Here is a 72,089-nt window from a genome sequence, read left to right as displayed (position 1 = left end):
CTCCGGCGAGAGGACTCTCCAATGTGTGGTGCTTGCGGCGTCCAGGTCACTGTGCGCCACGTTTTATTGGATTGCGTTTTATTTTCTGACCAGCGGGTCGCGGCTGACTTGCCAGCGGACCTGCCATCTCTTTTAGGCAACACTCGGACGAATGTGGTTAAAGTTTTAAAGTTCTGTGCCCTGTCAAATGTTTTTACAAAGATTTTAGGGAGAGGATTTTAATTTGCTCACTGTGTGACAAGCTCGCCCATATTTTATGTAAGTGACCAGCCAATAACAATTTTCTGTGACATTTTTGTTGCTATGTTTCCCCTTTCCTTAGGTTTTACTTTCTTATGTAGCATTTTCCTTCTTTTCCTGCTTTCTTTGAGTGTGTGCTTTAGTTTTCTTAGGTCTGTCCACATTCGTTCCTTTTAATGTGTGTCAGGGCGCTGATGACCTCGATGTTGAGCGCCCATAAGCCCCAACACACACACACACACTTGAAGCGTCACCCATCTACCATTGTCAGCCCAGTTTGCAGGTGAATAGAAGTTTAATTTAGTGTTTTGTTTATGTATTTTGTAATATTTGAAATGTTTGTGAATTATCTAAAGTTTGGTATTTATTTTTATGTTTCATGTACGGAGAGCGCGACGCAACGAACGGAGACAGCATCTTCACTGCCGGGACCAGAGAGAAAATTGCTGGCCACTATACGTCGCGGGTCGACAGCCAAAGAGCAACAGAAGATCCTGAAACCGAGTTGTTGCGTCGTGCTTCTAAAAACTGAAAAAAATAAGAATTTGTAATGTTTCTACAACAATGACGTCAAAGAAGTTTAATCATGTTGTAAATGTTCAGTCCTATCTTGTCAAGGCTCATGTTCACGTCTATATGTAGTATATATGAAGATAATAAACTAGTGTATACTACAAAAGTTTAAATACGTGTTCCGAGAAATTTATTTATGAAGAATTATATTAAGGAAGATATATTACTGATTTATTTGACATGATTATTAGTTTTTGACAACGTTCATCGCGAGTTTGAGTCTTAAAAGTTTATTCAATGTGGTTTTAACATTTATTAAAGCTGATAACTTGCATTAATATAATTTCTGAGAAGAAACAAACAACATTTAAATTGAAAAAAAGTTTGCAAAAACCAATTGGACTGAGTGACGTAATTCTGCGCATACGACTCAAATGATGATGTTTAGTTACAGTTTCGTTCAAGAACCATTCTCAGACAACTTTAAAAAGAATTTAAATAATTTTGAAGTGTTTTGTAACTGACGTAGGTGACGAAGTCTGCACATGGTCATATGTCAAAAAGAAAATAATTTATACAAAACTTACGTCGTTACACTACAACATGTACAGATTGTATCTTTGGCACCACTGTTGCCTGAGTGGCAGAAACGATTGTTAGTAGAGTCGCGCAGAGCGCAGTAGAACTTGCCGTTGCACTCGGTTAAAGGTACAATGTAAGACTTAAAGCTAGTGTCTAGCTGTAAGAATTTCGCTGTTGGTCTATCGACGCAGCATAATACAGTTTTGGAAGGTAACGAAATTTTGTATATTTATTTTTAAGTATGCATCAACGCATTTTAATAATTCCAACAGTACTGTCGTTGAATGTAGGAACCAAGTACCTTCCATCAGATTTAATGGATAGGTTCATTAGGTATGCCCGATTTGTAATATTGTGTAATTTGTAAACCTAATACAAGGAAGTTAAATTTTGGAATCTATTTTGTCAAACGGTGTGAGACTTTTTGTCTTGTAACAATCCAAGTATTGTTAACTACGTCAGTAGGTGAGAATTGTAGAAAATTTGAGAAGTTCCCTGATATTGAAGTTAATATAAACTGTTTCATATCAACTATAGTGAAGGGGAAACTTCAGTTTGAATACAATTTTCGAACAGAAGAATTAGGTCTTAGCATATCCTGTCACCAGTATCATATTCTATCATGTTGTGTGACATTATTTGCATTAAGCTATTTTACGGTCGGCATTGCACTTCGCTAAGCCAAGATTGAATATTTTGTATTCCTATCGTGGAGCCAACAGAATACCAAGATTACTTCCATTGTGACTCAAAAGCTAAGAAAAATATATTTCATTGTTTATCTGCAGAGGGAATTTTATCAGTTTATTGCACAGGGCCATAGAACTCGGTGCTCACGAGACTGAGTAAATTTCAGAGGGATTGATTTCAGCACAGGCATTACATACTGGTTTTCCGGATTAAGTTCTTTAATCTTTCTTCGGATTACAACAAAACTGATTAAGCGCACCATTAGCTCAACAACACATCACAGAGAAAATTTGGATAACACAAAGTTACTATTAAAGAACATTACACTTGTAACAATCACAATTCTGTTTATAAAGAATTTTACAATCTATACTGTACACAAATTTGAGTTTCCTTCACCCAATACTGAGTGACTATTTTTGGTCCTTTCTCAGATGCTATCTCTGGTAGTATCATTAACCCACGAGAGTTCACTCTGTTTGACTAGTGTCATCTTTCATTAAGAACAGTCAACAGTGGGAATATCGATAGCGATATATCTGATTAACTCCTCTACTCCTTTGAGCGTCTGTATTCTGATCTGATGTGATCATCACGAGATGCGACGTCACGACTTCCGGTGAACAAAGAGCGATTCCATGTTTTACTGACAGCGGTTGGTTCCAGGATAGGCAGACAGACGTGTATTCAGATAGCAGTTTACTTGGGATGCATTGAGCTATGCATGCCCAGTTTCCCTTTACATCTGTGAAGTATTTCTTGCTGGCTGCTGTGTAGCTGGGTAATTTTAAAATATCTATTTTCTCATCCACACAATATTTCATGCGGTTTTCTTTTAGATTACTCTTGGTAAGCAAATATGTTGTAGATGCTTCGTTAGCCACGCGGTTTTAGAAGTTTTCTGTAGATTGTCTTTTCAGCACGTGCCGCTCGCAAATAGTGCCTAAGTCCCTCACGTGAAATGCCACTACACCCTTCTACATTTGGTTGATAGGGCGTGGCCCAACCTGTGTTGTATGTAAAGTATTGCATTTGCTTTTCAGTGTTTCGTAGCTTCAGTTCAGACAATACTGCGAGTTGTTGGAATTCAGATTAACTCAGATCTTTTGATGGTTACGCTATGTTCTTTGCTTTTCCAAATTTATCATGTGGGTCCCGTGACTATATGGTTAGTACAATTTATCACGCTACTGTCTTTCTTGAAGACTTTGGAGTTTCTTGTGAGAATCCTGGCATAATTATGGAGATCGGAAAAAATGTGACTGTGCGAACACGTCTTGCTCTATAAAACTAGCTGGAGGATTTACTTTCACGCGGCAGAGCAAATTCAAAGGAACCTGTTGTAGGTAATTTGTACATTTTATAAGTTAATGCCAGAATTCCGCTTCTAGTCGTGACAGTCTTGCATTTCCATGCCAGCCCGTGATTGTAAAATAAATCATGCACCTTGGTAGTTAGTCTGAGTTTTCAAAAATTGTCTTCTGGATCAGTGGTGGGAGGGGCTCTTGCAGGATAATAAAAGATACCTTAAATTTAAAGTACACATATTCTCCTCAAGAAAGCTATGACCTCTAGTAGCATCCTCTCAGGACATTCTATGGAAGTTTGAGCTTTATTATTTACCACGTGTCCCGCACATGGTTTCATCACCTTGCAACTCACTTCGAGGCGTAACGGCGCCCTTGTGGGCAGAGGAGCGGTTAAGCACTTACATTTCTAAGACGTTTTGTTTCTCGTTGCTCAGACAACGCTTAAAATCCCAAGAAAACTTACATTTGTGTAAAGCAGGAAGGCAATCAATCCTTTCATTGTTCTCTCTGCTTTCATGTTTGCTTGAAAACTATCAAGAATGGTAATTCAAGTCACTGTATTCTTTCGTTGCAAGTTAAGTCCATAATGTCTACATACAGATGTAACTAATCGTACATGACAAGTGTCAGCCTTCTTTTCAACTAGTCTCCTTATTTAGGATACTCTACGACTGTATCTATAGACATATTTAGAAGAGAACAGTAAAGTGCATAACAGAAGCTACTTAAAGAGGCACCACATGTTAGGTTTCATTGGGGTTTCAATAGGGTATTGATCACAGGACTGCTTTAGTGCCTTTATTCGTCTGTAATTAGTCTTACCATCACGATCCCTACGGGAAAAATATATACGGGTTGATAACATCCCGAGGTTCTTAATTTAATACTAGTTCCTGGAATATTGTAAGTAGGTTTTTCCTGTTTAATTTTCATCTATCTCCAAGCGTCTAGAGACTCAGAACTTCATGATTCCAGTGAACTGTTCCTGCGAGATAAACAAATCTGTGAACCTGCGTGCTACCCTTCACAGTAATCATTGAATATCACCTGTTTGTGTTACTTGTTACTGATCCCACACACTTGAGGAGTATTCTCGGATCTGAGGAGCAAGTAATACCTACTGTCTGTTACATCCTGGTATTCGCACAAGTCGACAGATTCCAATGGTGACACATTTATGTCGTTCAATTGTCCAAAGAATATTACCTTTATTTATTCTTTCAGCTGCTCATATTGTCCGCAGCGAATTTTTCTTTTCAATATAGAACAGGCAAATATTTTGCCTTAGCATGTCTACACAATCGTCTCCCAAAGCATCAAGCAGAGTGGCGGCCGTTATCCTACGTTGGAGAACTGCTGCCGTCATAATCACCGTGAAAGCAAGTAAAACACTGAAATGACCGTTACAGTACGCACTAATCTGGCCGCTAAAATTAACGGAAAATACAGTGCCGATCAATCCAGAATGTCGGATTAAAATACTAGCTCGAGGTGTAGAACGTTTTTACCCAAATTACGTGAATTCGGTGTCAGGTTTTTCCCGTTTCGTACTGATTCCAGAACGGTTCCATTTCACTGAGTGATTAGAAACATTGCACTGCTACAGCTTTTAACAGACCTTCGACACATGGCGGGTAAAAGCATGCAATTTAGGGCTTTAGTCTTTCTCGATCGCTATAGAAGTCCGTTTCTCTCTTGCTCACCATAGATCATATGGCTCACTGTAATGAGTATATTGTGGCTGCGATAGTGATGCATTACGGTACAGGCATCAGCTGATAAACAATCCACGGAGAAAAATATTTTTTTAATATTTTTCCCCTCTTTAGCCTTCAGTTTTGTTTCTGATCTGTACTTACTTACTTATGATTCAAAGTCTATTGATTTCTGAGTCAAATAGGTCTATAGTCAGGGACTTTACAACGGTGCAGAAATCAGTCGAAGTCCTTCATCAATGTAACGCACGTTTTTCCTCTGTGAACTGAAAAGTCGGAACACTTTCATCCTTCTCTCCAAGCTATAAGAAATTATAAAAGTATATCACTTTGGCTTCTTCACCTACGACTAAATGATTTCATCCGTCTAATATTCAGGTACCTTGCTAGATTATTTCATGATTCTATATATATATATATATATATATATATAAAACACCACCTGTTGATATGAAAGCCAGTATACGATATTCATTAATTTCTCTTGATTATCTGATTGGCACGTCGAAAATACTTTGATTATTTTCGAAAAATGATCAATGTGTTTGCTAATATATATATATATATATATATATATATATATATATATATATATAAATCAAACACTACCTGTTGATATAAAAGCCAGGATACGATATTCATTAATTTCTCATGATTATCTGATTGGCACGTCGAAAGTACTTTGATTATTTTCGAAAAATGATCAATGTGTTTGCTAAAATTAAGTTTTGTAATAAGCAGTAAAACAAAAAAAAAATATTTATTTTAGCAGCCTCTGTCCAACAAATATTGGATATCTTGTATGCTGCTCCAGGTCTGGTTCAGAGTTATTTTATACAATTTTTTTTTCTTTCCACCACTCATGGTTAATCAGATCCGAAGATGAACATCAGATGATGGAAACCAGTTTTAGTGTGTGACAAGCTGCAACACAAGCTGTTAAAAAATACTGTAAGTGGTATACAGTTGCAGTATCACTCACTGTAATGTCATCCGTTATCTCAATAAAGATTTCCTAGTCACGATCTTTCAGTCGCCATAAATGGCATAATTTCAAGCACAAAATGCTCACGTAAAGAGTTTTCCAGTGTTGCAAACCATTGGATACCATAAACTTTGTGTTATGAGTCAAAGTAAACGAAGGATTTTGTTGTTACGTAATTTTTTTTTATTTTTCAGGGGAAAGAATGAAAAAAAGTATCGAAAATTTAATCACAAGAAGGGCGAAGAGAAATTTTGAAGGTTGTGAAAGAATGAGCTGTTTGTATCGCAGCACAATGAAGCCGACGACGGGTAAGAGAGCAATCTGCTGACGAAAACAGGCAATACTCTGCCGGTCTCGAAAAAGCGCCGCCAGCGCGTGACGTTGTCACATCAAATACAAACACGCTGTAGAATCCCGCGGCACGCAACTATGAATGAACGGCCGTTATTTTGCAAAATTATTCACAATTTTCATCTGACAGCGGACATTATTTCTCGAATCTTGTCGCTTCTACCTGTCAGTGCAGGTGGTCTGCTTCGACCACGTTAACGGACGTTAGGACGGTATCAGAGCTCGGCACCAAAGTTCGCGACCAGGAACTTACTAATTAGTGGAACCAGTTTTCATTAGTCGTGGACCTAGAACTCATGGAATTATGGAAACAGCAGCTGAATTTGCTGCAACAGAAGAAGATGATCCAATTACCGGTGTTGCAAAGACAGACTTCGGCTGTCACAATGAGGCAGCCGCCCTCATTCCCTACCTCCAAAGAATATGAGGAATAATGGATAAATTTTCTTCTACACTGTAAGGGGAAACACGGATCCAAGCCCAAAAAGTACTCTCAAAGTAGCCTGCCATTATCTGGAATTCGTAATTAGCAGGCTAACCACTACGGAGAGCAAACTGTTGCAGTAACCTAAAGAATAAAATTTAACTAATTTATCAAGCTGTCTGCTCGTTTGAATGAAGCTTTGGCAGCAGGTTCACAAGGTTTATCTAGTTATTCGTGTTGATAATTTAAACAGCTGAACGAATCCTTTGCCGATGTGGTTATTCGCATTCAAGTTCGAGAAATATGATCAAAAGGAATTTCTACGTATGATGCTCCTCTCAGTGAAGTGTTGCAATTAGCTAAATCAGGTTAAAAGTCCTCCACTCGATAGCAGTACTGTGAGAAGAAGGGTGAGGTCACTACTATGTCCAGCGTTTGACTTCGTAATTGACAATCAACAGGCGAACGAACTATTTCTTCGCTCAGAGCCCATTCTAGCGACATCTGTAAGATTCAGACGCAGCTTACTTCCCACTGCTCCTTTCTTTTCGTTGTATAGTGTTACCAGACCTGATTTTGAAAGCCACTTTCGGCCTATAGCGCAAGCGGCAGCCTGTAAAAATCACACTTCCACCACAACATAGTCACTATAATTAACAAATTCCGTTAACGTATGTCTTATGCAAAGTGCAACAATAAAGACGTTTGAGATCACTGCTCGCTGTGTGGTGACAAGTATTTTTCCTGCAAGAAATAATGGTATCTGTCTTCTACGTGTCTTCACAAACAAGCGTCACGTTCGGTGTGCAACACCTCTGCACGCTATCACACCAGCTTCCAGCAGACGGAACTGCAAACGAGTTGATGATCGCATTACGCGTAAAGAACCAGCAGGTAAAGTTCCATGTTGATTCTACAGGCACTGTGTTCCTAGTAAATCTGGACACATTTCATATTATCGATATATGCCACAAAGTGTTTGTATGCAGGCAGACTTAGCCTCCCAGATTGCCTAATTAATCACCACTACAGGGTTTCATGAGTGACAATTCAGCGACAACTAAAGGAAGTGGGAGCTTACGGCGGCCGGAAAACTGCTATATGGGACGAACTCAGTCACGTAAATAACGTCCCTGACAGTTGAGTGTCGGCTGAAGTTTCTGGTTTTACACAACCTAGTAGCCATTAACGATTTGGTTTTGATGTCCAATAAATTAATTACTGTATAGCATCCTTTCGGAAGCTTGAATAAAATGTGTGAGCAAAATGAGTAATTAATTTAACTGTAACTCGTCTGACATTTAGGTCAAAGACATTTAGGTAAATATCGCGAGCCAGAAAGAACAGTGACGCAACTCAAAATGCAATACGTGAGAAATATCGAATTAAGGAAGTCTGTAAGACTTGTATTAAAATATTAGAAGCGTCCTTTGAATTTAAAGTAGTAATTTTTGGCAGTAATTCCATTACAACAGTAATATGGACATAACTACATACTCGTTGAACATGAGGATTTATCTGATAATTATTTATTAATTCTTTGTTTTGAATCACTTTTCTTGATTTTTAAAAAACATTTTTGTTTTCGTTATGGGCCCTCATGAAATAGTTTTGTCGCTTTCCACCCCAAATAATATGTACACTCCTGGAAATTGAAATAAGAACACCGTGAATTCATTGTCCCAGGAAGGGGAAACTTTATTGACACATTCCTGGGGTCAGATACATCACATGATCACACTGACAGAACCACAATCACATAGACACAGGCAACAGAGCATGCACAATGTCGGCACTAGTACAGTGTATATCCACCTTTCGCAGCAATGCAGGCTGCTATTCTCCCATGGAGACGATCGTAGAGATGCTGGATGTAGTCCTGTGGAACGGCTTGCCATGCCATTTCCACCTGGCGCCTCAGTTGGACCAGCGTTCGTGCTGGACGTGCAGACCGCGTGAGACGACGCTTCATCCAGTCCCAAACATGCTCAATGGGGGACATATCCGGAGATCTTGCTGGCCAGAGTAGTTGACTTACACCTTCTAGAGCACGTTGGGTGGCACGGGATACATGCGGACGTGCATTGTCCTGTTGGAACAGCAAGTTCCCTTGCCGGTCTAGGAATGGTAGAACGATGGGTTCGATGACGGTTTGGATGTACCGTGCACTATTCAGTGTCCCCTCGACGATCACCAGTGGTGTACGGCCAGTGTAGGAGATCGCTCCCCACACCATGATGCCGGGTGTTGGCCCTGTGTGCCTCGGTCGTATGCAGTCCTGATTGTGGCGCTCACCTGCACGGCGCCAAACACGCATACGACCATCATTGGCACCAAGGCAGAAGCGACTCTCATCGCTGAAGACGACACGTCTCCATTCGTCCCTCCATTCACGCCTGTCGCGACACCACTGGAGGCGGGCTGCACGATGTTGGGGCGTGAGCGGAAGACGGCCTAACGGTGTGCGGGTCCGTAGCCCAGCTTCATGGAGACGGTTGCGAATGGTCCTCGCCGATACCCCAGGAGCAACAGTGTCCCTAATTTGCTGGGAAGTGGCGGTGCGGTCCCCTACGGCACTGCGTAGGATCCTACGGTCTTGGCGTGCATCCGTGCGTCGCTGCGGTCCGGTCCCAGGTCGACGGGCACGTGCACCTTCCGCCGACCACTGGCGACAACATCGATGTACTGTGGAGACCTCACGCCCCACGTGTTGAGCAATTCGGTGGTACGTCCACCCGGCCTCCCGCATGCCCACTATACGCCCTCGCTCAAAGTCCGTCAACTGCACATACGGTTCACGTCCACGCTGTCGCGGCATGCTACCAGTGTTAAAGACTGCGATGGAGCTCCGTATGCCACGGCAAACTGGCTGACACTGACGGCGGCGGTGCACAAATGCTGCGCAGCTAGCGCCATTCGACGGCCAACACCGCGGTTCCTGGTGTGTCCGCTGTGCCGTGCGTGTGATCATTGCTTGTACAGCCCTCTCGCAGTGTCCGGATCAAGTATGGTGGGTCTGACACACCGGTGTCAATGTGTTCTTTTTTCCATCTCCAGGAGTGTATATTACTTACTGAAATGTAATACGACGTTTAAACCTCCATCAAGCGAAAATAAGTTAAAATAAAACAAAAAAAGCAAGCTGACATTGTCGTATTACAAAAACAGGAAATGAAAAATTATAATTAACGAAAATACGAAAACTAATAGAGTTTATTCAGGAACATCAGATGAGTACAACTTAAGGATAGCGATTTGCAACACCTATTTGACCTACTTTGGAAATTTGGAAATTTGTGGAAAGTTCCTGTGTGACCAAACTGCGAAGGTCATCGGTCCCTAGGCTTATGCACTACTTAATCTAATTTAAAGTAACCTACGCGAAGGACAACTCACACACCCATGCCCCACGGAGGACTGCAACCTCCGACGGGGGGAGCCGCGCGATAGGTGACAAAGCGCCTCAGACCGCACGGCTAACCTGCTCCTACCTATTTTGTATCTGTATCGATATTTCTGTGTCAGTTTGTAGTATTGCTTATGTATAATGTTGTATCTGTCATGGAAATATTTTGACTTTTGCGTACATATTTCAGTTATGTGAACTTTTGAACGATGTTGTTTAAATTATGTATGATTGCAGAGTCTCGCGGCGATAACATTGAATAAAATGTTCTCGGGTTTCCAACCACGTTAATTGGTTAAAACTACACGAGCTTTCGACCAAGCATTCCTTGGCCATTGTCAAGTGTTATGACTGCCAGTGGGCTGTTGGTGCATCCTTATACAGGGTGTTACAAAAAGGTACGGCCTAACTTTCAGGAAACATTCCTCAAACACAAATAAAGAAAAGATGTTATGTGGGCATGTGTCCGGAAACGCTTAATTTCCATGTTATAGCTCATTTTAGTTTCGCCAGTATGTACTGTACTTCCTCGATTCACCGCCAGTTGGCCCAATTGAAGGAAGGTAATGTTGACTTCGGTGCTTGTGTTGACATGCGACTCATTGCTCTACAGTACTAGCATCAAACACATCAGTACGTAGCATCAACAGGTTAGTGTTCATCACGAACGTGGTTTTGCAATCAGTGCAATGTTTACAAATGCGGAGTTGGCAGATGCCCATTTGATGTATGGGTTAGCACGGGGCAATAGCCGTGGCGCGGTACGTTTGTATCGAGACAGATTTCCAGAACGAAGGTGTCCCGACAGGAAGACGTTCGAAGCAATTGATCGGCGTCTTAGGGAGCACGGAACATTCCAGCCTATGACTCGCGACTGGGGAAGACCTATAACGACGACGACACCTGCAATGGACGAGGCAATTCTTCGTGCAGTTGACGATAACCCTAATGTCAGCGTCAGAGAAGTGGCTGCTGTACAAGGTAACGTTGACCACATCACTGTATGGAGAGTGCTACTGGAGAACCAGTTGTTTCCGTACCATCTACACCGTGTGCAGGCACTATCAGCAGCTGATTGGCCTCCACGGGTACACTTGTGCGAATGGTTCATCCAACAATGTGTCAATCCTCATTTCAGTGCAAATGTTCTCTTTATGGATGGGGCTTCATTCCAACGTGATTAAATTGTAAATTTTCACAATCAACATGTGTGAGCTGACGAGAATCCGCACGCAATTGTGCAATCTGTGAACGTTTGGGCAGGCATTGTTGGTGATGTCTTGATTGGGCCCCATGTTCTTCCACCTACGCTCAATGGAGCACGTTATCATGATTTCATACGGGATACTCTACCTGTGCTGCTAGAACATGTGCCTTTACAAGTACGACACAACATGTGGTTCATGCACGATGGAGCTCCTGCACATTTCAGTCGAAGTGTTCGTACGCTTCTCAACAACAGATTCGGTGACCGATGGATTGGTAGAGGCTGACCAATTCCAAGGCCTCCACGCTCTCCTGACCTCAACCCTCTTGACTTTCATTTATGGGGCATTTGAATGTTCTTGTCTACGCAACCCCGGTACCAAATGTAGAGCCTCTTCGTGCTCGTATTGTGGACGGCTGTGATAAAATACGCCTTCTCCAGGGCTGCATTAGCGCATCAGGGATTCCATGCGACGGAGGGTGGATGCATGTATCCTTGCTAACGGAGGACATTTTTAACATTTCCTGTAACAAAGTGTTTGAAGTCACGCTGGTACGTTCTGTTGCTGTGTGTTTCGATTACGTGATTAATGTGATTTGAAGAGAAGTAATAAAAAGTTTGGCCGTACATTTTTGTAACAGTCTGTATACGCTAGCTGCCGGCTGTGACGTCACTGGTGCCCGTGACATTGCCATACATGGGCATGTTTTGAGTCGGCATTCGATGTGCCCTCTTCAACCGCGCGATCGCTGGATCCCACGCAGCGCTGAGCTGTAAGCCACCGTCTCTATTCAGGGTGTTTGTGGTAATTTTTATTTCAATAGCTTCCTTTATTAAACTGTCCCAGAACCCGTTAGAGCAAGCCAGGACAGAGGTATCGCCAAATTTTATGTGATTACCGTTTTCTAACGCATGCTCAGCTAACGCAGATTTCTCTGGATAGCGTAGGTGATAATACCTGTCATATTCTTTCCTGCGTTGTTCCAAAGTGCGCACTGTTTGTCCAATGTAAAAATGGCTCTGAGCACTATGGGACTTAACATCTATGGTCATCAGTTCCCTAGAACTTAGAACTACTTAAACCTAACTAACCTAAGGACATCACACAACACCCAGTCATCACGAGGCAGAGAAAATCCCTGACCCCGAAGGGAATCGAACCCGGGTGTGGGAAGCGAGAACGCTACCGCAGTTTGTCCGATGCACTTTTGGCCACACTCACAAGGTATTTCGTGGACTCCAGGTGTTGTGAGACCTACAGCGTCTTTAACTGGTCTCAGTAATTGACGGATTTTCGTTGGAGGCCTGAAGATTGATTTGAAGTTGTTTCTTTTCAACAGGCGGCTTATCTTGTCCAACACAGAGCCACAGAGTGGCAGCAAAGCAAGTTTCTTTTCCTGATATTCGTCGGTGGTCTTATTCTGATATTTTCCAGAAATCACTTCTTTCACTTAATGGGTGCAGTAGCCGTTATCAGCCATTATCATCCAGCACAGAAGCGCACAGTATTGCAAACATTGGTGCATCGTGCAAGAATAATATCAGACGACGACAACCTGCCCCACGAGCTGAACCACCTACGCAAGGTTTTCAGGACATCGACATACATAGAACACATTCTTTGAATCTGGCTCTATGAAATGATCTGGCAGAAGCATGATCACATCTGATAGCTTCCTGAGACTTTCAGCCAATCGGCGCATTGGTTGTTACGAGTACATGCTTGCGGTTTGCTTTGATATTTTCGGTCTTGTTCGACTAGCGTGGTATGGCTGAAGTTTAGATGCTGCGCGGTGTGTTTGCATTAACTTGTAGGTATATTTCATTTGTTAGCGGTTACTCGAAGTGGCAGCTCGCAGGTGCGACCTAGGTAATAATTCATTCATGTGGCTTTCGTATCCCACGGCTTAATTGCTCTATTTTCGTGTGTTACTCTGGGGTGTGTGTGTGTGTATCTACTGCACACACTGTTACTATATTTCCGTGCCTTTAGGAGTTCGTTAAGATGAAAGCTGGTTAAACAATCACACACGCATCATCCAGTCCGAAATGTTATATAGTAAACTGAATTGTTCTCCCTATATGTTCAGCTAATTTTATATTTTTGTTCCAGTTGTGCATACATATTACAGTCTTTGCGATTTTTAGTACTTCCAGTTCATGTGCACGTGTTTTTAGCAAGCTAAATAGCTGGTGTACGATGATAAGTTGATTTAGGAAACAACTGTTTATTTACATACGGTGTTCCTCTTTTCCACTTCCCTTAGTCATTTACTAAATATTTACGTATGGTATTGAGGTGTGCTTTCTCTGCCGCCATATCGTATTCACCGGTGACAAGCTGCCACCTTCGCCTGTCTTACTGTTGCACTTGACAAAACTCGTCATGCATTTCCGTTTTCAAATGGTTTCGCTCAAGTCCTAGTGGTATACAACCCTTTCTTTGAACGTAATTCCAACTGTAACGATAGGTTTTAACGACGATCGCTGAAAGAAGAAAAGCTGTGGTTGATGCTATAAAGTATGTATGCTCATGTCCAACGAACGAAATTAAAGAAGGTGTTGCGTTGGTGTGGCCAGTATCATCACTTAATAGCTCATGCATTTTTTGTTCTTTCGAACTGTAAATTATTTAATTGATTTGGATACATATTGCCAGCAGTTGTTCACCTTTCATATTTGATTATTGTAATTACAGAGAGGGAACTCGACACCCACTGCACAGTGGTCCAACGTAATTAGGTCATAATTACATTTAGTAACTGTAGTAGGATTTTGTATTTAATTCATGTTCGTATATTCATCTCATGCCTGACATTTATTAATTTGCGCGATTTACTGAATTGTATGCTATTTATTTCTTTTCGATTTTCATTATTGCTTTCCTTTTTTTTTTTAATCATCAGTCTTCTGACTGGTTCGATGCTGCCCCCCCACGAACTCCTCTCCTGTAACAACTTCTTCATCACGGAGTACCATTTCCAACCTACGTCTTCAATTATTTGCTGTATGTATTCCAGGCTCTGTCTTCCTGTACAGTTATTGCACTCTATAGCGCCCTCTAGTACCATGGAAATAATCCAGGTGTCCTATCATTCCTTTCCTCCCGATTCTGCGCAGAACATCCCATTCCTTACCTTATCAGTCCACCTAATTTTCAGTACTGGTTTTCCCACAGTCCATCTTTCACTACCATATAATGCCGTGCTCAAAAAAGCATTACAAAATTAAATATGTGGATAATGAGGCTGAGGCAGTGCAGAGTTCCGCTGAATCGGGACTTAATAATTTTACTTCTATGAGTAGTTTAGTTGCTAGACAAAGTAACGAAACTCCGCACTGGTATATGTCATTTTTCAGTGTGTTTTGGGGTTTTCAGGGAGTCGCCATCTGAAATTCGAGAGGTGTTCATAAGTAAACTTGTAGTTAAAAGGCAAAAATATAGTTGAGTGTCATATAATACAGATAAATCGCAGATTCTAGATGTATTAAAGTTATACAACCGAATTTTTATGTTACGATAGTATGTGCTATTACAAATGCATAGATTTCCGCAGCCTGAGTCGGTTGACATAAAAGTTTTCTGGATAAGGCATCGCGTCATTGTGTAAAAAGCTATCAGTGACTAAACCAACGTTTCGGCCAAAGGTACACTGGGCTTCTTCTCGTTATGAAACTGTATTTTATTGTAGACCGGTGTCGCTTGCATTTTGTCATTGCTGCTCTGCTGAGCACAACATTACGCCATAACTTAAAAAAAATTGAATCAGTTGGTCTTTTACAGTGGAACGGATGGGCAACCTAACTGTTACAGGGTACTGTAGTGGATTAGCGATTTGCTGTTTTCTGTTGCTTCATACATTGTGTGCCTTGACTGGTAGTCATCGGCGAATGGAGTGTGGATTCTTGTTTCCGTCACGCTGGACATACTTCGCGCGACGGCAGTTACTCGCCGGTAAGGCTCGCTTTCGTGTTGTATTAATTCTAAAAAGCGCAAAGAGTTATTTACATAAGAAACTGTTTTACCCACTAGAAGTCTTCGTTTGCAGACTAAATTGATCCGATTCACAGTTGGCATAAAAAGATGGCTTTCTTCGTGTATTTTTGGCACTCCATAAATTCTGAGTGGAGCTGGTATTCTGGGAATGAGGCTCTTAAGTCCTTTATTAAGATTGCAATCAGTGTTTTCCTCTACAGTTTTTATACCTTCTACGGCTCCTATTATTTCGTGATGCCTTAAGGCTGTCCTAACATTCTGTCCATTCTTCTTGTCAGTCTTTTTCATACATTTCCTCGCCGATTCTCCGGAGAACCTCATCATTCTTTACCTTGCTGTCCACAAAGTTTTCAACATTCTTCTGTAATACCACATCACCAATAGATCGATTCTATTCTTTTCCTGACTGCCTACAGTACATGTTTCGCTACCATGCAATGCTGTGCCCCAAACTTACATTATCAGAAATTTATTCCTTACATTAAGGTCTATGTTTGATACCAGTAGCTTCTGTTGGGCAGGAATGCCCTTTCCGTCAATGGAAGTCTGCTTTCTATGTCGTCCTTGCTACATCTGTCGTGGTTCATTTTGCAGCTTACATAGCAGAATTCGTTAATAATGCTTACTTCGAGATCATGCTTCCTGCTGTTATGCTTCTCGCTGTTCTTGTTTCTGATACCCCTCATCACTTTCGTATTCGTTCGATTTACTCTCTGTACTCATTAGATTGTTCTTTCCATAGAGTAAAGACTTCAGTTTCAGTGAGGATAGTAATATCACCTACATATCTCATCATTGATATTGCGTTTATCTCCTTGTAATATCACAGTTCCGTTGTTCTGTTTTTAACTGTTGTAAGTGTCCTTTCCACATGACCAAGGTTATGCCTCTGTGGCTTGGCATTCAGTAGATTTTGAGTAGTTTTTGCATGACTTCCTCAACTTTTATCGGAGATTTGTGCCAGAATGTTGCTTTCACGAACTCGACGTTTACTTGTGTAAGGATCTGCTCTAGTGTGACACCACAGTTTTGTCCTATAGCTGGCGCTCCGCGGCCGTTGAGAGAACGAGATGATTTATCACAGTCCGATATGCGTCCAGTAGAGGCTTAGTGTTTCGTGTCATCTTTGGGAGCTGCTCATATTTCTTCTTCTGTCAACTGGTGACAGCTTCATTGGAAGTAAACGCTTCTGGTGAGCAACTCTGTCGACGTTGCCCCAATTGGTCGAAGATAACGTAGCCGATTGCAGAAGATTTACCTGCAAAAATCTCCGATTATGGAAGTCAAGTTCTCTTCTCGCCTCCTGAATGCACTTTTTTTATTGTATGACGCTGAACCGTAGCCACAATGTTTAATTTTTTTGTTTTATAGTCCTGTGCAACATTTGGTCTATTCTTAAATCTAGATAATGGACTAACGGAAAATAGCAAATAAACTGGATCATCCACCAAGAACGGAGATAGCACTGTTTCAGGTGATCCCATGGCACTGTTTCCTTAGTAACGGCATTAAGTCCCAGAGAATGGTGCCTTGACGGTCACTGTCCAGTACTATACGAAGCTAAGAGTCACTAGCTATCTTGAAACCGATCTGGCAACATCTCGGTGTCTTGTGTTGGGCTTGCCTCTCGGATATTGTACATGTGGCTGACGGCTCGTGCTTTGTACTGACTTTAGAATTCTGTGTTATTGTTTTTGACGAATCAGCACGCGGCTGGGTGTTGATGACTTCGTCATTTAGCGCCCTGAAACACTAAACAACAACTACAACCAACACAGCGATCTCGCAACTGCCTAGACCGTCAGCGAGCTTTCTGGTAGCCATCGTACTCTGCACTTTCCCGTTCACTGTTCCACCGCTACCTCCAGAAGCCCGCCTCCTCAAAGCCACGCTTCTGACATTATGATCGGGTTTTGCCACATACCGTAGATAGATTTAGAGAATTGGGTGTGTTATTTGCAGGAAAATAATGTGCACTGCCAGCTCAGTTATTGCAGTGTTTTTGAGCACAGCATTAGGTACGTAGATCATTCATGGAGGTATGTTCCGTCTATGCAACTAAATGAAGGGCAATTTGTTTTTGCGATACGCGATTCACTTTTTTAAATTCTGAACAGCACGTAGCTAGGCATCTATATGCTCAATAATGTCCATGTCTCAGGGGTGAATATGTGTCTGTGTGTGTGTATGTGTGTGTGTGTGAGTTTTAAGGAACCATTTGCACTCGAGCACAGACAATATTTAATTTAGTTAACTTAGATTATATGTATCGATTTTTTAAGACAAGAGAATGCAAAATAAAGCAATTAACACCGCTCTCTTGTCACAGCCAGTAGGCATCAACACTCTTATGTCATTCGTTGTCCTAGAAGGACGTAATATTTTGTGTGGCTCCACAGTTAGCCATTTCATACTTATTTGCAGAAAAGAGGCGCAGAATCAATAAGTCGCTCTCATTTGTAAATTATCTGCAATCATTTACCTATAATTTTACGTGTCATTCATATCGTAATGTATATGTTAAAATGAATATATGTTTTATTTAATCGTATGCTTTTCTTTGTTTTAGTAATTTTAGTCACTCCATTTTCATGATTGAAGCTCAGGTCAGATATTACTGTCTACAGAAAATATATAATGAGCCCTGGCTACGTTCCGTACATCTTCGGACGTGCGAAGTTCGATAAATTCACGGCGTAAATTTTAATCTCTCAATTACTTACTCAACCAAACTAAACAAACAACCAACAAGTATTATTATTATTATTATTATTATTATTATTATTACAAATTATTACTATTATTATTATTATTTTAATAAATTTTTTTATTTGCTAAACTGGCGACTATGTGCCAGGACTCATTATTGTATCTGTACTACAACTAATTGTTCTTTTTCATGTACATCCTGACCGGCAACAACCCATGTGACGAGAATATAGAAGAAAGCGAATAAAATCTGGAGACAATTTGGACTGGAAATGCAATCTTCGCATCAAGGCGACATGTACGGTAAGACGCAGCACTCGCGCATCCACAATTGATTCCAAGCACATTTTTCATTCAAAATTATTTTTTTTTATTTTGCTAAAGAGTGTGTATGTGTGTGTGTGTGTGTGTGTGTGTGTGTGTGTGTGAGAGAGAGAGAGAGAGAGAGAGAGAGAGAGAGAGAGAGAGAGGAGGGAGACAGAACGAGAGTGAGAGAGATACCTCCATGAATTTTGGAGCAACTGAGGAATGACGGAAACCGGGAAAAATGATGACGCAGATCATGCTTTGAGCCTATGTCGGATCACGGGGAAGCTGTACATAAATTATATGTGTCTGAAACTAATTAAAAGAATATTCAAGGTATTTGAAGAAAAAACATGAGTTTAACGTCCCACCGACAGCACGGTGATTTGAATCGGGGCATAAGGTCATTTTAAGAAAGATTGAAGAAGGAAATTGGCCGTGACCACTTCGAGGGGATAAAATTTAAGGAAGTTACAGGAAGCGTAAATCTGGATGGTCAGACGGTATTTTGTAATTTCGTTCACTGGAATGCAAGTCCAGGGTGCTAACTACTGGGCCAGCTAGCACGGGTTCAATGTTTTGGTGTAAATAAACTATTGTGGTTCTTAAATTTGGGGCTGCAGTCAGAACGCTTGGATCTAACTCTAGATACTGCTACCTGTCAATACGCAATTGGTACTATACTGTATAATGAGCTTTCCGGAACCCCTGTAACCTATGGTAGCACAACCTCAGTAACCATGCCTCCATTTTGAGACGTTTTGTAACAATACACTGTGTTGTTTCCAAATTTCTCCACATCCTGCTTCTGAATTAATTTTCTCTGTGAGTAGTATGTGGAAGTTATAAATCGATTGTTGTTTTTTCTTTAAATACCTGTTGTAAACGTATGATGATTTACACTGTGCTTGAACCCAATCTCTGACAATACACTGTAGCTTAATATTGGTGTACCAGAGTACATCATTTCGCTTTGGGGGTCATTTTGCAACAACTCCTGGGCACCAAGCCTAAACCATTATTCGTTAAAGCAGTTCTTCCGTATGCCATAACAATCAAACAACTGGCCCATTTTCCAACTTATCGGATCAGTTTCAACTCTCATCTAATAGACGTATCAGTATTTTGAAAGGATATAACAAATTTCTCTTGTTCAAGCTGAAACCTGATCAGACAAAATTTTAATTTTTTTTCCTTTTCTCCCAATTAAAAAAAAATTACTTCTTTATAATCCAATGGTTGAGTTTTATTTTTAGTCTTATGGTGGAATCGGCAGTCTCAGTGATACTTGTTACTACAGCCTTGAGTTGGGTTGATGCAAGTTCCCTACGCTAGACTGTCTTGTGAAGGCTTAATACCTGAATACTGCACCCTAGATGCCATGTCACGATCGCTCTCTATTGTTTCACCACTACTTCCCCCCCCCCTCTCCCCACCCCCCATACACACACAGACACACACTTCCTTCCGTTATTGACGTGTCAGGATGTCCCCTGTGAACCAATCCCTCGTTTTACTTAAGTTTTACCTTAAATTTCATTTTTTCGCAACCTGATTCAATATCTCCACAATTGATCCACTAATTTACAGCTTTCTTCTACATCACCACAAGTCAGAAGCTTCTGTTCTCTTCTTGCCTGATCTGCATATAATCTTATTCCAGTTCCCCATGAGGCTACACTCCAGGCAACACATACCAGTTTGTATTTGAAGTTAACAAGTTTCTGGGTTTTAAAAATGCATTCCTTGCCATTGATAATCTGCGTTTTATTTCTTCCCTGCTACGACCGTCATTTTTCTGCTCCAGTATGAAAACTCTTTCACAGTTTTTCGTGTCTCCTTTTTAACTCTGTTAAGCCAAAACGGTATTGCCACTGCCCACCGCCACATTTCATGCCGCCTGGGGGCTTTGAGGACACGTGACGCGGTAACAAAAGTATATAAACAAAGTAGACACATACGGCCATCACCTTAGTGAAAATATGGGCTGAAAATGGGGAAATCCAGTGAGATAAACCACTTTGACGAAGGGACTCCCATGGAACAGTATCTAGAAAATGGCGAAGCTGGTCAAATATTCACGTGCTACTGTCCTGAGCATCTGCGGAAAGAGGTAGGACAGTGAAACAACTATTAGGCTCTAAAAGGTTGGACGTCCACGATTCTTCACAAAATGTGGGGTTCGGAGGCTTGTCCGCTCGCTAAAGAATAGATGCTGGTATGTGGCATCTCTGCCGAAAGAGCACAATGCCGGTGGACACACAAGTGTTTCGGAACACGCTGTTCATCGTACGTTGTTGAAGATGCAGACTACCCCTAAGTGTTCACATGTTGACCCAACGACAGTTACATTTGCATTGGACACGGGACCACCGGGAGTCAACCGTCGATCATAGGGAACGCGTCGGCTCTTCGGGTGAATCACGTTTTTACTACACTAGGTCGACGTTCGTCTCCACAAAAGCTGTAATCGATGTGAACGGCGGCTGGGAACGTGCCGTGTGCCATGGCCCGGACGCAGCCTGGTGGGAGCTGTATTATACTATGGGCGATATTCTCTTGCGTTTGCATGGGACCTGCGCTAGTAATTGAAGACACGATGATAGCTGCGACCCACGTGCATCTCATTATGCTTGCTGTCATCCCCGACGGTGATGTCGTCTTTGAGCAGTATAACTGTCTTTGAGCCAGAACCGTGCGACAGTGCTTTAAGGAGCATTATACTGAACTCACGTTGATGTCTCGGTGATCAAATTCACGTGTTGTGAATGCTATGGAACCTCCAGAATGAGATTCTCACTCTGCAGCGGAGTGTGCGCTGATATGAAACTTCCTGGCAGGAGTAAAGCTGTGAGTACCGGACGTGAGTCGTGCTTCGGTAGCACTTGCCCGCGAAAGGCAAAGGTCCCGAGTTCGAGTCTCGGTCGGGCACACAGTTTTAATCTGCCAGGAAGTTTCATATCAGCGCACACTCCGCTGCAGAGTGAGAATCTCATTCTGGAAACATCCCCCAGGCTGTGGCTAAGCCATGTCTCCGCAGTATCCTTTCTTTCAGGAGTGCTAGTTCTGCAAGGTTCGCAGAAGAGCTTCTGTAAAGTTTGGAAGGTAGGAGACGAGATACTGGCAGAAGTAAAGCTGTGAGTACCGGACGTGAGTCGTGCTTCGGTAGCTCAGATGGTAGAGCACTTGCGCGCGAAAGGCAAAGGTCCCGAGTTCGAGTCTCGGTCGGGCACACAGCTATGGAACCTATTTAGGTCGACCTGGGGAGCCATCAATGCATAAATCAGCGACCCATTATTTACGCGAGTTACATGACCTATGCCAAGAAATCTAATGCCACATGCCTCAATAAACTTATCAACAAACTGTCGGATACCTACTACGCAGAATCTGTGATGTATTTCTTTCCAAAGACGAAAAAACAAGCAATTAAAAAGGTGATCATAATCTTTTGGCTTCTCAGTGTAATCTAATACCCGCAGCATGGCCTCATTTGACTGGACTACATTCCACTGCCTTCGTTTCAGTTTTGTTAAATCTCCTACTCAATTCGATTTTCAATATGCAGTATGTTACATTCAACTGCTATTCCTAATCCTTTGTTCTCTCTGATAGAAAATAACGTCATCGGCGAATCTCGAAGTCCAAATTACAATAACCAATACCTGTTGTCCAATCTGATTCATGGTGAGAGAAAATCATGTACGTGTCACGTACGGTAATCAACTATAATAAACTATGAACGGGTAGTGGCCTCTCGCTGAACAGGTTACGGCCACAGGTTCTCTTTATTTATGAACGAGTGTGCTTAGGTTTTATATCCTGAAGCGATTCTGCGATTCTCGTCTAAAGCTGACGAGACAGTACGTTTCTCTATCTGTGGGGCTGGATGGAGTATGGAGGGAGGAAGAGAGAGGGTGACCTCTTGAGACGCTGCTGGCGGAGGGTGAGAAATTGGCTGCATTCGGAGCAAACCCGCCTCGCTCGCTCCAGTGCTGCCTGCAGCTCGCTTCTGCTGCCAGTATGCAGAGAATCTACCATAACTGGAAATGTGGGCATCTGCCGATTCACGCTCTTGGCTAATAATTCTGGGTCTCGGAGCACAAGCTAGCCCAGAGCTCGTCAGCAAGCGTCTCAAACCTCGGTTCCAGTATGTGATTTGCCTTGTATCCCCAAACAGTGTATGTTGCCGTAAGACCATTCATATGAGCATGATAGTTCCTGGTCTGCTTTTGTAAGATACTCTGACAGACTTTATGATTAAGAAGTTGGATGTCTTACATGAAAAATGTACACAAATGTCGAGTATTTCCATTTATTTTTTTGCACAGCAATCATTTTTATGTGTTCGGCGTTATACGAAGGTAGAAGATACAATTCCAGTTCCTCATCAGCAAAAGATACTGATGTCAGTACGTCTCTATATGCAAAATGTTCGCAACTCGTGGGTCTAGTGGTTAGCGTTGCCGCCTTTATAACACGGGGTTCCTGTTTTGATTCCTCGTTGGACTTTCTTCGTTCAGGGAGTATTTGTTTGTGTTGTTCTAATCGATACATGTCGTCTTCATCGACGTGCAGGGGATCGAAGTAGCGTCCAATATACGCAAGGACACATAAAAAAAGACGCACCACGACGAATTCATCCAAGTGGGACAGAAATCGGTATATGTAATTAACATATATACACAAATAAATCATTAAAATTTCAGAAATGTTGCATGATTTTTACAAAGAGCTTCACAGATTAAACATGTCAATAACGTATTGGTCTAAATCTGGCCCTCATGCCCTTCGGTCTGGAATCTCAGTGACTGGGTAGGAATGTCTTCAGTGGTGTGGCCCGCTTCGAAATGAGCCCCGATGATAAGCTAAGACCTATCTAGAGACTATTAATTTTAATTTTAATAATTAATAGCCTCAGCTGCACCGTTTGCCTAGAATTTACCTACTTATCAGTCGGGATAACCCATCCTTCTTCAGATTAACAGTAACTAAAGTTTGTCCATAGTGTGGACATTGTCAAGCTTGCATCTGAGGCTGTTAATTATTAAAATTAAAATAAAAATATTTACACAGTTGCTGACAGGGCCTCTAAATGTTGAAGATATCTATCTAGAGACGGCCAAAACGTTGGTTGGGGTAGCACTCTGACTGACGCTCGCCATGTGGCCTGACGAACAGGAGTGAGTGATGGTCTCGGTTGTCACTTTTTTCAATAGCAGCACCTATCGGTTGTCACCCGCGGCACCCTTGCAGCATAGGGTAGATCCGACGGTATTCAACGCCCTGTTTTGTTGTCCTCCATGGCAAGGCAGCCAGGGCTTACATTTCAGCAAGGTAATACCAGCCCCGTGCACGGCGAGAGTTTCTACTGCTTGTGTTCGTGTTTACCAAACCCTACCTTGTCACCATCGCCACCGCATCTCACCCCAACTGAGAACGCTTGGAGCATTACGGACAGGGCGCTTCCATCATCTCGGAATTTTGGCGATATAAAGCACCAGTTGTCCTCAGACGGACTTCCAACAACTCTATCAATCAGTGGTAAGCAGAACAACTACTTGCATAAGGGCCAGACATGAATCAACGTCTTATTAACGTGCACAGTTTGTGAAGCTCTTTTTCCTGAATAAATCACCAGCTTTCCTGCAATTTTAATTATGTACTTGTCTGTACATCTACATCACGCCTTCAATGTCTGCCCCATTCAGACAATTTCTTCGTGATGCCCCAGATTTAGTTTTTCCTTAGAGTGTAGAATCAAATGCCCTACAAACAGATGAAACTGGTCCTCCAGTAGCACCGTTTGAGAACAAGGCAGGAAGAAAGTCAAGATCCCGTGCCAAGCCTTCCTCTATGTGCCACATTGTAATCTGTTACAGTTTTCATCCTCAGCGATTTAACGATGTAATATCATAATCATGTTACATACGTCTCTTTCAGCACAAAATTGTGTTCTCTCATCATGTATTCTCTCCAGGTCTGTCAGATGATGCCTTTCTGTTGAAACTAGACGCAGAGCAGTGGTGAATTATGGTAGCTGTACGTTGAAATCAGAATGAAATGTTCACTCTTCAGCGGAGTATGCGCTGATGTGAAACTACCTGGCAGATTAAACCTGTGTGGCGGAGCGAGACTCGAACTCAGGACCTTTGACTTTTCGCGGGCAAGTGCTCTACTATCTGAGCTCCCCAGGCACGACTTACGACCCGAAGAAAAGTAGCTCAGAAGGTACAGCACTTGCCCGGGAGGCAAAGGTCCCGAGTTCGAGTCTCAGTCCGGAACACAGTTTTAGTCTGCCAGGAAATTTCAAATATGCATAGAAATGATTGACAGCGAAAAAAAAAAAAAAACAGCAACCGTTTTCTGTGATGTCACCATGGCGTTGTATGTGGCTCTTTCGATAAGCAACAAAGAAGGTAACGAAATTAAGGCGCCACCAGCAACTCTTGAAGGAGACGGTGTGGAGGTTTCAGGGACTAAATCAAGAAGCACAAACGTCTTTCTGGTCGAAGTATTGTAGTCTAAACTTATTGTATGATGAAAATTCCTCCAGCACCAGGTCGCGGGGGTCAGCCGTAGCAACGGAAATGTGACCAAATTACGCTGGTCGACAACATGTTATGTAATGTTTATGTATTTAATTGTCATGTAATCCTGTTTCAGCGTGATTTCTTAATCCGAAAAGAAAGTGAATTTTCTCTATACAGCATTCGAATAAAGTAACACTTTTTTCCTTGTGTTTTATTTGGAGAGTTCGTAAATTCGATGTCTTTGAGTATTTTATAGTAATATACGCAGACAGCTTCTCAACACACGATGCACAATGACTCAGATTAAATATTTTATTCTTATGACTAAATAGAAATTAAGTTATCTCTAGTTAATCCTCACGATATTCTCTTAATAGAACTGCTAGCGCGAACTCCTGCGATGAACAACCCTAGTGTCGTCTAACTGTGGGCCCCAGAACAGTTAGGGAAGAGAGATATAAAGGCGAGATGTGATAAGAGGGAACAGCCGAGGTGGTCTGAGCTCATGTGTCCTCTGGACAGATGATTTGCCGCTTCTCTTTAATTCTGTGTGACCTGTGTGATCACTTTTTCCTGACTTGATTGTATCGTATATGGTATTCTGCGTGTGAAGAGAGATTATAAGGGCTCGAGAAAGCATAGTCGCTCCTATCTTTTGTCAAGCGTTACGAGTGTTTAGTCTGTACTAAGCTATTAGATTGATCTGAAAGAAGTAACTTGAATACTGTGGCTTATAACTAAATGCTAAGATCAGTTGCTGGAGAAATGTTATTTTATGACTGTAGAATGTAAAAAGCGATTAGCTTAATTGAAGAATTCTGTTTACATACGTAATGTGTGGACGTAACTGATTTCATGGAATGGATGCTCTCCCATTTGTGTACTTACAGTGTTGGGATGATTAGCTATTCTTCGGAAGTGTATTCAGTGGAAAACGTATGAGACATGAATACATTTTATTCTAAAAAACGTATGTTACTTTTTTCGATTTATCATTTTCCTATTCTCCCAGTTATCAACCGTTCCTATTGATATTTCATTAACAATGGTCAACGAGCTATTTTCTGTAGTTACGTATGGGATTTTCTCTGTTTTAAATGATGATGATTTATTTGAAAGTTAAACGTGTTTCCCTGTATTATAGATCGGAAACTGATGCTGTATGAAGAGACTATTATAGGTACAAGCACTTATGTTTCAGGACAGACTGCAAAGGCAGACATATTTTTACAATATGGGAATTGTTCCTAAATTTCAGCTCATTGAAATCTGATGATTATTGTCTCCACTTTATTCACAGCTAAAGAACGATTACAAAGCTATGCCGTACATTGAAAAGAGTAGTGTCGGAATCACGTAAGTACGATGTAGTTGTCCAATACACAGTGAAATAATGTATGGCTGTAACTTTGTCTTGGTAGTCTTCCATTTGGTCTCTGTTTGCATAAGAACAACAGTATAGGAATTGTGAGGGCTCCTTGATGTAAACACTTTTTGTTGATTATTTACTTATTTATTCCACAAACTCGTTTCAGCGAGAAATATCGCAATAGTTAGTGCGTTCTTCAAGTCTTATCTATTGTACGGTGCAGCATGTATTAAATAATTGTTGCCGCTGTTTGCGGTATATTTTCAGTGTTTTTTCTGTTGCCGTTTTTCTCTGCAGACATCGTGTGATATGTAAGTTCGGTGGACGGCTAGTAGCTAATTTTATGCTCAGAATTGTAGAACTTTCGCATTTCGTCTATGATCCAAAACATTAAATAAGTAAATAACTAACCAAAAGCGTTTTGCGTTAAGACGGACTCACAATTCCCATATTGTTGTTGTTCTAAGCAAACACTGTCCAAATGGAAGAGTTCCAAGATTCTAAGCAAACACTGTCCAAATGGAAGAGTTCCAAGATAAAGGCACATATATATTCCAATGTGTGTCGGACAACCACATTGTCAGCACGTGTTTCCGTCACGACTGTTTTCAAAGTACGGCATAGCTTTTTGATAGTCTTTTAGCTGTAAATAAAGTGGAGATAGTAATCATCAGATTTCTATGAGCTGCAATTTTTTTTGTATTGACAGTTGTGTTTTAACATTCTTTCACTGTAACGATACACTGTACAGTGGGCCCATTGTATGTTTCTTTTAGAAACAAAATCAGGAGTGTAACCGCTTACGTAAGTGGTTGTCTCATAGTGCGTGCAGGTAAAGGTGCTCCTATTTCAACATTAATGTGAATTGCAGACGTTGTGGACAGTAGATCAAGTTGATACCTTTCAAACTTTTCTCTCATAAAATATTTTGTTCCTCCTTTTTAATTTGCTTATTTACTTGTGTGTCCAATATACAGTTAACGGATTATATCCAGATCTGAGTGTCACTGTCACCAATGCTAATCCTGTTTTGGATACATGTCTAGCGGCGACTGGAATGGTGTCGACCCTACTGTTTACCTTCATTACTGTCGTTACGCAGAACGATTTTGGAAATTTGTGGTAAGTTGCTACGGGACCAAACTGCTGAGGTCATCGGCCCTAGGCTTACACAATACTTAATCTAACGTAAACCAACTTACACTAAGGACAACACACAAAGCCATGCCCAAGGGAGGACTCGAACTTAAGGCGGGGGGAGCCGCGTGGCCCCCTTCAGGGCGCCACAGACCGCGCGGCTACGCGGAACAGCACTTTCCTCTCTTCATGGACGAAGCATGACTGTACGCGGTTACCGCTTTGAGATTATAATTTACGAAACTTAACAGCTGCCTTTCGCGAGTTGATCGCTTTGCTAAACGGTTTCTTTTTGCTCCACGTCGCTTTTTGCCAGAGGTAGCTCAGATGTGCCAGGATAATGTAGCCACTACGTGGTATTTGACGAGAGCGAACAGCTTCCAGACATCGTTACGTTGTAACTGTACGAGTAGTTTGCGAATCCGTGAGGTGTGCAGGGAGAGGCTCCAGTAGGCGAGTCTCATTAAGGGGGGACGAAAGGGAGACCATCGAAAGAACTCGAAATCTTTTATTACGGATTCGAATGAATATACATTGTAGAATTATCCCCTAAAACATTATGCGAGAACTCCAAAAAGTAACCATTCTCTGAACGTTTGAAGCCGACCGTGCACGGCACGCCTCGGCTTTAGAGAAGCGGTTGCCACTAGTCGCTATCGATGCCATCACCCCTATTTATACCGACCAGAGAAAACCGGATTTGCTGGGGTGTTGCTTGGGCGGTTTTACTCAAAATTTGAATGAAAGTTTCCACAGTCATATTTGGAAATTTCAAAAATAACATTCAGCTGAAGTTGTAAACATTGCTTCGAATTTGACCGTATGTCTATTTAATGTAGACCATACTGCAATAATGCACGTAGCAAATAGCCTTGAAATCAAAATGGGTGATGAAATGCTCCGATTATGTGCAGATAGAGACTCGGCAACGAAAAGGGCTTGGAGGACGAGAATGAAGGCTTATCAAGTCGAAGTAGCAAAAAGCGGTCATCCACTAGTCGGATTGATGGTTGTAATGGAGCAGGAATCGATTATATCCTGTAAGTGTCAAGAGTCGTCTTTTTTTATATGAGAAGTACTCGTAAAATCTTAAACGCGTTTTTCTCAAAACCATGTTTTTCAGCATTTCTGTCGTCACTCATGGTACAATTTTTATCGGATTTTAATGATTTTTTTTTGTTTCCTTCACAAAAAATTCAATTGTCTTCAATTCATCGGGTCTTTATGTTGATACGTATTATTTTTTTCGGCCAAAAACGAGGGGTCAGAAAATGGCCAAATTTTTTAAATATTTAATTTCGCCATAAACCTTTTCTTCTTTTTGCACGATGAACTAAAATTACCTCCCTAAGGATCCCCGGAGTTACAGACATAACCGTCGATCTACCTCCTTTCAGAGCTGCCTCGGGACAATTAAAATTACACAATGAAAGTGTTAATATTTTTCAGTAAAAATACGAATAAAAACTTGAATGTACGCTTTATTCATTGCAGAAAGCCCCATTCGTCTACTACAGTCCTGAATTCTAGCAATGTTTTCGTCTGTCGCGCACCAGCTCGTCATCACAGACATCAAAAATTATGGTATACGCAGGGCTTGGCCAGAACTGAAAGCGCCGGAAATGGGGGTATCTGGTTTAGAAAAAGTAATATTTTTGTCGAGAGTCTGGAAACACATGAATGTTTTACATTAACACACCTTCTACACGATGGTTGGCACAACGGAAAAAGTACAGAACAGTAATCAGGGTTCGTGGATCGCATTCCTCTGCGGAAACGTTTTATTTTCAATTTTCGCGATACTTACAAATAAGATAAACGGAATACATTTCGTTTATTAATATTTTCATAAGACGAATGAAAAGCAAATGCAAAGGAAAATTTGGCGGAAGTGCCAAATTATAAGAGGAATGTCGTCGCTACTTCATCAAAATCTGAGAAATTTATAACAGTATTGTACAAAAAAATTTTGAGTGCTTTGATGTAGCATTGCTTGCAGGGTAACAAATTTCTTCCGTAATCTGGCTAGTGGGTAGAACAAAACTAAAAATCCACATTTACGGGATAAGATTTTACAAGATGAAGAAAGCTTACGTCATGTAGTGTCAAGGCGATTTCCACCACAAATGCACTTACTAGTGCAACCCTGGGATACCTATTTTCCCATCAAGTAAAGGATTTGATCAAAAAGCCACAAAACTGCTCTTACCTCACCGAGAGAGCAAACGAATAGTGCTGTACGTCTGTCTGGTACGTGAACTAAGCCAAACACACCACGATCCCTTGGGTGGCCAAGGATGGAGCATTGAAATTTAAATAACATCTCAGTACAGACAGAACAACCCATCGCCATCAACCTATGGTGGGTAAAGGTAATCGGGACCGGGAACACTTGTGCACATTCAAGTATTGTGCACGTTATACAATATCGAGGGAACTGAGACGGTGATCAACAACCTGATCGTTTGGAGGAGACGTCTGCTGTTTGTTGCAGCCGAAAGACTGAGATGATTTATAAAAACAATGCCAAAACAGGGAACGCTGGTGGCCCCACTCGGTGGTGTGACACATCTTCGAGGTAGGCTCTCACCAGTGAGCAGAACCTGCGATTTAGAAACATCAAGAGAACTGCCAGATGTCTCCCCATACATCGTCACCTATATAAAAGCGGTACGGACATTATCTTCATTGTATAGGTAGGGGATAAGATCGTCAGCATAGGCTGTGCAACAGAAGTGGCCCACCAGGCGTTGGTGAAGTCCACAGGGTAAAAATTCTAACGCCAAAGCACAAAATGTTGTGGAAATTCGGCAATGCTATGATATATAAGGCCTGATCGTTACAGGTGCGGTAAGGCGACGGAGGACTGTCTTGAAAAAGATGTGGTCGACACCGTCGAAAGTCTGACTGAAGTCAAGAGGCGCCAGTGCACCTTGTAGATGTTGTAGTCTGACGAGTGCGCAAATGGCTGTATGAAATGTTGTCACCACCCAGTGAAATTTGATCAAGGGACGTGACATATTTTGCTGATTTCTTGAGTCATGATGCCAACAAACAGATGACAATATTCATGTCGCTTTGAATTGGTTGGTAGGCCAGTAGCAACAGATCGGAGAATTGCCCATGTGGCTTAGGAAGCGGGATGGTGACCCCATCGCGGAGTGAGGCTGTGACTGCAGTTGTCGGAGACATCAGTTTGCGACGGATGGAAGTCCAAGTAGTTCTACAGATAGCTAAAACATATGGAAAATTCGAGTGGGAGGCCGTCATTTCCTAGAGACTTATTGGCGGCTCGCGGCAGTTACGTCTTCCTGAGGTTCTTAAGCCACGTCTTCTGCCACAGTGTTCACAGTGAGTGCCGCTACCTCCTCAGTTAAGGTCGGTGTAGCCGTCACTGATGACAGTTAGTTCCAACAACTGACACATCTTGCAGATGCAGTCCAAGAACAACGGCCTGGAAGGCTGGACGAAGTGATGTTCCTCCACGATAACGCTCGCCGGCATTCTGCTAGACTGCCAAAAAACACCATACAGGACTTGGACAGGGAAGTAACTTTGTACACACCGGATTATCATGACCTTGCTATAAGGTTTTCACATTTTCCGCTCTTCAAGGGAATTCCTTTTTGTATGAAAATGTGTTCTGAACAAGAGTCAACGTGTGCTTCACCTCAAAACTACTTGATTTCGTGGAATCGAAAGTTTCCCCAGCGTTGTCAGACTGTCGTAAATAGTGAAGGAGAATATATTATTTATGAATAAATTATCTGTTTTGAGTACCTGTTGTATTTATCAAACTTAGAGAAAATCACAACGAACTCATGCACAAACCCAATAATATGCAGTGATTTAATTTTGTCTATTGGATGCGGGGTGACATGTAAAGGCGTACTGCTCGTTGAAGTCCATTTACACACAAAGTATGTTATCATGTTTGTGAATATTGATCATTATATTGCATCTAAGTGTATCTGGGAAATTAGCAATTTATTGTCCCTATCTCTAGCTTTCAAAAAATGGTTCAAATGGCTCTGAGCACTATGGGACTCAACTGCTGTGGTCATAAGTCCCCTAGAACTTAGAACTACTTAAACCTAACTAACCTAAGGACAGCACACAACACCCAGCCATCACGAGGCAGAGAAAATCCCTGACCCCGCCGGGAATCGAACCCGGGAACCCGGGCGTGGGAAGCGAGAACGCTACCGCACGACCACGAGGCATCTCTAGCTTTAGTTTAATGAATCTTCCTTCGTGTTCCTTAGCACCAAGTTATGTTTACACAGTAACTCCTTTCTCTGAACGCATCCCATTCGTTTTAATAGTGTTTAAAGCTGGGGTGAATTTGGAAAATTGGAAATTTGTGGTAAGCTCCTATGGGACCAAACTGCTGAGGTCATGGGTCCCTTGGCTTACACACTACTTAACCTAAATTAAAGTAACTTACGCTAAGGGCAAAACACACACACGCATGCCCGAGGGAGGCCTTGAACCTCTGACGGAGGGAGCCGCGCGAACCGTGGCAAGGCGCCTATGATCGCATGGCTACCCCGCGCGGTCTGAGGTGATTATGCCTTAAACAGTAAATACAGATCTGTTAAGGAAGACGTTTCTGCTACACGCGCGGGCATGCGCGCGTGCGCGCGCTTGTCTGTGTGTGAGTGTGTGTGTGTGTGTGTGTGTGTGTGTGTGTGTGTGTGTGTCTGTGTGTGTCGCTTTTTTCGAGACATAAGCCAGTGAAGAGGGAGGCATCGACATAGTTTCTTCTGCTGCAATAGGTCAAGGATTTCCTGATTATTAGATGCTGTAGGATGCATTCTATAAATTCTGCCTATAAAGTAAAATTTAGTTACACATACGGTAGTTGTATGAAGGCTATAGTGAGGATCCTAATTTCAATTTCATCTTGGTTAACTCTGGTTAACCACCCCTATCCTCACCATTCTTTTTCATTCCTCTGGTGTTTTTGAGAGTCTTTTCCATTCCGAAGCTTCAATCATCATAGAGAGGCTGCTTGTGAGAGAGACTAGTTACAGAAAGTTACATTTCATGGCCTAAAACCAGCATCATAATCTCTTATAAACCTCCCCTTGGAAGTTAATTAAAGGAAGGCAGGCTTTTAATTTCCTTTCGCGACTTAAATATCGTCTGTGACACCGGTTAATTCATGTTTCAAGGAAACTGCTGAACCACGATAGATTCCCTGTATCAGTTGGAGCGCCCTCAAGTCTTCGTTTTTCGTCATTGTGCAAAAGTTGTCTATCACAGAGAATCGTAGCCGGCAGTCTATTAACGCAGACATAAAATGTAGTTATCTCTGTCATTTGTAGTTACAATCACTTTCGCAGAATAACTCATAATCATTTCAGTATGTAACTAATTCTTTGCTCGTTCGGCGATTTGAAAATTTATTTGTTTGGCGTTTACCTAGTGCTACATCAACCAAGAAAAACTTATTTTCGTTAACAATGTGCTTAGTACTAATTAACGCACAGGAAAAATAAGTATTAAAAGCAAATTTGCAGTACTTGCTAAGCAGAGACGGTCGCAGACATATAATGACAGGAAAAAAATTTGCAACACTAAGAAGGAGTTGTGTAACGTAAAAGAAATTGAGTAGGCGTGTTTTACATCTTAAAGATGATATGTATTCAAATTTCTCCCCAGTCCGTAAGAAGTGCGCTGGCAGCGTGAATACGAGCATACAAACTAGGTTTACTTTTAAATAAACCCCGGTCGTGAACAATAGTTAGTTTTGAGTTTGGACGTGGTGAGTTGATGTGAGTCGAGAATGGCCTTAAGACGATAAGGGCCCTATTATCAACAACTCACTGAGTTTGATCGATGTCGTGTAATATGGCTAAGGGAAGCTAGATGTTCTTTCTGCTATACTGCAGAAAGACTGGACAGGAACGTGGGTACTGTACATTACTGCTGGCAAAGGTTCTGACGAGAATGTACGCTCGCAAGGAGACCGGGTTCCAGACAGCTACCTGGCCTTTCCGAGAGGGAAGACCATCGTGTTCGGCGTGTGGCTCTGTCACATCGTACTGCATTCTGCAGCAGCAATTTGGGCAGCAGTTTTCACCACAGTGACTCCACAAACTGTTCCAAATCGGTTACTTGACGGAAGCTCCGAGCCAGACACACTGTACTGCGCATTCCACTGACCCCCAAGCAGCACCATTTGCGTCTCCAGTTGTGTCAAAAATGGTTCAAATGGCTGAGCACTATGGGACTTAACATCTATGGTCATCAGTCCCCTAGAACCTAGAACTACTTATAGCTAACTAACCTAAGGACATCACACAACACCAGTTGTGTCAGGCGAGAGCTCATTGCAGGGCAGCGTGGAGGTCTGTTGTTTTTTCAGAAGAAGTCGAGTACTGCCTCGGGGACAGTGACGGCCGTGTTTGGCTTAGATGGAAGCCAGTTGAGGGCCTGCGACCAACCTTTGTGTGTGCTAAACACACTGGACCTGTTCGTGGAGTTACGGTCTTGTGCGCGCTTCGTAGGACAGCAGGAGCACTCTGGTAACTGTCCCACGCATACTGAACGGAAATTTGTGTGTCAGTTCAGTGATTCGACCTGTTGTACTGCCATTCATGAACAGCATTGCAGGGGGTGTTTTCGAACTGGATAACGCTCGCCCACATGCCGCTTTTGTAACCCAACATTCTCTTCAGAGTGTCGACTTGTTCCCTTGGCCTGCTCAGTCATCAGATATGTCTCCAGTCGGCAACTCCAGCGTCACCCACAAACAGTAGTAACTTTTATTGACCGACCAAGAGCAACAGGCATGGAATTCCATCCACAAACTGACATGTGGCACCTGTACGTCACAATGTATGCAAGTTCGTATGCTTGCATTCAACATTAAGGCAGATACACCGGTTATTAACGTACCATAATTTCACATTTGGAATGGGTTAAATCGTGCTTACATTAACCTGTGACAATGTAATGTCAATCACTTAAATATGTTACATGTACAAATGTGCTACCGAGGTTTCATTACTCTACATTAATTATTTATTTAGTGTTGAGATTTTTTTCCCTTAGTTTAAATCCAACTGCTGAATATACTGAATTCGTGTCGTTATCAGGAACTCCTCTGGAATTTATTTCCATGTAGTCAGTATAAGACTGTGGTGTCACCGCCAGACACCACACTTGCTAGGTGGTAGCCTTTAAATCGGCCGCGGTCCATTAGTACATGTCGGACCCGCGTGTCGCCACTGTCAGTAATTGCAGACCGAGCGCCACCACACGGCAGGTCTAGAGAGACGTACTAGCACTCGTCCCAGTTGTACGGACGACTTGCTAGCGACTACACTGACGATGCCTTTCTCTCATTTGCCGAGAGACAGTTAGAATAGCCTTCAGCTAAGTCCATGGCTACGACCTAGCAAGGCGCCATTAACCATTTCTAGAGAGAGTCTCACTTGTATCATCAAGAATGCTGTATACAAATGATGGATTAAAGTTAAGTATTCCAGCAGCTACGTACTTTTCTTTATAGCATTTATTACGTATTCTGTTCCAGACCTCACGCCAGTCTGCTTTAGATTATAGCGTGCATTTCGGCCTCCTCTAACTACAAGGTGTTGGCACATCTGCCAACACATCAAAGACCATACTTTTTTCGTGTCGCTTCCTTTTCATGTATCTGTATCGTCGATTACAATGTCAGCTTAGTCCTTTTTCTGTGTGGCTTCCCCTTATCAAACTTCAGGAGAGCGACAGAGAAGACTCGCGAAATTCTGCCGTCTTTATGGAGGGCGTTATTTCAACTTTCAGCGACTTCCACAGCGGAGCTGACGGAAAGTCCGTTTGTTCCTGCGTGAGGAAAAGTGGTCGGCGGAAACTTTGTGAGGCGTTTCGCGGCAGACGAATTCTCTCTCTAGCGTTACGAGAATTCGAAAAATATTCAGTGTGCAATGAATTATTGATAAAGTACAGCAACGATCCACAAATTAGTTTTAAGTTAATTTATTCAAAAAGTACTGTCAGCGGTTTCAAATTTTTCACAGTCCGTCATCAGACGGTGCCTAGTTGCTGTACACCATTCATTTATTTCAAATAAAAGCCACTTTTTCCAATCTTGTCTTCATTTGACAAAACAGCATTTTCCGTATGCGCCAGTAAATACATTCATTGCGTCAGCTTCAGCTGCTGTTGACAGTTGCAGTAGTAGTAAACGAGTCCTTAACACTGACTTAACGTCACGTTCTGACAGTGTTAGCTAACAGAGACAGCGAAGGGACGATGCGGTGTTTGAGGTTTTCATCACTGCTACCAATCAAAACCGGGTACTAATTTCGTGTACGTATCTTACAGTGAAATGCGTTTCGAGTATGTTTGCTCGTTCCCAGATGTTAATTATATACTTAGTTAATTATAGATTCCAATTAGTAATGAAATTAAATCCTCTGATGTACCAGGAAGTGCTAACATATTTTAGATGACTCAATATGATTATTTGTCACAATTAGGTTCAATAATTAATAAGCATCTAACGTTTGCTGATGCGCCAACACGTGCAGCAGTATAACAACAAATATAAAATGCATATATGATTGTGACTGGAAAAATGAATAAGTGTTTGGCGTATTTCAGTAAAAGTCATAATTAAACACGTGTGGGGTTTGCAGTTGCTAAATTCGACGGTCGTAGAATATCTGTTGCAGCTGTGCTTCATAGTGATTTCATAAGCACACAATTCCCGTCGTGGTTTTTATACTACTTCCACTTCCGGAAAATAAAAGCATTTCTACTTCTTTTTGTGGCCCATACGAGTTACGGCACCTATGCACCATCTTCAGATTGTTTTGCCTTACGTCTCCCAAAATATGGTAAAACTTCAGTTGCTTCTGTGTTATTAATTTATGACGCTATAAAGAAGACAACAACATGTCTCTTTGCTAAATCCAAGTATTAAATGATTTACCTGAATGTGAACAATCACACCATAAGCAGGTTTTGTGTCTATTATACCAACACGGAAATCAAGTACATATTGAACTACATTTTCAAAGAAATAAACTAACACAAACAACGTAATACAGAACTAGGCCATGTATAGGAGTAAGCCATGAAGTCAGTCAGGAATGCACAAGCTCAGCTGGAATTCATTAGAGAACATACACATGGGCCAAAGAGAAAGAAATATCAATATAAATAGTTCCGTGAAAACACGCATGCTCTTTGTTTAAAAAAATTACGAAAGTCCACCTTTGCCTTCAATTCTGCTGACGATAAACATAAAATGACACATACAGCACATAACCAACAAACGCTGCATCATGACCAAGAAAGACTAGTAAATGAATATATTCGAAGAAATTTATTCCCACATTTGTATAGCTCCTAAATGATTAGTTAACTCACAGAGTAGTTTACAAGGAATTTTCATGAACTGTTTATAAATTCTACACATTAGGTTCAAACCAGGTAAAAACATTTTAGTCATAATAAAGAAGATTGTAAACTACCGTTCCCCTTCGCAAAATGACTATTTAGTGACTGTGTTTAATGTAAGTCATTTACTTCTTTCCTTATTCATCCTAAAATATTATTCCAATGTGTCAGCCTAGAAAGAAAAGACACGCGATGCCATTTAATTAATGTGCAATATAATTTAGGTATCATTCTCTTATGCTACACAGTCAGTGCCCCACTACACAAATAATCTTTTATATCAATTATTAATACAATTATTTAATTTTAAGAAAACTAGTGCTATTGATTAAAGGATTTACTGCTTTATTTTTCCTCGTATCACGCTTTGTATAAAGAGGAATCACGAAACGATAGAATACTTTAGAATTTCTCGAAGCTGCTTATTTATTTCTCCTTTCAGCTTAAAATTTACCACGTACTTACGGCTTTTGTTGCCAAACAGGCATAATATGTAGTTTCAGCTTACCTAACACTGATTCAAGCGACAAAAATTATTTTGATGGTACCTGTCACTGAAATATGTACGTTCTGTAGAAACATAGTTTGTGATTCATTGTGTCTTGAAGCAACACAACGAAAAACGTCCATTGGGTAATATGTAATCAAATACGTACGCGGAACACGGGCTGGATAAAGATTTTCATCATTTAAAAAATATCTGACCTGAGACTACGAATTCCAGCGTACTTACACTATTACCTGCCTCGTCTTCCTACTGGTTCACATTAATGAGCATGCCATGTGTGAGTTTTCAGGATATACGTAACCGTTAAACTTCTGTATACTGTTACGCAGACTGGACAATATCAAAGTAATTAAAAGAGTCCAATAAGTAATAGCATGCCTAAGGCCATCGGATAATAGAAGCTAAGCACTTGTCTGTTCTTCCACGATCTGGGATACATGTACTGTTGGTAATTTTCTGAAATAGGTAGTGTTTTACAGGGACGTTCTGTCGAAGTTCTGCGAAATTCCTGACGTGGAACGACTCGGGAGTTAACGTCACGCAGTACATGTAAATTTAAACATTTTAACATGTTTCCCTCTCGCAATATGCATACACGTTGTCCGGTAACTGAAAACAAACTAACACATTCCACCAGTGGTTTTATAAATCCACGAGGGCATTGCGTGGCCTCGAAGCCTCAGAACGACACCAGAATGTGTTTATAACATAAACTGGACACCCCAAAAATAGTGGTATGAGCCATTCCTATACAAAACGAGGCGTCATACCACAGGAGGCATTTGCACGATCATCTATTCTAGGTATAAGGAAGGAACTTCGATAACGCGAAAAAATGAAAAACAAAATATCGATATAATAGGGCCAAAAATGGGACGAAGACAACTAATGTTTGTATGTTTCTTGATATGAATCAGCTCAATGTGAAAAAGATAATTCATTCTGTAAGACTACAATCGTGAAAAACTGCAAGTAAATTTAAACGATTATCATTCTATCGCCAGACTCCACTCTACGTGATACAATCGAAGCACCGAAGTACAAACGTATGTCACAACATGCTTGGCGACAGGCAGACTGTGACACTGAGGTACCAATGTCATCGTTGGAAAATGTCATCAGTGTGGCGTTTGTTACTGGACTGCTTGAAAGCAGGAAAGATGTTGAGTGTGGAAAAGTGGCTTCTGTCAGACATGAATATTGCTTTGACCACATTGTTGAAATTCCATATCTGCACTCTGAAGAACGAATAGCTGTGAAACACTATCAGTAGAGAAAGATTTCTGTTAGCATGGCGTACCTATTTTAAGCAGGGAGAAGCATAGCAATAAAGCACGACATATTAATATGGGTGATTTGGGTCTTGTTGCATCAATATTTTGTTTCTTCACGTTTGCAAATTTGCTCTCTTAGACCCTGAGTGAAAGATAATTCAAAAATTCTCTCTTGGTAAGACACACAGGTTTGCATCATAATTGCTCATATCACTGTTCTTCAAACCTGAGATTTACATCCTGAACACGTTTTCGTGCAGTTCTGAGACATCGAGATCACGCACTTCCCTTGTCAGTGGCTGTAGAGGTTGATTTTTTCCTCCGTGTACGAACTCTAGGGAGAAATCAATGAGAGGATACGGAACAAAAAATTCAAATGAACTTATGTCCGGAAACGCATGGTTTATTCAATCATACATCATTACAAAGACTGTTGTCTAATACGCTGGGTACCATGCAGCCACACTTACAGTACGTACTGCAAATGGTTTCCATACGCCTCAAGGCGTGCGTGCACTCACCGTAGCATGTTCTGCCTCATAGGTCCACCTGAAGAATGTCAAAGGCAGCACGAACACGCTGCTTCAATGTCTCCATATCTGCTATGGGCTCTGCACGCATGATACTTATTAAATGGCACCACAACCATAAATCGCACTGGTTGAGATCCAGTGAATCAGTAGGACAGGTCGACTAGACCCTCTCGTCCGATCCATCGACCAGGGAAGACATGATTGACATGCATCCGGACGTTAACGGCGACGTTGGCTTGAGCAGCACATACCCTTCGAATCATCAAAACCACCTCCTCCAACAGAGGAGAAAAAGTCACCCGCAAATAATGCCGATTGCTTTGGTCTGGCAGGCGACGTGGAAGGAAGACTGGTTCCAAAATACGGTCGCCAATTACCCCGGGCCACACATTCCGGCTGATGATTCGCTGTCACTGGACCATTGGCGTTAGGCATACTACCCCACTGATGATAATAAACTTGAAGATATCACTCCACGTAAAGGTGGGCTCAACTGCGAATAGTATGGATGACGCAAATCACGGAATCGTGGTTGCCTGGTGAAGAAATCAGTGGCAAAACTGCTCCCGATGTGGAAAGTCTGTCGCTGGTAAGTCCTGCACACCCTGAAAGTAATGAGCGTAGTAGCAATTGCTCCACACAGTCGTCTGGCTTTCACTGTATTGACGGACCAACTGCCTGGCACTGACTCGGCGGTTCTCTTCCACAGATTTAATAACATTTCCCTCCAAGCCATCGTCCGAAGATTTTGGGTATGTCATTCACTGTTTCCTGCTTCCTGAAACGGCTCTGGCTCAGACAAACTGCGAAACACAGTTGCAAACATTGAATGCTGTGATTGTTGTCGAAGGGGCATGTCTACTGATAAAACCTTTCTCCCCTCCATCCCTTGCCATTTGCCTTTCAGTAAGTAAACACGAATACGGAACCATTGTGTATGACACTATATCACATCCACTACAAGGTGAGTCAGCAAGAGAAGTCAATCGGTCGCATCATTACCTATGAATATGGCAGGAGAGAGCGCCAGTGCCTGACGTATGAGGAACAGTACCACCCTCTAGGAGGAAAAAATTGCATGCTGCATGATACAGCGCGTATTAGCCCGCAGGCTCTATAACAAAGTATGACTGAATTAATGGTCTCTAGTATGGAAACCATGCATTTCTACACGTAAGGTAATTACAGCTTTTTATTCCATATCCTCTCATTGAAGAACCCCTAGAAAATGTACACGATGGAAAAAAATCACCCTGTACATACCCACATAATTTAGTTTAGTAGGTAGATAACATGCTACACTTGCGCTGATCAAAGACCACATGACTGCGTCTGGACTTACTTTACTCTTTCTTTTAATGTTCTTTAGCCCAATATCGGGGCAAGACCAGAGCTTTTTTCCTGTCTAGATGTCGATCGTCATTCACCATTGTCTGGAAAAACTGCAATCATTATTTTATGAAAGAAAACAGGCTCTCTCAGCTCCTATAAATGACGCCACAGCAAAGCGCCCCCTGTAGCATCTACATCTTCCTTCTCCCTGTAGCTTGTGCACATCTCGGGTGTATTCCGGGACCGCCCCTGCGCCCTCGGCCTCGACACACAGACGTAAGACACTTGAGACGACTGAACCGTGCAGGGCACCACTGCTGCCGAGAGAGCTTGTTATTTCATCTGCACTGGCAGCTGCCTACTGCACCGTGCGTCGTTCATGCATCTCTGGCGCACTACCCTATTCACTGTAATAGTGGAGAACGCCGTCTTCATTTCTATTCAGAGGGTTCGACGAAGCCGGCGAGGCAGCTCTGGCAATCCAATAGAAGCAGAAGCAGCTTTACTTAACTGTGGAACAGTCGCTTCCATCCTATACGATTAGAGTAATGGTGAAGCAACAGGACGCATGTGCGTGAAGATGTCAGAACGTAAGGCGGTAGCATTTTCCGGCCTATCTAGATCTACATCTACATCTACATCCATACTTCGCAAGCCACCTGACGGTGCGTGGCGGAGGGTACCTTGAGTATAACGGTTCTCCTTTCTATTCCAGTCTCGTATTGTTCGTGGAAAGAAGGATTGTCGGTATGCCTCTGTGTGGGCTCTAATCTCTCTTTTTATCCTCATGGTCTCTTCGCGAGATATACGTAGGAGGGAGAAATATACTGCTTGACTCTTCGGTGAAGGTATGTTCTCGAAACTTCAACAAAAGCCCGTACCGAGCTACTGAGCGTCTCTCCTGCAGAGCCTTCCACTGGAGTTTATCTATCATCTCCGTAACACTTTTGCGATTACTAAATGATCCTGTTACTAAGCGCGCTGCTCTCCGTTGGATCTTCTCTACCTCTTCTATCAAGCCTATCTGGTACGGATCCCACACTGCTGAGCAGTATTCAAGCAGCGGGCGAACAAGCGTATTGTAACCTTCGTCCTTTGCTTTCGGATTGCGTTTCCTTAGGATTCTTCCAATGAATCTCACTCTGGCATCTGCTTTACCGTCGATTAACTTTATATGATCATTCCATTTTAAATCACCCCTAATGCGTACTCCCAGATAATTTATGGCATTAACTGCTTCCAGTTGCTGACCTGCTATATTGTAGCTAAATGATAAGGGATCAAAGCAAATTAAACTATTAAATATAATGAAATGAGACCACGCTTCGTGAACATCATGTGGGAACAACGCAACGACTGTGTTGAGCAATTTCTAAGCCCCACATTGTGAAACTATTCAAGTGAGCAGAGATTATTTATACACACATCAAAAAAGTTTTGAATCACCCCAGTACCCAGAATTTCTGAAGACAGACGCTGACTCTGTATATTGTATCATAGACACAGCCCTTGTTCAATCCCGCGTCCGGCCATCCTGTTTTAGGTTTTCCGTGATTTCCCTAAATCGCTCCAAGCAAATGGCGGGATGGTTCCTTTGAAAGGGCACGGCCAACTTCCTTCTCCGTCCTTCCCTAATCCGATGAGCCCGATGACCTCGCTGTCTGGTCTCCTTCCCCAAAACAACCCAACCCCCAACAGCCCCTTGACTGTTCACAGATGTCACTAAACCCGCTCAAAGATGTAAACAAACAAAAATTAGCAGCGCCCATTAGAAGTTCCAGTCATTCCACCAGTAAAGAAGTATATGGCACGTGTTTTCTGTAGTTCAACCATCCCTAGACGCTCAATACCGCGGTTCAATCGCGTCCGCATTGTTACTTTGTGCCAGGAACGTCTCTCAACAAGGGAAGTGTTCAGACGTCAAGGAGTGAACCAAAGCGATGTTGTTCGGACATGGAGGAGTACAGAGAGACACGAACTGCCTCGCTCAAGCCGCCCAAAGGCTACTAATGCAGAGGATGACCGCTACCTACGGATTATGACCCCGAGGAACACTGACAGCAACGCCACCATGTTGAATAATGCTTTTCGTTCAGCCACAGGACGTCGTGTTACGACTCAAACTGTGTGCAATAGGCTGCATGATGCGACGCTTCACCCCCGACGTCCATGGCCAGGTCCAACTTCGCAACCACGACACCATACAGCGCGGTACAGATTGGCCCGACAAAATGCCGAATGGACCGCTCAGGATTGTCATCACGTTCTCTTCACCGATGAGTGCCGCATATGCCTTCAACCAATCGTCGGATACGTGTTTGGAGGCTGTCCAGCGAGTGCAGCAAGGTGGAGGGTCCCTGCTGTTTTGGGGTGGCATTATGTGGGGCCGACGTACTCCACCGGTGGTCATGAAAGGCACCGTAACGGCTATACGACATTGAACGCCTTCCTCCGACCGATAGTGCAACCATATCGGTAGCATATTGACGAGGCATTCGTCTTCGCGGCCGACAATATGCGCCCCCATCTTGCACATCTTGCTCGGCTAGTGGCCAGCATATTCTCCAAACATGAACCCTATCTAACATACCAGGAACAGTTTTAAAAGGGCTGTTTATGCAGGACGTGACCCACCAAACACTCTGAAGGATCTACTACGAATCACCGTTGAGAATTTGGACAATCTGGACCAAATGTGCTTCGATGATCTTGTGGATAGTATGCCACGACGAATACAGGCATGAATCAATGCAAGAGGACGTGCTAGTGGGTATTAAAGGTACTAGTGTATACTGCAATCTGAAGCACCACCTCTGAAGGTCTCGCTGTATGGTGGTACAACATGCAGTGTGTGGTTTCCATGAGAAATAAAAAGGGCGGAAATGATGTTTATGTTGATCTCTATTCCAGTTTTCTGTACTGGTTTCGGAACTCTCGGAACCGTCATGACGCAAATCTTCTTTTGATGTGTGTACTATCCAGTATCGGGCCGTGATTTTGCTTTGTCTGTGTCTTACACTGAATTATGTAATATCTCAAGGAACATCCACAACAACAACTTATAGCTGTATGAAGTAGAAGAATTGTATTCGCATTTACGAATACGGTTTAACATCAGCTGCGCAACTTATTAGTTACATGCGAAAATTTGTGCCGAAACGGGACTCGAATCCGGATTTCCTGCTTTCACGCTATCGTGCTCAGATATCCGAAGTCTTTTAGGTGACCGCTCGCATAAGGCAGGAAAATCCCTGTCGACTCCTTATCTGGCACAAATTTTCATACGTCACTAATAAAATGAGGGAGTGCAAAAACTGTCTATAACTTTTGTAACTGGGTACAGTAACGCGCAGTATTCGATGAAGTTTCTATCTACATAATTCTTCACATCAATAGATAATTTAAAAAAAAATTATTGCTAACAAATTATTTGCAGACAAGGAGACTATACTTCTATATGAATGCAAAAACTGGTCCTCATTATTGGCAACCTTAGCTAACGAGCCGTTAGAATTCCCTTGTTTATTTCTCGATCAGTACACAATGGCGTATGTGTTTGCTGCTGTGACTGTGTCTAGTTTCTGTTTCATAATTTCTTTACGAATGCTTTAAACGAAAAAGCTTGGTAGCTGACCATGAGACTTTATCTCAGGGACGTGAGGTCGTGTCTCACATAGGGCGAATATTTTCATGTTTTCGGTTCGTCCTAAACGTTAACGCCGAAATTCCCACTTTCTAAAAGTTATCCGTAAAGAAAAAGGATAAATTATTTTTGTGAGGAAATGAATCTGAAACAAGCAATAAACGTCAATACAGTGCAGTCTCAAAAATAAAATAGGGAGTCAGATTCGTGAACGTCCTGGAAGGACGATGCTCAAGGCCGAAACATTTGAGAACGAAAAAACAGAAAATTATTTTTCAAGACCTTTACGCAACCAGCCTTTAGTGTTCAGACTCCACTGGAGAGAATCAAGAGTGTGGAATGGTTAACAACTAAGTGGATGCTCATGAAGAGGTAACCTCAGAGTGTGCAAGAACAGAACGAAGATATAGAATTACAACCACTTTAGAGTGACAATGAAGACACCAATTAGCAGAAGTTGAATTAAATTTTCTTTCCCTATGTAATTATCGAAGAAAGTCCTTACCTTATGAATTTTGCTACTGTCAACTCTAATTAGCGGACTTGTTACATTAGGATTCTCACTGAAAGGAATACATTTATTTTGTTGCGTAGGGTAAATATTTCACTAAATAATATAGATTTCATTATTGTCAAAATTATTCATAAAAACTACGTTACTAATGTATCTAAATTAAAAAGTGCGTAAATTCCAGATTACAAACAGAAAGGCGACGGCTTTGATTCACAGTCAATCAATTATTTGTTAATGTGGGAAGTTGCACTGTCGTTGGGAGCTTATGTTAATATGTATGTCCTTTTATAACTGCCCGGGAAAATTAGTCCAGAGTTTGGAGGAAGACAGTGTCATGCTACTTTCAAGAGAATCATTCTGAGAAAACCATCAGTCCTGCGGAGTACGGCTTTACTTATTTTACAGCGTCATAAATGTACTCGTACGACACGCTCGTACAAATTCCTTCTAAACGACTGGCTTCAGCAGTTGCACTATCGACGAAGGCCCATTCAGCTGATTCTGAGGTCCACAGTTCTTCTCCCCCTATCACACTACAACTGAACAGAGTAAGGACTAAGTGGTTAGCAGTAGTCAACAATAACAGTCACACAAGACGGCGATATTGAGCAGCATAGATGAAAACGGCTCACCACCGCCGCTGATCCTGCTCGCCACTAAGTTTTCCGCACTTCATATTGAATGTTCGAAGGCAAAATACGTTGAGGACACGTGTTTCAGTACTCACTTCACATTAATTGATGTAAGAGAAGTGCTAACGGAAAGCTGATCTCTTATGAGCCATGTAAAGCGAATACATGGTGAACAAATTTCTGAAGAATGAGGAGCTTAAGCGAAGCAAATGAAACAAGGTCAAAGCAGACTTAAAACAGTCACAGTAACAAATAGCGCTGTATGTTTCACAATACTGACATTATTTTCATAATTTCGCAAATGTCTTCATACCTTCGCATTCACTTTGTATGTAAGTGATCACACTGCACGTGACTGTCGTCCTGTGTGTTTATACTCTTTTCCCAAACTACATTCGAAGAGTTGAATGACATTTTTTCACAATGTGCTTTCTCAGTGTTATTGTGTTCTCGGTAGTCTGTTGTAAGTGTCAGATCACGGAGAAAATGATATAGATATCTACACTACTGTATGACTAAACTGCTTCATGATTCAGTTTGCAGGTTGGTATCTAACTGTTTCCAAGGGCAACAAAAATTGATTTCAAATATTTCATAAATTTATTGACACAATTTAAAAATTTAAATGCCAACACAATCGGCTCATCAACAGGGGTATAATCTTATGTTAAAGTTCTAACTCAGTAAAACAAATTTTCCAGTTAGAAACTATGCACAGGTTTTAAGGCGCCTAAATTATCCAGACTATATTCATCGGTAACTGAAAATGAGAACACTTAGCAAATTACAACAAATTTTACATATAGTTTCAAAACTTTTCTATACCTTTTCGCCATTATGTGCTTAAGGTCAAAGATATAACGAACTGACTCATTTGTAATTGGATTTTTGAAACTTCTAATTGGATATAGATTCCTTAAAGAATCTGACGTCTCCTGGTTCATTAGTTGAAATTGCGTGGTCTTTGTGCCAAACAGCGCTTCTCTCTGTAGATCCATGAACCATAAAAGCAATACTTTTGGTGAGTGGGCACAGCTTTCTGAGCTGCGAGAGTGATTTTGCAATAACAGAGAAACGAAGAAAGTTAAGCACGTCCTATGTTCCACAAGATTTGAACAAGATTGTATATCTACAGTGGATATACATGTCTATAAGGGATGTACTGAAATAGTTGAGTCAGCTACGGTTATGAATACGTTCCATGTAATTCCACTGCATACAAATAATGGACTTTTTGAGTTAAAAGATTGTGCCGAAACACTGCTGTCAACGGGGACGTATGCCACCTCATGATGCAGATTGATGAATATGTCTCATAATCATCCATGTTAAACAACTATTAAAAATGCTTACTCTGGAATAAGTATTTAAATTATTGAAGACCGTGACAGATATACACCATGTAATACTTCATTTGAAATGCCAGTCATTTTCATCAGAGGCAATGCACAAAGACCTGCTGATGATACCAATTCGTTCTCAAGACAACTCACACTTTTGCAGTAGCTAATCTCATGAACGTAGTATTTCAAGAAGCTCACGTCAGTACTAAAAGACCTTTTGTTCCTTGAATCTTTCTTTTTACCTGCTAATAAAATCAATAGATATGAGAACTGATTTCTCTTTCTTTAGTTAAACTATTACGGCAGTATTTCCTTACCTGTCCTATCAAAAATACAACGTAATGCCTCTGTATTCATAGCACTTGAAAGAAAAAATTTCTTGTGGGCACTCAGAACAAGTCAGTTTCCTGATATGGCACTTAGAAAGTTTTAAGTTTATTTCTTTTAAGTTTATTTCTTGGACTGATCAATTGACCAGCATAATCACGTTATATCGGAATACTGTCTCAATTTATGGATACTAATAAGTTATGTACAGAAAAATACATCGCTTTTTGATTCATCTGTCGGTGGGAGATTTGAAGCTTAGAACGATTTTAGTTTCCATTCTTCATTTGGTTCGATTTCACAGGCGTAAAAGCATTGTAGGTTTACATGACGCAATGTAACATTACCTCACCCTCAAGTGAAACTTGACGTCATCAAAAAATTACGTTGGAAGACAGTACTTCGAGGGAGACGATGTCAGGCAAAGTACAAGTACATATATAATAATTTAGTTTTGTGGCCATTCTCGTTCGGCTTATTACATTGAACTTACAACAATTCTTCCGCTGCATATGAAGTCTGCTTGAAGATCTGTTAATGAGCTACCAACTGCTGTAGCCGCCCAATTCATACATCGTTGCTCCTACTGCATCGGCATCCCATTCCACATCCAACCAACCCAGGATGCCTGAATTACAGTGCGTACAGTCACTAGGAAAACCTAAGTAGTCTTTGTAGTCAAAACAAATATTTACCGGCGGCCATAACACAACACAACACCAGGTCTCCACCAACGGTCGCCAGGGGCCGCTACCCTTTCTCAGAGCCTGCAGAACAGCTTCACTAGAGGTCGCAGCTAGCCTAGGAACTACTTTGATACGCCAGGCACGTTATCGCTAATTGTTCCTGTAGATACCTCCGCCAACGGGCTTTATAAGGCGGCGTATTGCCGGCAGAAGGCAGTTCCATGCACTGCTTGGAACTCTACAGAGCTGCCACCCGTGCAGCCACGGCCAGACCCCTCTTCTAGGTGGCTGATCATTGTATATTCGTCAAACCTCTTGACATTGTAGAATTGTTTCGTTGTGATCTCTCCCCGTGAAGAGACGGGTCTTATCCATTATTACTTGTTATTTTATATTTGTGACGATCAGCAGTCGGTATCGAGTCTGTTGTTCCTTTGGAGATTGTATCATTGTTTCGTTTTGGTGAGCCCAATAAATTGTTTTCGGACTTCCGTTTCCGCATTTCTATACTGCTAGAGGAAGTACTTAACCAGTGATACTTGAATCCAGTAGTAGGTACTGAAATATTTCTGCCATGAGAAAATGTTTCACGAAATTTAATATTACTAGGAATTTATATTTAAAAATTATTATTTTAATGGAACTTTTGCTCTATTTTATTGCTGCTTTGCGAGATTGCAATACTTTTGAAGTGACGGAGGATTTAATATCCTGATAAATATTTGTTTATGAAGGAAGGAACGAAGAATGATAAGGTTAACGTCCTGTTGACGTCGAGGTCACTAGGGACGGAACATAATCTTGGGTTGAGTCAAGGATAAGGATTAAAATCAGCTGTGTCCTTATAAAGGAGCAATTTTGGGAAATCACAGAAAACCTAGATCTGGATGGCCAGACACGGGCTTGAACAGTCGTCCTAGCGAACACGAGACCAGTGTGTTAACGACTGCTTAATATTTTCATATAATTTCAGCTGGTGTTTTTGGATTAGTGTTTTATACGTGAATCACGATCATTTGTCATCAAGCGTTGCCTGATTAAATGAAAAGCAGTCAATTATCTGATTGTGAATTTTACCCAACAATTTCTTTTGTTCAAACACAATAGTTAAATCAGCTGGTACCCTGCAAACCCTATTATCCTACTGTCGTCTTTGCTACCAGTCCTCAATTCTTGATACAGAAATGTGAGAAATGAATTACACTGATATCGACATTGGAAATCTGTATTTATTACAGCTACATTAAAAGACAGTTTGAGAAGGATTCGTATGTCTTAGTAGTATCAGCAAACAAAGAGCTTTCTTGTACTGTTACCATCAAATCGTCGTACATATGAAAATATTTGATTTCACGTTATATATACTGACACATGTTGTGCTACATCTCCTTGTATCGCGTCGGACCTCCTTTTGCGGGGCATAGTGCAGCAACTCGGCATGGTGTGGATTCAGCAAGCCGTTGGAAGTCACAGGAATAAATATAGACCGAAAATGCGTCTATAGCCATCCATAATTGCCAAAATGTTGCCGGAACAGGATTTTATGCACGAGCGGACCTCTCATAAATACTCTATAGCATTGAAGTCGGGCAATGAGGGTGATAAAATCATTCGCTCGAATTGTCAAGAATGCTCCTCAAACATATCGCTAACAGTTGTGTTCCGGTGACATGGCGCATTGTTCTTAAATATTCTATCATTCTTTGGCTGCAAGCAGCCAAACATAAGCATTTCCAGTCAGTGAACAGTTCTGTTGTACAAAAGGACTCAGACCACTTAAAGACAACCCACACCGTCATGGGGACACCACCAGCTTGCACAGTGGTTTGTTCACAACTTGGGTCCACGGCTTCTCGAGTTACTTGCCCGATTCGGACCCTGCCATCAGCTCTTACAAACAGAAATCGGAGCTCATCTAACTGGGCCAAGGTTCTTCTGTCGTCTTGAACCCGTCCTCCCAAATGCGAGTCCAGAGTGCTAACCAATGCGCCACCTCGCTCGGTTATATCAGTGTCCCATGAGTTTTGTCGCCTGGGTGAAGACGAGGCAGCCAAAAACAAACGCTGAAGTAATGTTACCGCCTAAGGAAGACAGTGTAGCAATATAACGCGCTGAAGCACCAATTTGCCGCTACTCGGACAGGAGTAAATGTGTGACGATAGAGCACATGCGTTGATCGTGCGATGCTCTCAGTAGTGCTGGAAACAGAAATGAAGACTTCAAAAGAGGAGCTAAAGGGTGCAGTGCTTTTCCTTTCTGTAGGGCAGAAGGGGCAGGAGTATCAGGGAATAGAAAATCATCGAAGAATGTCACGAGTGTACGAACAGCACCGTATGTCTGTTGCAATTCCGACGCTCAGACGTTTCTCTGGAGTCATGGATGCGACCGTAACTCGCCGGGCTTCAATAATGAGAGCATCAAACTGGTGGAGAATGATATCGGTAACGTGATGTGGCGTTCGAGATCGTGAGTCATAGGGCAACGACATCCGTTATTCCCGCATCGCTTCTGACATATAGTGAGCCTGCTGGCAGACATGTAGTGCTCTCCATACACTTCTACCATTCTTCATTGAATTTCCTTCCCTCGCATTGCTTCCGCTGTCATGAAAAGCACTACGCCCCTCTAACCTTCTTTTGAAGCCTGTTTCAAAGTTTCCAGGCCGAGTGAGAGCAGCAGACGATTGACACACGCACGTGCTCATTTTGTCGTTCCGTGGGTGTGCGCCCGTGTTTCTCTACTGACGAGTACGGAGCCTCAGCCCTGTTGTAGGGATCGCACCTTCATCCACTGGCAATGGCAATACGACTGCTTCAGCAGTCTTCATTTTACGACCGCCAGATCGTTGCGTTTGAAGGACCATAATTTTTTGCAGGTTTCAAAGAGCTAGTTGTTAAATGTAGCGATCAACTTTGCTTCGGTAATTGATTCTGAAATTATGTTACAAATGGCGTCAGACGAAGACGTGACGGCTGGAGATGACCATGACGATGATGACGATAAGACTGTAGTGAAGAGCATCACCTAGTAATGTCTTACTATTTTCCGTCTCACGACAATGTAAATTCTAAAGGACACAATATTCGTTGCCATTAAAGTTTCGATATGGTGCGTAAATACTAAATTTGTGCACAACAAGTCTTGATAATTGCGTTATCAGTACTGTACGCATTGCTAACCATACAGAAATGAGATGTTTCTTAGAATGTTGCTGGATGTACAAAGTAGTCCGAAATAGTTGAAGGAGCTTCCGGACAATCTCTGAATAAGCCTGATTAACTTACAAGATGGAATAAGTTTCACGATGCAGTGCATTAAGTATCTTCATCCGAGGTAAATCTGTGCAATTACAAAGAGATTTGTGTTTGAAAAACAGCGAGACTGATTATGATTGGTTGATTGATTTTGGTGAGGAGCCAAACGCTGATGTCATTGGTCCCGTCGGATTAGGGAGGGATGGGGAAGGAAGTCAGCCGTGCCCTTTCGAAGGAACCATCCCAGCATTTCCCTCAACTGATTAAGGGCAATCACAGAAAATCTAAATGTGGATGGCCGGACGCGTGTTTGAACCATTGTCGTCCTCAATATGAGTCCAGTGTGCTAACCACGGCCCCAACTTGTTCAGTGAGACTGATGTTGAGTACATAAAATAGTTTATAACATGTACTGGTCCTATTGCTGTAGGTCTGGATACAGTGGAAGGCGAAAATAGCGAACTGTTACGCTACAGGACAGAAAGGGGGGAGGACATTAAATTTTGGCTTCACACTATTACAGCAACAGCAAACGCCAGGCAGAGGTGATTACATAGCTATATAGTAGAAACCAACAATCATCACTCCAAGGTGATCACATACATCGGCACCAATTGCCAAGCACAAGTAAAACATTCAGAAAATTCCGACAGACATAGAGTGAGATGGAGATGTATTTGTTACCTCTTGTTACATGAAGCATCAAGAATTACCTCAAATGCAATAACACCTTTCAGACACCTTACAGTGCATTTAACTGCCTGTAATAAATTTTAATCAAACACAGCGAAATGAGGACTGCTGACTATTAGTAAAGAATTTGGCCACATTCGATCATAATCAGCAGATTGTTACATCTTTACCCCCTTCCAGTCTCCATAAGGAACACAGTTCTGCGCTCTGAATTCAGGTGGTCATTAGGATTGATGACATTTGTACTACACCACTAACATAAATGACTATTGTTATTTGTGTCTTAGATGTTCCAGCACTTCTTGTAAACACGCTGTTTGCCATTCTTGAGACGACAACATCCAAGTAACTAATTCCAGTCACTCTTTGTGATGGCTGCTGATGGGGAGATGTAGCGTCTCTTAACATCAGTACATGTCATATTACTTATCATACGAAAATCATTGTCACTGCTGGTTGAGGAAGCAATCCATTGTCTCTCTTCCTCCCCATTGCTGCAAGCAATTCCAGGTGCCTGAATATACCTGTCCAGTGGTCCAAGGACCAGCCAACTACATGACTTCTGATAGTGCAGTACATCCTGATGAATCATCATGAGTTACCATCATCTTTCAGAGCAGGATAGAGGATGACCTAACAGCATTGGAGCACACTCGCATGCTATGGCTTCGCCAGTAGACTAGCATATGGGCCGGCCGCGGTGGCCATGCGGTTAAAGGCGCTACAGCCTGGAACCGCGCGGCCGCTACGGTCGCAGGTTCGAATTCTGCCTCGGGCATGGATGTGTGTGATGTCCTTAGGTTAGTTAGGTTTAAGTAGTTCTAAGTTCTAGGGGACTGATGACCTCAGAAGTTAAGTCCCATAGTGCTCAGAGCCATTTGAACCATTTGAACTAGCATATGACAGCCTGTTAGAGTTTAGCTGAATTTCTGTGGGAGTGGTCTTGTTGACCAATTGGGACGAACTGACAATAGGAATCATCAGAACTCCACCTTCTCACTTACATGAGACGTCATCTGAGGCTCAAGAGAAGACACTGAACTGTATATCGGAATCAATAAATGCTAACTATCTGATCATGCTTTGTTAGCATCGAAAGTACCTCAACAGGTCCACAACACCGTCATAACAATATAGAGGCGTTACTGATCAGCATCCCAACAGAATTGCGGCATTTTAGTTCCATGTTTGAAGGCTTTATATAAGATTGCGAAAATTGGAGGACATTCTTCTTAAATATTGCAGCATGTTGGTAATTTTCTACCAAGGGAATGTTGAGAGACTAATGGAAGGTCAAAAGGACGAATGAGCTGGTATTGCACCACTACCTTAGAAATAACTTAAAATTGACTGTTCACTAGCGCAATTGTCCATGATCAAAGCAGACGTATAGAGGTTTTCAGACATATGGTAGCCAAAGAAATGCTGTAGATATCCTGTGATGAGTCGGAAAGTGAGATTGTGAGAGAAAATGAGAGCCATTTTTCTGTTCTGAAGCATAAATTGTCATGGAATCACAAGGAAGTTATCTGCCAAGATCTAAAACACAACTTGTGTTTTGTCATTGTATGCTGAAGGCGATCGGATTTTGGAGTTCCTATGTCATTACGCTGAAATTCAGCCGAATTTTAGAAATATCACACTGCTACTGCCCTTGATGTCTATCGAACGTGGTTTTTTATGTCGTTCACAATCAATTAAAACTTGGGATAAAGAGTTTCAAAGAAGAATGGTTCTAAAAACAAATCTAAAAGTAATGTGAAGTATTTATTTTATAAATGACTAAGAATTTCCAATCAGTCTGTTGGGGGTTCAGCCGTTGTGATGTTCATGCCGCACCCAGCAGAAGAAACAAGAGGAGTGTTTGATGTGTGCGTTGCACTGGCTGGTCAGACTGGGCCAGCAGTGCACCTTCAAGGACTCGAACTGATATTTGTTGCATATACTCAGAAGGAAAATCGTAAGTGACCTCACAGCGTACGAACTGCATCACTTGAGGTGCAGAAGCAAAGCGTCACGCAGCATGATAACTACACTGTCACCTCTCTCTCTTGTCGTTCTGCTATATTTGTCCTGTTGAAACTAACTTTTTATGTATTTTCTTTATTAAACACTGACCACCAGAATTTTCCCTGACAAAGACAAATTCAAACTTAACCTATTCATTTATTACCCTTAGTACACAAGCCTAACTCAATCTGAATGCTATACATTGACAACATGACTTCCAATAATTAACACAAAAGAATATCCATGAATATCCTAACAAAAATACAAATTTAAAAAAATATTAAATTAAAGAAATACGAAACTGCCTACAGCTCTGTTAATTGCCTAAACTCATTTCAGTCACGAATCCCGATAGTAGAAACCCCATTATTTTTCATAAATCACTTACCTCAAAGAAAATCTTCATAACACGAACTACAGCAATTACAGAAATCAGCAACAACAGCCAGCTAGACAAAAGTATTCTAACTACTAAAGACTCTAACCACTAGGAGGTATATGGTTAGCAAACGAAAGATTTTGTTGAAGAGCAAAGAATGTATTCAGAAAATTTTACCTTATTCATGTGACATCCAGTACGAGAAACTGTAATTGTCAATAATTCCACTATCCAAAGATTATCAACCACCCATCCATTATCATATCTTTCTTTGCATATTTTCTTATAAGAAATTTCATCTCACTTTACATTGCATGTCCTACCAACACAGATTCTCCATTAAGAAAAAAATGTCCATACACTTTTCTACCCACTCGCGAACTGGTAGTCCATTCATCCACAGAATCCGTTGCCCAGCGACCAGCGATATTAATACTGACTATAGCGCTGCCAACACACAAACAGACTACTTAGACTGTTCGTTTCTATACATTGTATGAGGCAACTAGAATTCCCTGTTTAGCAACTTTCGTGGCACTTGAGAATCAACTATTTTACCGACGCTACAAAAAATTATAATAGGCCAAAAATAGTTCTTTCCAGAAGAATTCTATACATTGACGATGAATGCAAACTCTTTGTTCTGCTGACGCATGGGACTACGTTTTTTGCAGCCTCGTCCACTGTACATTGTCATTAATCCTGCAAGTCAAACAAGCGTCAGATCTCTTCCTCATACACGATTACTTGGTGACAACTTCCTGTAGCTCCATCGTCTGGCGAGTCACATGCTCCTTGCTTGTATCTCCAGGAGGACACAGTCCTCTCATGCCCTCCAGAGTACTCGTCAACATGCATCTGAAATTCAGCAATAATTTTAACACGGAACTGAGACGCCATTCTAACTGGAGTTCCGATAAAAATTCGAGTTTATTAAATTTAATTTATGTGACATGAACTTTTTGTAATTTTCATTAAATCCGGAATATGGGAAAGATGCCGGTGAAAGATGCGACATCAGCTCGGAAAAGGAATTCTCTCTGCCGTCCACTTACGTCAAGACCTGGAGACGACGGAAATGAGATTTTCTCTCGACCTCCTGCATTTTTACGTCATTCTATCAACTCATTATATCACAGTGAATACTGTCGCAGTGTCTCAAATACCACCGAAGTATTTCTGCTTGCCGTTCCTAGTCTACCGGCAGACACCAATGTAGCGTCTCAGAAAAGTGATCGCTACAACGACGTGCGTTTTTCAATTCCCGCGCAAAGCACACGAAGATCTGACGAGTATGAGAGGCTTCCAATTATGCTGATAAAGGTATTTCAGAGGAGAAGGCAAGGCAACAGAAGAGTAAAATAATGGTTCCAACTTATGTCCTAAGAGAGAACATTTACGTACACTTTGCAAACATTTAAATAGCGTCACATTCAGCAAGAAAAGATACTGACTCAACAACAATTTTGTTTGCTACCGTTCTAGATTGCACCAAACATCGTAAGATATCATAATTGTCACGTCAGAATCAGACTTAATATAGATAATCCTACACCGTCGGCAACGTGATGTAGCCAGTGGGCTTCCTTTTAAGATCATAACTACAGATAAAGGTTTATACTGAATCACAACTGTGAGAGCCATACGGGCTGCCAGAAATTGTAAACAGTTTGGCTAGTTAAAATCTTACTCGTTTCTGTCGCCGGCTGCCCAGGTCAATATAGACACATGATCAACGTAACTGTCATATAATACCGGCACTGTGTCTCGTAAACAGGACTCTGTTTAAACTGGTATGCGATGTAGAGCTCCACTTCTAATGATACAAAATGCAACTCTTAAATCAACTGCAGCTCATACCGTGATATCAATAACAGCATGTGTTTGAGAACATTGCAAACCACCTTCTTTTCTGAACACGTATGACCATATGCAGGGCTACACAGCTGGGACAAGCTACCCAACTTATATCTACAACGAGTAAACACAAGAAGAATTTGCTTTCGCTGAATTACAGCGTATAGTGTTTGACGCGTAAGTCGCCGAAGTAGCTTCTAATCGAAAGACTTGCACCCGGTGAACGGTCTACCCGACGGAAGGACCTAGTCACACGACATTTACATTTTTAGCGTATAGTGTTGTGTAGTTTCTGATGCACGCCAGTAATTCTTTATGTCTCCTGAATTTTTGCAGCGACAGTTTATAAAGAAACTGTATATTTCTCTTTGACACTGGGAAGAGCTAGCGGTATAACATCGGCCCTACACTATCAAATGTAACAACCACGTAACCCATGCACGGTTCATGCACTTGAAGCCCATCAGTTTTAGGTCTGCAGTTGTAACGATCAGACGAATAGCTTGTGAATTTGTTAAGATTTTAACATTCAGTACGAAAGCTGCAATAAGTGCATTTTCATTTACAGTGAACGTCGCTAAGCTACACTCCTGGAAATGGAAAAAAGAACACATTGACACCGGTGTGTCAGACCCACCATACTTGCTCCGGACACTGCGAGAGGGCTGAACAAGCAATGATCACACGCACGGCACAGCGGACACACCAGGAACCGCGGTGTTGGGCGTCGAATGGCGCTAGCTGCGCAGCATTTGTGCACCGCCGCCGTCAGTGTCAGCCAGTTTGCCGTGGCATACGGAGCTCCATCGCAGTCTTTAACACTGGTAGCATGCCGCGACAGCGTGGACGTGAACCGTATGTGCAGTTGACGGACTTTGAGCGAGGGCGTAAAGTGGGCATGCGGGAGGCCGGGTGGACGTACCGCCGAATTGCTCAACACGTGGGGCGTGAGGTCTCCACAGTACATCGATGTTGTCGCCAGTGGTCGGCGGAAGGTGCACGTGCCCGTCGACCTGGGACCGGACCGCAGCGACGCACGGATGCACGCCGAGACCGTAGGATCCAACGCAGTGCCGTAGGGGACCGCACCGCCACTTCCCAGCAAATTAGGGACACTGTTGCTCCTGGGGTATCGGCGAGGACCATTCGCAACCGTCTCCATGAAGCTGGGCTACGGTCCCGCACACCGTTAGGCCGTCTTCCGCTCACGCCCCAACATCGTGCAGCCCGCCTCCAGTGGTGTCGCGACAGGCGTGAATGGAGGGACGAATGGAGACGTGTCGTCTTCAGCGATGAGAGTCGCTTCTGCCTTGGTGCCAATGATGGTCGTATGCGTGTTTGGCGCCGTGCAGGTGAGCGCCACAATCAGGACTGCATACGACCGAGGCACACAGGGCCAACACCCGGCATCATGGTGTGGGGAGCGATCTCCTACACTGGCCGTACACCACTGGTGATCGTCGAGGGGACACTGAATAGTGCACGGTACATCCAAACCGTCATCGAACCCATCGTTCTACCATTCCTAGACCGGCAAGGGAACTTGCTGTTCCAACAGGACAATGCACGTCCGCATGTATCCCGTGCCACCCAACGTGCTCTAGAAGGTGTAAGTCAACTACCCTGGCCAGCAAGATCTCCGGATCTGTCCCCCATTGAGCATGTTTGGGACTGGATGAAGCGTCGTCTCACGCGGTCTGCACGTCCAGCACGAACGCTGGTCCAACTGAGGCGCCAGGTGGAAATGGCATGGCAAGCCGTTCCACAGGACTACATCCAGCATCTCTACGATCGTCTCCATGGGAGAATAGCAGCCTGCATTGCTGCGAAAGGTGGATATACACTGTACTAGTGCCGACATTGTGCATGCTCTGTTGCCTGTGTCTATGTGCCTGTGGTTCTGTCAGTGTGATCATGTGATGTATCTGACCCCAGAAATGTGTCAATAAAGTTTCCCCTTCCTGGGACAATGAATTCACGGTGTTCTTATTTCAATTTCCAGGAGTGTATAAGGTGCGCTCAAAACGTTTCTGCTCGAAAGTCGTACAACACAAAACCACTATGCTAATCAGGCAAAGTCGTCGTCAGCCCTGATGCAATAATCCCACTACGCACTAAGTTTAAGATACCCGTTTGGTATAATATCGTGTACTGCAGTGTGAAGAAGGTTGTAACTGCCTGATACTCATCCTTGTCTGACATGATTTGTCGATATTTGAAGGCATTTGTTAAGGGACTGAAGGCGTGATAATCGCCACTTCATGTGGCGTACATTGTGCGTTACGACATTTGCGACAGGGGACGTGCGTTATCATCCAGTAGCAGTACCGAGCACCAGACTAGAAACCATTTCACAGCGGTGATTTTCAGCATACATGCTACACCATACACATTCTTCATTCTACAGTGTATATCTATAGATATTTGTCATTGGGAAATCAAGAAAATAATAAAAGCACGTTGGTCCTTTTTGGAGGCATTTCGTAAAAAATTTTACCATAGTCCACGTTTCCAGAATGACGTCACGCCCTTTGGAAAGACAACAACGTCACTGTGGCCCCTTGCCTACATGTTGGTGATTATACACTGAAGAGGCAAAAAAACTGATACACGTGCTTAACATCGCGTAGGGCTCCCACGAGCACACAGAAGAGTCGCAAAACGACGTGGCATGGACTCGACTAATGTGTGAAGTAGTGCTGGAGGAGACTGACACCATGAATCGTGCAGGACTGTCCATACATCCGTAAGAGTACGAGGAGATGGAGATCTCTTCTGAACAGCCCATTAAAAGGCGTCACAGGTATACTCAATAACGTTCAAAACTGGGGAGTCTTAAGGAAGGCAGAAGTGCTTAAACTCAGAAGAGCATTCTGGAGCCACTTCGCAACAATTCTGGACGTGTGGGGTGTCCCATTGTCTTGCTGGAAAAGCCCAAGTCTGTCGGAATGCATAATGGACATGAATGGATGCAGGTGATCAGACAGGATGCTTATGTACGTGTCACCTGGCAGAGTCATAGCCAGACGTATCACAGGTCCCATATCATTCCAACTGCACAAGCCCCACTTCACTACAGCTACACCCAGCTTTCACGATCCACTGCTGACTAGAGATGGGCAAAACTGTTCTTTTCAGAGATTGGATCAGAACTGTTCACTCCCTGAAATGAATTAGCTCTTTTTCATGACTCACCACTCATTTACAATAGAAAATAAATGGAAGGCACATTGCCCTTTAAACTTGGTTTATTCCAGTACTATACCTGTATTTTGATCTTCTTTTTCCTATTTTGAAGTAACACAGATAATTAGTAAGAATTTTGTATTGTTTATTGAAATTTACACAATATGACAAAGCTTTTGATTATTGATTTATTTTGCAGTATCGTGGTTTTCTGGGTGATCGGAAAATGTTGTAACTTCAGATTTACATTAACAATATATTTGGCTATAATGTATTAAAATTTCATTAACCTCATACAAATACATCGCAAGCCATATATTTTTAAAGTGAACGTTTCCTTCCGAAGACGCCTAAAATCGCAAAATCCGTACCAGAATAAGAAAAATATATATAAATTTGACTGTAAAACGAAAGTGCTGCATATAGCCTTACGCAGAATAAAACAAGGAAAATATTGGTGTATCACATTTTGTGATACGTTTATCGGTTCGCTCGTAATTAAAGCGTAAATTCGAGTGTCCATAATAAAAATCCTATAGTAAGACGAGTCATCAGGAACCTAATCTAATCAGTTTAAACAAAGAAAAATAAAATAAAAACAATTGATGTATACATAACATAATAATGTAATATACATAGCGGTATTACTACGAAGAACAATATCCAGTAGGGACGAACTCTGATGCAGAGGCGCTGAGTCGAGCAGGTCGAGCCGCAAGCTGTATTTCTGCATGAGCTGAGACCGCAGAGACCTGAGTGACACCTGAGTTGCTTTGCTCAACGCTCTGGCTAGAGTCGAGACGGTGGGGTGAGCGTTGAGCGGGCGAGTTCCGAGGGTGGGGGGAGCGGTGAACTCACCCGCTCCGAGACAAATCGTCCGTTCCCTTGCGAGCAGGTTGTTGCAAGTAGTTCCTATGTTATCCGCTAGGTGGCTCTTTGTCCTGTTGCTCGCATCAACTGCCCAGAGGGCAGGACATGCGACTGAAACGATCGCCGACAGAGTGCGATGCGAAGTTAAGCTGCGCCAGACACTGCAAGCGGCAGACAACGCACAGAGACGGCACGGCATATGTGAAACACAAAATCCAATGGGGCACTGCACAATGCAGGCAGCCAAGGTAGAAGCAGGGCAGAGGCCGGCGCTGGCTGTGTTGTGTGGCGTGCACTGTGCTCTGACCAGCAGAGGCGCTGCTCCGTCTCTCTCTCTCTCTCTCTCTCTGCCGTGGGTAACGTTTGGAGCTACCATTCTTTTTTTCTGAATCACTGATTGTTCACTCCTTTGAAAGATTCAACTCGATGAATTAGTTCAAGAGCGGATCCCCCATCTCTACTGCTGACATGCAGCGTCCAGGGATTCATGAGGTTCTTTCCGTACCCATACACGTACATCCACTAGATACAATTTGAAACGGTTTTCGCCCAACCAGACAACATGTTTCCAGCCATCAACACTCCCAAGTCTGTGTTAACGGCCCCTAGTGAGGCGTAAAGCTTTGTGTCGTGCAGTCATTGAGGGTACACGAGTGAGCCTTCTGCTCCGAAAACCCACATCGATGATATTTCGTTGAATGGTTCCCACGCTGACACTTGTCGATGGCTCAGCATTGAAATCTGTGGCAATTTGCAGAACTGTTGCATTCTGCCACGTTGAAAGATGTTTCTCAGTCGTCGTCGGTCCCGTTCTTGCAGGATCTTTTTCCGGCCACAGCGATGTCAGAGATATGATGTTTCAGCCGAATACTGCTATTCACGGTACAGACAAGAAATGGTCGTACGGGAAAATCCACACTTCATCGCTACCTCGGAAATGCTGTGTTCCACCGCACGTGCGCCGATTATAAAGGCACATTGAAACTCACTTAAATCTTGATAACCTGCCGTTTTAGCATCTGTAACTGATCCAACTGCGCCAGATAATTGTCGTCTTATATAGGCGTTGCCGACAGCAGCGCCGTATTCTGCCTTGTTATGTATCTTTGTATTTAAATATCCATGCCTATACCAGTTTCTTTGGCGCATCAGTGTATATTCGCTTTGGAGTGCGCTATGTTGCCTACAGTTCCCCTTACCGTTGGGTTTTTTGCAACCTGCAACGCCTTACTCACCATGCACAAGATGTTCATATTCCTTCACTCCATAATCGCAAATTATTAGTCCTACATAAAAAGAAACAAGTCCTTTTTGTTGGAAATTTTAAGTACGTAAATTTAGTACTGGGGTACGCTATTGCTACAGGCTTTAGTTTTGGAATTATTCAAGAAAATTGTGCAAAACTGACCTTCAGATGTGTTTCTTTTGAATACCTCGAACGCTGTGCCCTCCAGTGAAAACATTTTCTACTACAAAATTTACCTAGATTAAATTTCCTTCAAAAAAAAGTCGGGTTCATTTTGTCTGCAGGGCTAATAGTTTGTGCACCGCAAGTGGGAGAATGGTGAGAGATTTCCTGATTGAACCAGTTTTGTGATCTTTCTTTGAAAACCTTCAAAAATTCTGATAAACAGAAAATGTAGGGTACAAATAGAGATCTTAAGTTTGAAGGATCGAGTATAACCTTACGCTCCTTTACTACAGTGCAGCGGCATCGCTGACGGGGATGGCCGAAAGTCTTAGAAGGAAGAGGTTGGTGCCAGGAGATTGCCTTGCCCAAAGAAGTTAGAGACGTGAGTAAGCCGGCATGGCAGGTCCCGGAGCTCACGCTCCAAGCATCGCGCGTATGAGTAGCATATTTTGAGGAAATATTATAATGAAAGTCGCATCAAAGTTAAAACGAAGTAGAAAGTGTATGTGTGTCAGCAGTGTAATTTTGAATCTCAGACTTGAATTTCGTGTCGAGAGAGTAGTTATGAAATGAAAAGGTGATCGTACTGTAATGAACCGACAGTGGTAAACTCATGCAAGCCCTTGGTAAATGAGTGACTGCATTTGTAAAGTAAGCGCAATCAGAACCAGTAGAGACGTGTTACATGAGTTTAAAGGGGAATAAAGTTAAGCGTGTCGTCAAAATGTGTCCGTATATTGCAACGTCTTTCTTATTATTAGAACGTTTTGGAAGAGAACGAATTCTAGAGCAAGGTGGGAGAATAGATAGGGCATGAACTATAGGCCGTCGAAAACTGGCTGCTTTTGATTATCCGATGACTAATTTTGCTAGCTATAGCAAGTAATAATTAATTATTTTCGCTAAGAACAGCTATAAAGAACCAGGGGTGGCTTACAAGATTAAAGTACACATGGAAAAAGAACAGCAAATGATGATAGAAATGCAACTAAAATATTTTCACTGGTGGCACAAAAGCCACATTTCACTAAGAGACAGATTGAACAAATGTGCGGAATGAGTTGTTTGGAGTGTTCTGTGAATACTAAGTTCCACCACATTTTGTCTATTTCTCATTTCGTTCCATCAACAGTTTTCCAAGGATTGGCAGTTCACGGCGCAGTTGAATTTCCACCCCACCTGGCAGCTTGTGCCATTGTTGGTCAAGCATTCCTGTGAACGCAGAGGATGCTTGTCTTGGCTAGTTTGTCGGATGCAGAGCCACGCCATGAGTGACTATGGCCACATCTGACAATACTTTGCATGTGGTGGTGGATCACACATGCTCATATTTAAGTCCCGACGTGGCTGTCCCATGACAAAGGCCTGTGACTGCGGCCGTGTGGACATGGAGGAGAGGACGACCGCTGTCGTTATCAGAGGGAGCCGTAGCAGAGATGTGGGTTAACAAGACGACCAGCAAGGAAGCGACCCAGATAGCCACTTCCTTGAAGAGGGCAGCTGGCTTGGCAAGGACGAACGGCAATTTCGTGCAGCGAAGCAGCAGAGTTAGCCTTCGGGTGGGCTCTGGTGTCTGGACTTGCGGTGGCTTCCTGTCAACACGGGGAATCGGTTCCGGACTGGACAAGAAGACAGTGCTAGGTTTCGTAGAGCCAGAGAACGTGGCACTGCCAGGATATACGATTCTACCTGCTGTGTGTATTCGGCTGTGATGGTTACAGGAGATCGAGCCAGTTGTGTTCACCACAAATCTTTCTAGAGTCTGGTTATAGCTGAGTCAGCGTAAATTGTTCCCTGACAGTGGGCTGGGTACATCAGCATCGCGCACCTTCCTCAGTCAACAACTAACACGATTTTGTAAACGTCTCTATGGCAACGGTTCATTACCGCTGCAGCCATGCAGTGGGCTAGTATTTCCGCCTGCAACCGTTGGCGCTGCGGAGCTGAAAACTAACAGCGCTACGAGCCGTCACGGATCTTCTTACGCTGTCTCTACTATAGGTCAATTTGAATTCTGCAAAGGATTACATTGCTACTATGGCGAGGCAGCTGAAGGATCTATCGTATGAGGCACATTGAGTTTCTGTACGCCGGGCGCAACTGCCTCTCGTGTCTACAACGTGATATTGTAAAGGTCTCTATGGCAACGCCTCATCGTAGCTCTATAGGCGGCCGTCGTTGTCGTCTACAGCAGTTTGCGCTATGCGGAAGAAAGCTATCAGAAACGCTGCCAGATGTCAGGGATTTCCTTGATTTGAATGTAGGGGTATCTTAGTAGTAAAGAATAAATGTATAAAAGCTTCATGGATTATGCACCTTTTTCTCTCATAGATGTTAGTGTTTATAACGTCGTATATCTTGACCTATGTATCGTATAATGCAATATCTTGTAAGCTTTCTATAAAAATACACTCCTGGAAATTGAAATAAGAACACCTTGAATTCATTGTCCCAGGAAGGGGAAACTTTATTGACACATTCCTGGGGTCAGATACATCACATGATCACACTGACAGAACCACAGGCACATAGACACAGGCAACAGAGCATGCACATGTCGGCACTAGTACAGTGTATATCCACCTTTCGCAGCACTGCAGGCTGCTATTCTCCCATGAAGACGATCGTAGAGATGCTGGATGTAGTCCTGTGGAACGGCTTGCCATGCCATTTCCACCTGGCGCCTCAGTTGGACCAGCGTTCGTGCTGGACGTGCAGACGACGCTTCATCCAGTCCCAAACATGCTCAATGTGGGACAGATCCGGAGATCTTGCTGGCCAGGGTAGTTGACTTACACCTTCTAGAGCACATTGGGTGGCACGGGATACATTCGGACGTGCATTGTCCTGTTGGAACAGCAAGTTCCCTTGCCGGTCTAGGAATGGTAGAACGATGGGTTCGATGACGGTTTGGATGTACCGTGCACTATTCAGTGTCCCCTCGACGATCACCAGTGGTGTACGGCCAGTGTAGGAGATCGCTCCCCACACCATGATGCCGGGTGTTGGCCTTGTGTGCCTCGGTCGTATGCAGTCCTGATTGTGGCGCTCACCTGCACGGCGCCAAACACGCATACGACCATCATTGGCACCAAGGCAGAAGCGACTCTCATCGCTGAAGACGACACGTCTCCATTCGTCCCTCCATTCACGCCTGTCGCGACACCACTGGAGGCGGGCTGCACGATGGTGGGGCGTGAGCGGAAGACGGCCTAACGGTGTGCGGGACCGTAGCCCAGCTTCATGGAGACGGTTGCGAATGGTCCTCGCCGATACCCCAGGAGCAACAGTGTCCCTAATTTGCTGGGAAGTGGCGGTGCGGTCCCCTACGGCACTGCGTAGGATCCTACGGTCTTGGCGTGCATCCGTGCGTCGCTGCGGTCCGGTCCCAGGTCGACGGGCACGTGCACCTTCCGCCGACCACTGGCGACAACATCGATGTACTGTGGAGACCTCACGCCCCACGTGTTGAGCAATTCGGCGGTACGTCCACCCGGCCTCCCGCATGCCCACTATACGCCCTCGCTCAAAGTCCGTCAACTGCACATACGGTTCACGTCCACGCTGTCGCGGCATGCTACCAGTGTTAAAGACTGCGATGGAGCTCCGTATGCCACGGCAAACTGGCTGACACTGACGGCGGCGGTGCACAAATGCTGCGCAGCTAGCGCCATTCGACGGCCAACACCGCGGTTCCTGATGTGTCCGCTGTGCCGTGCGTGTGATCATTGCTTGTACAGCCCTCTCGCAGTGTCCGGAGCAAGTATGGTGGGTCTGACACACCGGTGTCAATGTGTTCTTTTTTCCATTTCCAACGAGTGTATATCTGTAAATCACAATACTTTCTCGTCGCGTAGCGTGTGCTTTCCTTATCTTATTGAACTGCTGAGCAATACTGACTGTTGGTAGCCCCTGTGTTGCGCGTCACGAAGCAAAACTTTAAACTTAGGAAGAACTGAATTTGAAATAATGAAAACTAATCTAATCAAATGCCAGCATTAATTTATTGAGTACTTAGTGAAAACTACTAAACTGGAACTCAACGCTGAAGCACATTATGAATGTTGCGTAAGTTAATTTTCTTGTTTAGCGTAACACCCGATAATTCTGACCATAAGAATGCTTGAAATGTTGGTATGCGTCTGATGTACTGACGTTCTCGAAAGCAAAACCACATCAACAGATGCAGCCGCTAAAGAAACAAATAATCTACTCACTATAAAATTTGAGGTTTATTTGTCAGAAACAATCTGCGGCTTCCTGCGGCGAAGGTGCAAACATACACCCGACAAAATATTCAAAAATGTACGGGGACTGATGAAGGATGGTCTTACTTTAAAGAAAGACGAACTTCAAAAATTATATACTCTAAGTATTGGTAAAAAACTCTACAAAACATAAAAAGATAATAATAATTGTAAAATTATGTCAATAAAAAATTTACAGACATTGCAACCAATTGCATTATTTGTGACATAATGAAGCAAAGAGATCAGATGAAGATTAATCATGAATTTATTAGTTATCTCAGGGACAGAGATTTCCTTGAACTAATAGCTGTGAAAAAAACATTCGTTCTTATGCACTCATTGATTACCTTCATAATTCGTCCAAAAAGATCCTCATCAGTAGAATCCGTAAGATGTACGTACAAAGAAGTTTGCATGTCCATAACTATGGTCCTCTAAAAACTCAACTTCTTGCTACTATGCCTCAAATAAGAACGTCACAGCGCTGCACAACTGACATGCGAGCAACCGAACCACAGGTAAATTTAAACATTAAGTCAAGGATCTCATTCACTATTCGTGCAGTGTGCTATTTCATCTTTTCCAGCACGGTACAGATGAATTATTTACAAAGGTAGAAAACATATGAAAACCTGACAATGTGTGTAAGCACATTCAGCAGCATATGTGGCTACTGTGAGCAATTTATATTGCACCTAACTGCTTATAAAGTCATATCTCCTGAGCTGTGTGTCATATAGGGATATAATTTCTTAGTTACCCTCTGCAGCATATGTGGATACTACATACAAAATGTGCTGTGAATAGAGTTAGTAGGGCATAATGCACAATTTTTTATTTATTTCTTTTCTTTTATTTGTTTTATTTTATTTTATTTATTTATTTATTTATTTATTTTTTGCATCTCTTCTCCTGATCTGTGACAGGAAGATGGTTCGTTGGCTGACAGTAAGGGATATGTGTAACAAAATTGTCTTAAATCGGTCCAGTAGTTTAGGAGGAGATGAGCAACATACGTACCTATGTACGCACATACATACATTCATCGATCTATTAAATATGTATGGATCATGTGTAGAGAAATTTTGATTATTATTTACTGCTGCCGTACATCTGTTTATATTATGATTTATAACGGCTGGGGTGAGCAGCGTATATTTTGCCATGGTGTGTTGTGTTGTTCATATTCTGGTCTGTTATTAATTGATTGTTTAATTATTGATGAGGTATATTTAAGGATATTGAATTCTGGTCTAATATTCGACTATTGTCTGCCTTTCTTGCCATTCTTTTACTGTCGCATTACCATTTGTAGTATACCGTTTGTTGCCTCATTACAGTAAAACTGAAGTAATTCTAAAGGGGAAATGATTTTATCACGTGATCTATATTGTTGAATATTAAACTTTGCATTTACCTTAATTTTAGCGCTGAATGCTATAGTTATGTCCACCTTCTGCACACACTCGTAGTCGCTGAATTTGGCAAATAATTGTATTTAAACACTGTTAATGATTTACTCCCACACAACTCCCAGCAAATTTACATTCATACTGATTACGGCGCCACCACATCTTTATGGTGGAGACTTTCAAAATCGGTTTCCAGTTCTCCAAATGGTATCTTTGAGAACTGTAAGGTATTGCGACGTTTCTATGAAAGATTTTGCACGTTGATACAGCATAGATTTATACACTAAAAACAAACGAATGTACGTAATAAATTATATTGGTCGGTGGAAAAGTCACACTGGTTGAGAAAAGGCGATGAACAAAGCGTATCGTGGTTTTTTCGCACCAATTAGAGTTCTTCTTAACGCAAAATTTCGAGACACAATATAGCTGCACGTAACGCGTATGAACTCCTGTTTCCGAGTAACATTATGATAAGGGTCTACAACGGAAGTCCGACGACTCGCGAACTTAAGAAATGCCTTATAACAAGGCCTGTCCTGCAAGGTGGAAATGAAATTCACCAAGCCGTACTGTCTGTCGAGAATCGCATTACAGAGTGCATCAATGCAAGAGGTCAGCACTGTCAGTGTTTTATGTGTCGATCATGATAATGAAATCACAAGTAAATGTTTGAACATTACTCGTCAGTCTGTGAGCCTTAGCAGATAGTAGTGATACAGGAATTAGAGAAGATCCAGAGAAGAGCAGCACGTTTCGTTAGAGGTTCCTTTACTACCCGCGAAAGATTCACGGATATGCTCAACCTATCACCGGGGCAGACGCTGGAAGCATGGCGTTATGCAACATGATCCAGTTTACCGTTAAAGTTCCAAGAGCGTACATTCCTGGAAATGTCATGCAATATATTGCTTCCTCCTATGGATATCTCTCGAAAAGACCATGAAAATAAATTTTGAAATTCGAACCCATATAGAAACCCAGCATCGTTCTTCCCCTGAACAAGTCGCGAAAGGAACAGGGAAAGAGGGAAGTGAGACTGGTAGAGGCAGAACCCTCTGTGACGTAGCTTGTGGACTAGAAGATTCAGATGTGCATAAAGATGTAGCTGTAGATATACTTGTGCTCCTGGTTGTTTGTATGTCGTAAAGTACAGCAAATGTTTGTGGGACTTCTTTTATCTTGTCACTATTAGTTTGAGTTCCACAAATGTAGCTGAAGTCGTCTGTTACAGTGCCACTGAAAAAGTATTTGTTTCTATATTTCGGAAAAAAATTTGTCATTTTCGTATTTCGGCAACTACAGTGGTTGTATTCTGCCAAACACATGCAATATGAAATTTTAATGCAGTGCAATTTTTTAAGGACGGACTTTCGGTCGTTTTTCTGCCGATGTCAGTTCCTCCACTTGAGTCATCCTTAGGTTGTGGACACGCTACAGGGAGGCAAGTCAGTACACAAGTTCAGTTGGACAAGGTCACCAACAAATTACAACCTCCCTAATGCCCGACATCTGGCCATTTCCTGCATACAGATATCGCCAGGCCACTGCAAGATTATCTCAGAAGGGCCAGAGGATCCGTTGTGTCCGTTCAAATTGTAATGAAGACACTACGAGAAATTACGTTACGACCCAGAAGTCCTATTCATGACACGATAACATCTTGCAGCAGGCCTTCAGTCTAGCCGTTCCGACATCAATAGATAACAACGTCAGTGGCGAAAAGTGTAATTCTGGGACGAATCCAGATATCTTCTGACGCAAGGTGATGGCCGTGTTCGTGTGCGGAAACCCTTATTGAGACGTGCCTACCAAATGTGGTGAAGGAAGCCAACAGTTTTCCGAGGATCTGTGATGCCGTGAGGAGTTCAGCCATACGGATCTTGTCGTTGTCCACAGTGTAAGGCAATACATAAAACAGATCCTGTTGGACCATGTGGTTACTGCTGCATGCGGTGGTGGCCCCGGATTCCTTCTAGTGCCAGGGCTGATGGAGTGGGCGTTGGCAGGGATGTCTTGGGCAGCCTGGACACTGAATTAACAGACTGGTCGGTGGTGAGTCCCGACCTAAGGCCCATCGTGCATATGTACGACATGCTTGACTGACGTGTTCGTTGTCGTAAAGCTCCACCACAGACTCTGCAAGAACTCCCATGGGTTCTCACGGTAGAATTGGAACGGATAAAACAGGGCAACCTTTGTAGAGCTATCCAGAGCATGCCCTGTAGGTGTCATGCAGTGACAAACGCGCATGGAGGCGATTCACGTTACTGTCAAATGAAAAGCTCCCAGGACGACGGGATGATTTATTGTTCCCATTTGGTTCCGACACTTGCAGGACATTTTAGTTCTTTTTGTGTAAACGGTCGACGATGAAACGATATTTGCTTATGTACTTGATTTGTGAAGGAAGAAATTGTAATACCGTACATACCCAGTCTGAATTATTGCTCTTTGGAGAATGGCAGACACCCAAAATGATAGTGAAGCTGAGTATAATCATGCTTGTTACTCCTCCGGCCTACTACCTCACACCCATATACTAGCTTTAAGAAATTTAACCAGTTTCCAATTTACTCTTAAGTACGAGCTGCACAAAGTACATAAGTACGATTTCATGGGAAGTGCAAATACCCTAGTCTCCTGCCTTTTGTACAGCACACCTTATGTAAGTGTAGATTCTGACACTAAATATTGAGCACTACGCCACCTCGAACCGCAAAAGGAATGTAAAGGGTAAGAGCAAGCCTCCTTAAGCCTTTCAGCCTTCTGTAGCTGTGCTTGGTGTAAAGGACGACTCAGATGTCCCTACCGATCCGTTTTATGCAATCCATGACAGCCACGTAATCGACGTAACTTTCTTTCAGAATTTTGGGCGACAGTTAGCAAACGAAATCATCCTTTGAGGACTGGCCACGAGTTAGACGACATTTTTGTATCGAGGTATACCTAACGTCTGTCGTACTTATCCTAGTTCCTTCAGTCTTTCTTTGTGTAAGTGTAGTCATACATGTTTTAGAATTCTCTGTACATTTATTCCACTTCTAGTGCTAATCTTTCATAAATGGTTCTAAAACGTTCCTTATAAAATGTGTTTCACTATCAGAAAAAACGCAATTAACAGGAGGTATCAAAATGAAAAGTGTAGAAGCAACAGCTTTCCCATACGTAACCCAATGAAAAGACTAATATGCAGGCTGATTCAGCTGCCTCTGCCGAATTCGCTTAATGCAACCCCTCATGACGGAACAATGTTGCTGGCCAGTTCGCTCTGCAGATGTGACGCACAATATCAAAATGTCATAGAACAATTGGTAAAGCATTCGAAGACGTCTTAGACGTACAGTACAAATTTTGTTTGTAATACTACTTTTCCATATTAACGCGGGAGTCATATATTAGTCTTTTTATTGGTTTATATACCGGAAATTGACTACTTCAACGCTTCTTATTTTGTCATCTCGTGTTAATTTCATTGTTTCAGTGGCGAAACACACTTAAAAGGCAACGTTTCTGAATCATATGAGAAAGATTAAGTATATTAAACGGAATAAATCTACAGAGATGTCCAAAAGTTGTATGATTACACCGTTAGTCACCCAAAGAAAAATTGTAGACACTTGGCTAGTACAACAGATGTAGCGTGTAATACCGTAGAAATCATGGCCAAACCTCACTTGTATATGTATAGTAAGACTCCGTTTGTTCCAAGTTACCTAAAGGTATGAGAGGGAGTTTAATGTATTAAGTGGCTGCCGAATATCTGGTTACAGTTGCTGATACAAAAGCAGTGCGTGTTACATAAAATGAATTGGAAGTGGCAGCTGAGTCGCCCTGTGTACACAGTGAGATAGTTCATACAATGGGATGACAAAAGGCATGGGATAACGATTTCACTTGGTAAAAGCTGATGGTAGCGTTCGAGCGTGGTACAGATCCAATGAAGTCATGGACCCAGCTTGTCAACAATTCAATGTCCAAGCTGGTGGAGACTTCGTAATGGTGTGGGCTGTGTTTGCATGTAATTGACTGGGTCCTCTGGACCGACTGAACCGGTCATAGGCTGGAATTAGTTGTGTTCTGCTATCTGGAGCCTATTGGCAGCCAGTCATGAACTTCGTGTACCCAAAGAACGACAGAAATTTAATCGATGACAATGCGCCATGTCACCGGGCTGCAGTTGTTCGAGTTTGGTTTCAAGAACATTCTGGACAATTCGAGCACATGATTTGGTCACTCAGAGCGCCCGAACTGAATCCCAGCGTACATTTATCGGCCATAATCGAGAGGCCAGTTCGTGCACAAAATCTGCACTGGCAACGCTTTAGCAAACATGGACGGCTATAGTGGCAGCATGGCTAAGTATTTATGCAGGAGCTTGTAACGACTTGTTGAGTATATGCCACGTCGAATTTCTGCACTACGACGGGCAAAAGGAGATACGGTATGATGTTAGTGGGTATGCCATGTATTTCTTCACCTCAGTGTGCGGCCACTCAAAGGGAAACGATCCGAAACAAACGATGACATTGCCTGAATGACGAATCACAGCAACCAAGTACATAATAGGAGAAATCGGCTCAGATAATGTGTAATTGTATAAGCTTCAAAAAATGGTTCAAATGGCTCTGAGCACTATGCGACTTAACGTCTAAGGTCATCAGTCCCCTAGAACTTAGAACTACTTAAACCTAACTAACCTAAGGACATCACACACATCCATGCCCGAGGCAGGATTCGAACCTGCGACCGTAGCGGTCGCGCGGTTCCAGACTGTAGCGCCTTTAACCGCTGGGCCACCCCGGCCGGCATATAAGCTTCTTTAGTTGAAAATAATACTGCTTTTTTTTATAACCGAATTTTATTTAATTACTGTGTATGCATATGCGTCGGGTATACACACATATTTTATTAAAATTGCATATGTCTTGATACAAACGCATTTAATTGTTGCTTATACATAAGTCAAAACTGGCAGATATTGTTAAATTGAATAAATTACGGGTAGCTGTATGGTCATGAAGCCAAAAGTCAGTAAATAAGTTAAAAAGTGATTTGTACCTGATATATCAACATAATGC

The sequence above is a fragment of the Schistocerca cancellata genome, chromosome 9, assembly GCF_023864275.1.
Source record: "Schistocerca cancellata isolate TAMUIC-IGC-003103 chromosome 9, iqSchCanc2.1, whole genome shotgun sequence".
Lineage (NCBI taxonomy): Eukaryota > Metazoa > Arthropoda > Insecta > Orthoptera > Acrididae > Schistocerca > Schistocerca cancellata.
The sequence above is the reverse complement of the archived record's forward strand: the minus strand, read 5'-3'. Positions refer to the sequence as shown.